Here is a 70,683-nt window from a genome sequence, read left to right as displayed (position 1 = left end):
TCTAGATCCAAACCCCTTCTGGAGCTGCTCGTACGCACAAATTTGCAACAGAAACACCTGATGTGCCTGCACAGGAAGGAGAGAGAGTTACTATAGCTCTAGCAGCTCCATCAAGCGTGTTCAGCATGGTTGGCCCCTTCAGATTTAGTCCGAAAGCCCCCAAGTACTACCCTTCAGAACCTCTTTGCTTGACTAACCATCAAGATGGCCGGGAATCTGGTCTTCTCAGAGCTCCTTCTACAAATAACAAGCCTTCTTTGCTTAACCCAAACCTTGTCCTTCCACTTCTTGTTTTACTGGCCTCTGGAGATGCTGCTTCTGGTTTTATTAACCCCAGCTTGCCTCAGCTTTTGCCAGCTGCTGCTGCAGCTTCTCTTGCTGTGGGTGCCACCTTAAACACCATGGTCTTGCCACAGTTGGGCCAGGTAAGCCTAAAATTGTTGCACGTGCTCTTAAGTGTGCATTATGTTTCTTTTCTTCTTGTTTGGAAGGGTCATACTCCTATTAGTAACATTTAGAAGCTCCCCATGAATGTGATTTAATCTTTTATTGCCCAGATCTTCATCACTTATTTTGGTAATCTACATGCCATGTATCTGAAATGGGAGTGGAATCGGAAGATGTCGAACAGGAAAAGCTTTAAATATCTTCCTTTCTATTTACCAAAAACTAAAAAGAATTTAAATTTTAAGTCTACTCATTCTGTTCTCAACTCAAACATACCTCTCATAAAGTATCTGCTTTCAGCTGCCTCAGAGGACGGCAGATACAATTGCTATCAAGCAGCAACTTCTTGCACAGTATGATATGCTACAGTCTCGCATCAACGGTCTTAGAGATGCTGCTAAAAATGAGGTAATTTGAATAAAATAACTCTGCCACTGCCGCTACTCTCTAGAGTGTATCAGTGATCAACTAATGAGCACAATCAGACAAGACAAGAAGATTCCTTTGAAATTCTTATGTGGCATTATAAATGATCTAAGCTGGTGTCTGAAGTTTCAAGTTCCTCTGGGTTGACTCATTTTAGTTCCACTAGCAAATAGCATTCTTGTGTCACCTATTAATCAAGTATATCCAAACAAAATGTCAATGTTTGTTGGCTTCATGATGTGTGGACTATATTAAAATCAAAGAGTAAAGCATGGATGGATTAGTCCTTTATAGTACCAAGAACCTGGTATGGGCCTCAGTATCTATAAAATCAATCAGGCAGATGTCAGTGGACTTGTTCCTTCTAATCAGCATCCTTCTTTGCAGATACAGATACAACAGCTTGAGTTTCAGACATTGTATCTTATAATTTTCTCTCCTGCTAGGTATGGATGCTGGCTCGAATCTGCCAGTTGGAGAACAAAATTTTTGCTGTTGGTGAACCTTCTTACCGGTGATAAACACTGTGGAAGTTAAAGTTTTTCTTATTCATTGGTCTTATGAATTTTACTATATTAAGAGTAAGCTGAATGGAAACCTTTTTTTTCCAGTGCTAGAAGAACTAGAATCAAAAGGGTGCGTGAAGGCCTTGAAATTTCTCTCAGAGGACGGATGGAGCTCATCGATAGCTATGCCAGAGTATTTCCACTTAGATGACATAACCGATTGTTTATACATCTCGCTTATTTAAAAAATTAATTTTCCTTTTCTCGTTGCAGATTTCTTCAATGATAGAAATTGAAGTGGAAATGGACACCAATGTTCTAGCAGCCGAAGCTTCTAGTAATACGGTGAATGTTTGCTCTACCATATCTTCTTTCCCTTTTTCCCAAGAGTAAATGTAAATTTCTCATGATGAGAGTTATTATTCCACGTTTTCGGTTTTTGCAGGAAAATATTGCGAAACAAATAGAGCAAATTATGGAGTTGGAAAATCTTGAAGAGGTTTGTCTCACATTCCATATTAGCCATTGCTAAGAATTAGACACTTTGGTGAGGAGGGGGTAGTATTCTTGGCATGCGCAGACTTTCTGAGGCACAATTTTTCAGTACTATCTTTAGGATTCAGAATTTTTGTCCTACAATTTTGTGTACCACTTGTGTGTAGCACAAAGACAGTTGGGCTTTCAGAAATTAAACGTTCTGGAAACAAGGAAATCTCATCGTGCTTCATAGGTTATCATCAATATGCCCCATAACCTTTTAATTGAAATTTAAAAACACATTATGATAAAACTAATAAGAAAATGTGACACAAGTCATATAACAATTGTAGGACTCGATTTGATTGGCATCCAGTATATGACCATTAGAGGTTTGTCCTCACCAAAAATGACACTAACTTCTTGTTCTTGTATCCTTTTCGTGTCTATACATAGAGATGGAGACAGCAAGTTGAGGCAAATGACGAGGTTGAAAGGCTTTTAAATAGTGAATCACTATCCTCAGAACAGGTCTGAATCAAGTTGGAACTCTTCACATCACTACTATTACCTTCAGACATAGTGCGCATACGGCGTTTCTTCTGATGAATGAAGAGACGTGATCTGACATTGAGGTGCCTGAATATATATCAAATTTAGATGTACAGCAGGGCCAGTTTCTCACTGTATTTTCGTATGGTTGCATTAATTATGTAAATCAGAATCACATTTATTTGCGCTAGAGCTTTGAATTGTGCATCAGTATAGTTTGTAAGCTCCTCTATGTACAAACTCTGGCATTGATTTCTAAATGTTACTAGTTAGATGTTTTCCGCTGGAATGTATCAATGCAGGGGTCTAAAACATTCTTCAGAACGACTTGAGATCAACCTCATCCTTTAGAGCCCTTGAAAAATGTAAAATCTTGTACAAAACAATTTTTTTTTGAGGGGAAATCGGAAAGATATTAAATTAAATCAAGATCCGACGAATCAAGCCATACTTTGGGGGGAACGAATCAAGCCATACTTTGGGGCTACTATATTTTCCGCTCGTTTAACATGAGAAACAAAAAAATGCACACTCACTACGTAATCTACTAATATCATCATAAATACAGAATAATGGAGCAGCTCCATCATGCTTATGTTCCACAGCCTTCACTACCGAGATTTCATCGCCCTCCAAGACCAAGCTAGTGTACCCGAGCCTATGCGCCAACTCAACCACATAACGACCAGCCATGGCCTCCGCCGTAGTGGCCTCCCATCTCGCAGCTACACGCTTCACTCCAAACCCCACAATACTGCCACCAACAGGTTATACAGGAATGAAATAATCTTTGCAGGAGAAATGATAAATCCAGAGAGAATTATGAACATTACAATGGAGCATAGAATGAGGCACAATACATATGGTGACTAAGAAAACCAAGTCAAAGGTAAGACTTCCGACCAAGTTTTGCTGAACATATCAAGATGTAAATTTGAGTGGTCGACTGGAAACAAAGATCAAACTTCCCCAATAATAATAAGTAGCTTGCGTCAGCCTTTCACAGAACAAAATTTGACCAGGTTCAGATAAGTCCAAAAATGTCCCAAAAATAGCCAAAATTGAAGGTTATAATACACGCTTTCGGACTATCTTGGGGACCGAGCACCGAACGCCACTGATGCCTCTTAGGGCCATGGGAGGTCATTGGAAAAGAGTCATGTGGTTTGTAACGAAGATATGGATGACTTTACGTTCATTTCGAGTCAATTTCAGCTTTCACGAGAAATAAACAAATAGGGTGTTTAGAGACTTCTCGAGGAACCCCAAATGGTGCCAAGCACCCATGCAATGTTATTTCGGCATTCCTAGGAACGTTTCGGGAGAAAATATAACCAAGCCGGAGAAGTAAAAAAAATCTCCTAAAAACAACCAAAATTGAAGGTTATAATACACGTTTTCGGACTTTCTCGGGGCCCAAGCTCCGAACGCCACGGAATGCCTCCTAGCGCCATGGAAGGTCATTGGAAAGGAGTCATGTGGTTTGCAACGAATATATGGATGACTTAACGTTCATTTCGAGTCAATTTCAGGTTTCACGAGAAATGAACAAATTGGGTGTTTATAGGCTTTTCAAGGCAGCACAAATGGTGCCAAGTACCCGCGCAATGTTCTAAGTCAATTCGGCCTTCCTACGAACGTTTCAGGAAAAAATATGACCAGGCCCAGAGAAGTCAAAAAATCTCCCAAAAACAGCCAAAATTGAAGATTATAATACACGTTTTCGGACTATCTCGGGGCCCGAGCTCCAAACGCCACGGGATGCCTCCTAGGAACATGGAAGGTCATTGGAAAGAAGTCATGTGGTTTGCAACGAATATATGGATGACTTAACGTTCATTTCGAGTCAATTTCAGGTTTCATGAGAAATAAACAAATGGGGTATTTATAGGCTTTTCGAAGCAGCACAAATGGTGTCAAGTACCTGCGCAATGTTCTAAGTCACTTCGGCCTTCCTACGAACGTTTCTGGATAAAATATGACCAGGCCCAGAGAAGTCAAAAAATCTCCCAAAAAACAGCCAAAATTGAAGTTTATAATACACGCTTTCGGACTATCTCGGGGCCCGAGCTTTGAACGCCACGAGATGTCTCATAGGGACATGGGAGGTCATTGGAAAGGAATTATGTGGCTTGGAACGAATAAGTGGATGTCTTTACGTTCATTTTGAGGCATATTTGGGTGTCACAAGAAATGAACAAACAGGGTGTTCAGAGACTTTTCGAGGCAATTCAAATTGTACCAAGCACCCGAGAATTACAAGTCACGTCAGCACCCTTAAGAATATCTCGGGAGAAAATTTTACCAGGTCCGGAGAAGTCCAAAAATTTCCCAAAAACAGCCAAAATTGAAGGTTATACACGCTTTCGGACTATCTCGGGGTCCGAGCTCCGAACACCACGGGATGCCTCCTACGGTCATGGGAGGTCACAGGAAAAAAGTCACGTGGTGTGCAACGAATACATGGATGACTTTACATTCATTTCGATCAATTTCAAGTTTCACGAGAAATGAACAAATGGGGTGTTTAGAGGCTTTTCGAGGCAACACAAATGGTGCCAAGCACCTGCGCAATGATCCAAGTCACTTCGGCCTTCCTACGAATGTTCCAGGAGAAAATATGACCAGGCCCAGAGAAGCCAAAAAATTTCCTAAAAACTACCAAAATTGAAGGTCATAATACACGCTTTCGGACTATCTTGGGGCTCGAGTTCCGAACGCCACGGGTTGTCTCCTAAGGCCATGGGAGGTCATTAAAAAGGAGTCATGTGGTTTACAACGAATATATGGATGACTTAATGTTCAATTCGAGGCAATTTCAGGTTTCACGAGAAATGAACAAACGGGGTGTTTAGAGTCTTTTCGATGCAACACAATTGGTGCTAATCACTCGCACAAAGTTACAAGTCACTTCTTCCTTCCTAGGAACGTTTCGGGAGAAAATATTACCAGGCCTGGATAAGTCACAAAAATCTCCCAAAAACAGCCAAAATTGAAGGTTATAATACACGTTTTCGACTTTCTCGGGGCCTGAGCTTCGAACACCACGGGATGCCTCGTAGGGCCAAGGGAGGTCATTGGAAAGTAGTAATGTGGCTTGGAACTAATATATAAATACTTTTAGGTTTATTTCGAGGCAATTTTAGGTTTCACGAGAAATGAACAAATGGGGTGTTTAGAGGTTTTTCAAGCCAATACAAATGGTTCCAAGCACCCGCACAATATTATAAGTGACATTGGCCTTCCTAAGAACGATTCGGGAGAAAATATGACCAGTCCTAGAAAAGTCCAAAAATATCCCACAAACAACCAAAATTGAAGGTTATAATACACGATTTTCAACTATCTCGGGGTCCGAGCTCCGAACGCCACGGGATGCCTCATAGGGATATGGGAGGTCATTGGAAAGGATTTATGTGGCTTGGAACGAATATGTAGATGCCTTTACGTTCATTTCGTGGAAAATTTGTGTCACGAGAAATGAACAAATGGTGTGTTCAGAGACTTATCGAGTCAATTCAAATGGTACCAAGCACTCGGGCATCGTTACAAGTCAAGTCAGCACTCTTAGGAATATTTCGGGAGAAAATTTTACCAGGCCCGGAGAAGTCCAAAAATGTCACAAAAACAGCCAAAATTGAAGGTTATAATACACGCTTTCGAACTATCTCGGGGTCCGAGCTCCGAACGCCAGGGGATGGATCCTAGGGCCAACGGAGGTCATTGGAAATGATTCATGTGGTTTTCAACGTATATATAGATGACTTTACGTTCATTTCGAGTCAATTTCAGGTTTAACGAGAAATGAACAAATGGGGTGTTTAGAGGCTTTTCAAGGTAACATAAATGCTACCAAGCAACCGCGCAACGTACCAAGTCATTTCAGCCTTCCTAGGAATATTTAGGGACAAAATATGACCAGGTCCGGAGAAGTTAAAAAATCTCCTAAAAACAGCCAAAATTGAAGGTTATAATACACGTTTTCAGACTTTCTCGGGGCCCGAGCTCCGAACGCCGCGGGATGCCTCCTAGGGCCATGAAAGGTCATTGGAAAGGCGTCATGTGGCTTGGAACGAATATCTGAACGCCTTTACGTTTATTTCGAGACAATTTCATGTTTCACGAGAAATGAACAAATGGGGTGTTTAGAGGCTTTTCGAGGCAACACAAATGCTACCAAGCAACCACGCAACATACCAAGTCACTTCGGTTTCCTAGGAATGTTTCGGGATAAAATATGACCAGGACCGGAGAAGTCTAAAAATCTCCCAATAACAGCCAAAATTGTAGGTTGTAATACACGCTTTCGGATTATCTCGGGCCCGAGTTCCGAACGCCACGGGATGCTTTCTCGGGCCATGGGAGGTCATTGGAAAGGAGTAATGTGGTTTACAATGAATATATGGATGACTTAACGTTCATTATTTTGAGTCAATTTCGGGTTTCATGAGAAATGAACAATTGGAGTGTTTAGAGGCTTTTCGAGGCAACACAAACGATGACAAGCACCCGCGCAACGTCACATGTCATGTCGACTTTCCTAGGAATTTTTCGGGAGAAAATATGACCAGGCCCGTAGAAGTCCAAAAATGTCCAAAAAAACAACCAACATTGAAGGGTGTAAGTAGTAAAAAATAAAGGTGACTCAATCCGATTAAAACTTAATCGAACTAATACTACCTCCATTCTTTTTCTATTACAACAATGTGTTTGGACACAATTTTTAATGATCTGGAACAAATGAGTACTTTAGCATAAAAGTAACTCTTTGATTAACTAGAGTAGGAGAGAAATCATCCTTAGAAAATAAAAGCAATTTTATAAGGCAAAGTGAGTAATTAAGAATGGTTTTAATAAGATAAAGTAAGTGCAGTATTGTCAAGTAAAGTCGCTTTTTAGACCAAAATTCGAATTGTTGTAATAGATGTGAAACTATCCAAAATAGTAATTATTGTAAAATAAAAAGAACGGAGGAAATATATTGTAACCTCGTCTCATGTAAGAATCTATAATATGTAAAATTTTGTGTATTATAGGAGCTTTAGTGTTTTACTATTTAATACTACCATACATCATCTATTCTAAAATAAGTAAGATGTTGATGGAGATTGTGGAATTAAAGAAAGCAAAGAGATATAAACAAAAAAATTGTGACCTATGTGTAGAAAAAGTCAGGCTTATAAGAAACTATTGAATTCTAATTTAAAATTAGGCTTTTTTTTTTTAAAGATGAAGAGGACTCATTTGAGGGGTGGTACTTTAGCATAAAAGTAACTCTTTGATTAACTAGAGTAGGAGAGAAATCATCCTTAGAAAATAAAAGCAATTTTATAAGGCAAAGTGAGTAATTAAGAATGGTTTTAATAAGATAAAGTAAGTGCAGTATTGTCAAGTAAAGTCGCTTTTTAGACCAAAATTCGAATTGTTGTAATAGATGTGAAACTATCCAAAATAGTAATTATTGTAAAATAAAAAGAACGGAGGAAATATATTGTAACCTCGTCTCATGTAAGAATCTATAATATGTAAAATTTTGTGTATTATAGGAGCTTTAGTGTTTTACTATTTAATACTACCATACATCATCTATTCTAAAATAAGTAAGATGTTGATGGAGATTGTGGAATTAAAGAAAGCAAAGAGATATAAACAAAAAAATTGTGACCTATGTGTAGAAAAAGTCAGGCTTATAAGAAACTATTGAATTCTAATTTAAAATTAGGCTTTTTTTTTTTAAAGATGAAGAGGACTCATTTGAGGGGTGGTATGGGAAATTACTCAAATGAGTCCTATGAGATTTGATCCCTATACTTCAGGGATAACAGATGAAAATCGATATCACTACTCCACCACCTCAACCTCAATTAGGCATCTATTCAAGTTCAATATTAAGAAGAGAACATACCATTTTTTTAATATAGTGAATAGTTTAAGTTATGTCGATTAACAAAAGTAAAATTAGTTTGCAACAAGATTTGAACCAATGACCTCTTGCTATTATAACATGACACAATTACCATCTCAACCAACTTTTAATCATGCTTTAAGTGTCCACATTATTATATTTGTATCTTTTAAATGTTGAGTTTTCCTTAATATATTTTAGTTGGAATGGAAAAAATTCATATCAAGTTCGAAAATACAATACCAATCCGGAGCAACGCCCAAACCCAAATACTAGTTTCTCTAGAAAAACCGTGTCCCTATCATTTATTTGCTTCTTGAATTTTGTTTTTAGTATTGTTTATTCAACCCAAGTATTACAATTAATGCTCTTTCACCAATTATTCTCCATTATCTCTCCTAAAATCATCTTTTCCCATATAACATTTATTTAAATAAACAAAAAATCTTTACTATCGCTCTTAGATTCTACTTACCTTAATTCTCGTGAAAAAACACAATCAAAAACTATATTTTAGAACGAATGGAATATAAAACAATTTGAGTATCCGACCGTTTATGTTTCCACCAAAATAAACATCAAAAGTTGAGCAAACTAGAAAATTTTCCAAGGAATAAAAGGACATTTTTTTTATTTTGGCATATTTTGCTTAACTTTGGAAATTGTTATTGTAAATTTCACCTAATTCGACCAAATTATATCAGACTACCAAGAAACGTCGCTCCATCTACCTACATTATCAATGCTTCTTCACATGTATGAGCAACACAAAACAATTATCAAATAACAAGCTTAGAATCTTTAGGACATGCCCTACTCAAGCACATAAAACTAAAATTTACTAATTTAGCAGAAAGATGGAACATCTATAGTTGGGAATATAGAAACTGTAAACGGTATTCTCCGACTGAGGATTAGTTTTTAAGACAATAATTCAGACTTTTTCCCTCACAGAATCAGGTAGAGCATATCAACTACTAGGGTTGGTTACTTTCTTCTGCTGCGCCTTTTCTATGAGAGGCTTCAACTGTTTCTTCTCAGCAAGAATCTTGAGGAAATTGAACAAAAACGGAATATAATTATGCTTCCTTCGGACGTTTTCTGTTCTCCACTTCTTGAACTTTTCCTCCTCCATTACAATCTTCTCTGTAGCAGCTTCAATACCAGCATTTACTTCAGCGAGTGACCTGTTAAGTTCTTCGAGTTTGTTTTGCTCAGGTCCCCCTGACTGAGCAGAAGAGAGTTGCTGTAAAATTCGCTCCCTTCTTCTCTGGCACTCCTTCAGCTCCACAGTATACATATCTTTCCTGTTCTTTATAACAGCCAAAAGATTAAACCTTATCTCATTCTTCGAGTACTTCTCAATGCGTTCTTGGATTAAGGGCTGGACCAGTCGTAGCCAGTCCGAGTCACCTTGTCCACCTGAGCAAGGGCCAAGGCTGATGGGCCCTTCCTTCAGCCCATCTAGCTCGTACAGTACTCCTTCAAAGGGTAAATAACTAATGAAATGGTACACATCATCGTCCTTGGTTGCAGCTTTCTGCTCTTCGGGAACAAAGGGCTCTGGTCTAGCAAAACTATTATGTGCTGTACGAATGGCTTCACTGTTGTTGATAGCCAGACCTTTCAGTTCAGGTGGGAAGTTCTTGGTGAATTCCTTCAGATTTGAAAGCTCTGGGCCAACATCAACATCCGGGGAATTTAGAAGAATTGATAATATTGCTTGGGTTGCACAAGCATTATTAATAACCTGAAAAACAAATAGCACAAACTCAATCCCATGTCTTCGACCAGTAGATTATATTTTAGATTTTAGATGCTTACCTGGCTTGCAAAGAACAAGTTGGGATTTGGCTCCTTGATGACAAGACGGTCATCTTTCTCCCCAGGACGCCATTTAAACAGGAAGATCAACCCATATACAGGCCTGTAATTGGTATATCATGAGATTCAAAAGATTTATATAAACATCCTGTATGAAGTATAGTCTGATTAAACAGACATCTAAGGATGTGTACTAAATAATACTTCTACTTGGAAAGAACTACTCACCGCAGACAGTCCAGAGTCTCCAGATCCAGGGAATATAGTTCTTCAACCTGGCTCAACGTATATATCAGGGCATAAATTGAAGTACATGGCAACAAAATGGTAAAAGTTCTCACTTCTCAGTGCGTCAACCATATGCCATCAATTTATACAAATCTAGTTTGAAGTGCCACAACTTACAAGACACATGAATGACTGTCAACAAGCATCGGTTTCAACTGTTTCAGAGTATCATTTGCAATTTTGGATAGCATGACAAGTTAAAAGCTCCATGTTGGTATCAACTTGAGCTCTAAGCAACACCTTCGCCACATTTTAGGCCTCAAACATTGTATAACTGTTGTCATATATCTCAGATAATGATTTAAGCAAAAATTGTCCTCTACAGTCAACATGCTATTCCATACCACCAGATTTGTTTCAAGAAGCTAACTTGGTTTCTGATAATAAAACCCGGAAAAAACATCCATTAATATTGAATTGACTGTAAATAAGAAAGTCCTCTTCCATAATTTGATTAATTATAGAAGTTATTTACTTGTTTTATTCTCTCTATAGTTACAGCAGCATCTACTCTCCTAAAAAAAAAAAACAGAGCCTTCTTGCTTGTCAAGGGTAACAAGTATCTCGCTCTACTGGTCCCAATCCCTAGAAACTACGACATGGTTGTTGGTGTGGTTGTATGACAATTGACAAATTGATATTCCATTCGCAGGAAATCATAGAAAAAAGTAAATTAAAAATCACACACCATGCTTGGGCTGACACTTAGCTGAAATTCTTAAAAAGAAATTTCGCATCATGATTAGAGGGATGCATTGACGGTTAGTCAAGAATAATCACCCCACCAACTGAGGCAATATTATAAAACAGAACCCAGATATCTGCACCACCAACTGGGGGCTGAGGCAATTTTAAACAACATACCGACATCCATGACTCTATGTAGGAACAATGCATAAAAGTACCAAGGACTACTAATTTTTCGATTGGAGTTATGGAGGGACTGTACCTGAACACCCTTTACTTGCATTTGCTGTATAAGTTCTGTAAAAACACCTGGAATTCAACAAAAATTCTCAGTTGCAGCTTTAAAATGCAAAAAAAGAATTCGATCAAGCACAGTTTACTTTTTCACAAAAGCAAGCAGCAGCAAGGAATCAAGAGAGATATTTTATGGTTATACTGGGGGGGTGCAAAGTTCAAAGTGAAAACATAATCCCTAAGTGACTACAGCAAATTCTACAACAAGGCCCAAAAGCACAAAGAATCAAAATTGTAATTTCTAAATCTCTATGTTTTTTCCAGAAGTATCTCAACAATTAATGATTGAGGTGTTCAGAGTAGCAGTTAGAACCTCAGTCAAGATGATGAGAACTTTGAATAAAAGCAAGTTGAATTTCATCATGGAACCCTCAATCATTGAAATTACTAGAATTTTTTTACACACGATGCGTGCTTGAATTTTTTTCGAAATAGAAACTCGATTTTCTTCGGCATAAGAGTCAAAATTTGAACATTAACCATACGAAGTATAATTGTTTTTAGTTGCAAAATTTGATTGGTTTAGTTTTTTTCACTTAAGTATTTCACCATTATTTTTGTTTTTTTTTTTGTACTTTTTCAAAGTTAAATTCTATGAACAAAATAGAAATTTTTTTAAATTTATTTATGATTTCTAATATTATAATTTTTTAGTTGGTTTTTGAATTAAGTATAGTACTTCATAAAATTGTAAAGAAAGTGGACACTTTGATTTCAAGTCGATTTTTTCATAGGTTGTAGTTTGTAAGTGAATTCTTAAGTTTTTGTAAAGTTTTCTCATTTTAGTGATTTGCATAACGTAAATTATGCAATTTTATAATTTAAGTTGACTTGTGAGTGATTGTTATAATTATATTTTTGGTATTTTTGTTGGAATCCCCCTTTGATTTGTAAGTGAATTTGTAATTTATAATGGGAAGTGGGTAACATAATATCTTCATTCGGGGACACCATAGCTCCCCCCTTCCCTTATATAATAGAGATATGTTGTACTTTAATTCTTGAATAGTATTTTACATAAATCTTTTTAGGTTTGCATAACGTAAATTATGCAATTTTATGATTTTAGTTGACTTGTGAGTGATTGTTATAATTATATTTTTGGTATTTTTGTTTGAAGCCCCCTTTGATTTGTAAATGAATTTGTAATTTAAAATGGGAATAGGGTAACATAGTCTCTTCACTTAGGGACACCAGAGCTCCCCCTTCCCTTATCTAATAGAGATATGTTTTACTTTAATTCTTGAATGATATTTTACATAAACCTTTTTACCTTGATAATTAATCACTGTTATATAATAGAACAAGATAGGTCCAAATATATGTAAAAGTTTCATTATAAATAGGAAACACTATAAGAAAATAATTTTTTTCCTTGTCTAACTTCTAAATTATGATTTCACTACAAATACACCTTTATATTTTATCTTGAGAATTGTGATTTGTAAGTAAATTTTTGTAAATGTTTTGGTATGTATTGACGTTCTAGGTTATTAGTTTTAGTTTGTATGTTAAATTTAAGTTTTAATAAAGTTTTCTAATTATTGAAGTGATTTGCGTGATTTTTATAACGTGAGTGATTTGTAAAGTTTCTTCTTTTAAGTGATTTGTGAGTGAGTGTTGTAAATTAATTTTCAGTAGTTTTCTTTGAGTGCCAATTTTGATCTTGACATTCCTTTTGTAATTTAGAAATGAAAGGGGGGCAAAATAAACATTTCAAAAGAGGACACCATAGCTCCCCCCTTCCCTTATATAATAGAGATATACAATTTTAAAACTCACTCATGACTTCCCTTCCTCCTCAATGACTTCATGTCCTTCCATAGCCAATCTCACTCAACAGATTCCACAAGTTACCTAATTAATTTACATGAGAAGTAGGTAATTCTATATGAAACAAACAAACTTGAGAAACCTGTGTAGATCCTTAATTACCTAAAATGATCTAAACTGAACAAAAGAGTTGCTTGGAATGAGCTCTTTCGTGATAGTATTGCTCAAAATTTTGTTATTGCCTAGAACATGCTCATTTGCTTTTGTTGAGCTCGCTTGTTTATTATGATTTCAGATCAAAATAAGAAAGAAACTAAGAAAGCAACTCATTTGATTCTATAGAGCTTACCCAAAGTAATATTCTTATTGATGCAGTAACTTAATTAAGATGTTTCAAGAGGTTCAATTTTAAAACCAAAGGAAAGAGAAAAAGGTAACCCAATAGCCCCCGAACCCTTGACTAGTCCTTGCACCATGATCCACACAAATGAAAGCTGCCCTACATGGCTGCACCAGCAGGCACTCATATTTGGTACTGACCTCCATTCTATCGCCAACAGATTTAACACAGCTCCACCACTGCTATCAAACCTCACTCTGTCAAGTAATATAACACAGCTCCAACACACTCATCAAGTAATATAACCCAAGTTTCTCCCTCGTCGTCACTAGTGGAAGCACTAGAAGGACATGTTCAAAAATGTCAACCAGTTGAGTTTCCATCTTCCACGGTTAAATGTTGCTAGATTTTTTATTAGCCACCACTTTTAAGATGCCACATAATGAAGGCCGTGTCAAGGATGTGAAAGGTAGAATATTTTAGGAAGCACCCTTGGTGTTAATGCTTCAAAAAGTCTCATCGGCTCGATAGCCACGGCTAATGCTGTCCTACGGAGGGTTTATAGAAGAGAAACACACAGCACAGAAAATATCACAGCCAAACAACGGACAAGTATTCTATCACCATCAAAGTATAAGCTTGTCCTGAGAAGAAGGTATACTAGAGTTTGTGTGAAGTGAAACCATTAGCATCAAGAAGAACAAGGAGAAAATCCAGTCCATGAATTCAAATTGCTTGGAACCCGAAAAAAAATTGAGGTAGAACCAATAGCACAAAATGCTAGGTGATCTCTATGTTTTGACCAGACTTAGAGCATTTACAATTTATTTTCTTTGAGATACACAAATGGTTATTAGGCATGATAAGAATACTCCAATACACATAAAGCTTACAGATGGCCTGACAAAGTGACCAAGGTCCTGTATCCATAATGTGACTGTGTTGTGCTGGACTCATCTTCTATGTTACCTAGACACAGTTATAGATGTCGAAAAACAGCTTCGTATTTGAGCATCTAGTTCACCAAGAATTATAATTTAGGACAACGGAGCTACTATTCCAAATTTAGACACAGGAAGTACAGTGACACTGCATAAAGCTTATATCAAAATAGATAAATAAATCATTTGGATTATGTTAGGAAAAAAAGGGACAAGACCACTTTGGTACAATGTCAATTTTAACCTAGAATCAGGGTCCCCTAAGTTGAGCTGCCCAGGAGGGGGATTGCCTCTGCCTGAATAGTAAGCAGTGCTTTGTATAAGTAGATCAAACAATCTTGGGATTCTCTTCTCTGTCACCTGGACCTATCTCCCATCTTCAATCGAATTCAGAGCAACATGAATGGTCAGATTGCAACATCAAGCTTCGGGTATGGTTTTCAAGTCCATAACCTTTCTAATTGGGTCACGATGGTACAAGTGCGACACTAATTGCCGAGTTATCGTAAACTGTCTGAAGTTACTTACAGCCAATTATCACATGTCTCCAATGATTGATAGACTCCATTTGACTACCTCATGCTACTAATCATTCCATAAGTTCTCAGCAAGTTTTCTCTCTTCTTCCAAATTACGTGCAAAGTAGCATTTTGACTACTTAGTAATCACTGCATATTGCGTATCAATAAAACCATTCAAGACCAGCCAATGTCATTAAACGAATTCATCAATAAGCAATGAATAAACCGAAGTTTTGATTAAAACCGCCATAACTGATACGGCCAATATCTTAGTCGCAACACTTGGCCAATAAGACCTACACTAGTAAATTAGCATAAGGATAACAGAATGGCTTTTATTTTAACTTTCAGAATTATTTTTCATACATTAATTTTCCTCCCCAAAAAAAACCATGAGAACCTAATGGTTGCTAAATACTGTTCAAAAAGATAACATTTATCTGTTTGATGGTTAGACATTTCAGCTAAGCTTGGATTATAGAAATAACAAGCCCTTCCATAACTAAGTTAAGCTTTAATTCCTTATGTCAAATGCACAACCAACAAACTACAAACAAACACAACTTTGCAACAACAAAACAGATATCTCCATAACAGTACCTGGATCAGACTCGATCGTGCACCACGACATAATCAAAGATGATAACCTGAGAAAGCAAACACAAAACAATGTGATTTCAATTATTTAAAAATAAAACAACAAAATACACATCAATTCCATCTCCAAATAAATTTCTCACTATCTCCTTCAAGCCAACCGAAAAAATCGTCATTTAACCTAAATTACACTCAACTCTTATATACAATTTTCTCTAAGAAACTGTTAATATAGTTGACATTATTTTGGTTAGAGAATTATCTCTAAAAAAGATAACTCTACAGTATAATTTAAACAAATTATATGCATATTCGAACAATTCTACACGAATAAAATTTGTTCCTATTTTTCAAAAAAAAAAATTGCAATCCAAATCTACAATCACACTATCACAATTTCATCTTAACGCAATTACAAAAAGGACAAAAAAAAATTTGACAGGGATATATACATGAAAAACCAGAAAAAAGTAAGTACTTCAAAAAAGAAAACGAAAAAATCTAAAGAGTACATAATTTCCTGATGTAACTGATATAAAATTACAATTCCAGATTTATCAAATTAACGCAGAAAAAGAGAACGAAAAAATTCGCAAGCAATATGAAATTAAGAGATTAAAAGTTCATACAATGAAACAAAGAAGAGAGAGAAAGAGAAATACCTGAAGAAGAAATCTTAAACAAGGGAGATTTTTTAGCTGTTTTTGCGTTGAGCTACTATGGAAGACCTAAAACCCAGTGCAAAGAGAGAGAAGACGAAGAAGTGGTTTCTTGAAGGAGAAAATAAAAATATAGGAGAGAGAAAAAAAAAAAAGGAACGAAGAAGAAAAGATGGAGATAATAATCTCACATTCTCACTTTAGTAGATTGGCCCATTGGTCTCAAGAAAATAAAATACAGAGTGAAGTTGTCTGTTGGAGAGGCCCATGAGATTTAGTTTTTATCATTCTGGACGAGAAAAACATACTTCTTCCGTTTCGTTTTAAATGTAATAATGAAATATTTTATATTTCCCAAAAAATACTTCTTTGTTGTTTTAAAACGAAATAGAGGAAGTAGGTTTTTTCCTAGGGTGATGGAAGGAGGACTTGGGTGTGAATTATTAAAAGGCATTTTCATGTAGGTTGTTTATGCAATTTAATCTACATAAAATTTAAGAAAATTGAAAATGTATTGTATAAGATTTTTGATCTCATGACTTCAAGTTTATATACTAGAGTTTTAACCATTAAATTATGGGATATTTGGTGTTATCATTTTAAGGTATAATGTTAATAAATGAAAAATATAATTACAACTCGGGACTAAAAAGTAGCTAATAGTATTATAAAAATAAAAAAGAACATAATAGTATAGTGAAAAGATCGTTCACTAGGAGCGTAGTGTGCATTATGCTACACGGCATATGTTAGTTAGTTGATAACAAAATTAAAATTTTGCTAAAATTTGTTAAAGAGTTTTGGTGCCCAATTTTAGTTATAATTCTATTAACTCTTGTATTTTTGTAGCTCTTATGTAGATTTGTAGCTTAAGCTCTCCTATACTCTATAAATAGGAAACAAATGACTCATATAAGATTCATTCAAAGAAATATACAATCTCACTCTTTTCTCTTTCTTTCTTGTCTCTATTATGTTATTCTTTACAGTTGAAGTCAATAAGACTCTTGTATCAATGGTATCAAAGCTCTTCTTTCCTTAAACTACCATTTTTCGTCATTAAAACACAATTTAGAAGCTTTCTTATTGTCATAAATAATTGTGCACAGAAACTGTCTAAGCAAATGCATTCAACAATAAGTTCTTCTTCACTAGAAGAACAATTCAGACTAATGGAGCAAAGATTGGAGGAACAATCTCAAAAACAAGAAGCTCAATCAAGATTGTTTGAAAAATCAATGGCTAAAATGTTACAAGCAATTACATAACTTAAAAAAGATAGAAGAACTCTTGAAACTCCCAGGTCTGAATCTGGAGAAAGGATTGGCTCAACCAGACTTTTAGAGTATGTACCTAAAGTCCTAAACTGGAATTTCCTAAACTCGGTGGCAATGAGTGATATGCTACTTAGTAGTTCCGAATCGTAGTAATGGTAATGGTTTCTAGTGTAAATTTGCGAAGGCATTTTCATGTTAACATTCATGGTATATATATTTTTTTTTTGAAGCGATCCATAGTATATTGGTAATGCTGCTTTATCCCTGAACACCTATTTTCTTGGTAAAATTTCATTAGCATCCATTACCACTTGAGAAGGTGGTATTGAGTGCTAATGAAAACTTATGAGGGCAACCCCATGTTTATTTGACATCAACTTTCATTAACATGGATATTAACTTGGAAATATATTCACAAATACACTAAAAAACATTACTATTACTACCATTTAGTACCACTAACCAAGAGTTCCAAACTTTCAATACCATACATTGGCCCTCTTTGGTAAAGAGAGGTTTGGGGTAAAATTAGGAGTTTGAGGTCCTATTAGAGGATCTGACTAGTTAATCCTTTAATTTGGATGTTTGGTAAAGAGAGGTTTGAAATAGCTTTTTGGGATCAGAAAGCACTTTTTGAAAAAGTTGGGGGAGGAGCTTTTTGATATTAGAGGTTTGAGAATGAAAGAAATAATTATACATTTACGTCCTAAAGTTCTCTAAAATTACTACCCTTAAATAGGTATCCCTAAACCTATTGAAACCCATTGAATGCCCATTTGTGAGTGTCCCACATTCGAGAAAGAGGAGAACTTCTTACACTTTATAAGGTAGAGGAGTCACTCCTACTATCACCAATTGGTTTTAATATGGACCCTCCTTTGGGCTTGTAAAGTGGACCAAATCTCTCCTCCTCCTTGTTCGGGTCACCCAGGCCCATTTCGTATTGTTTCTAAATTCAACAAAACCTAACATATATTAAGCCAATGTCCTTATTGGTTATTTTACACAATCAATTAACAATCAACTATCAGGTATCTATCAAACACCATCTACCAAACACCTTTATACAAACATCTAATACAATCAACTAATCAAATCAACTATCAGCTAATAGTTAACAACTATTCGCTAATTAATAAATAGGGCCATTATATCATAATAACATCATTATATATAGGTGTACCCCTACTCACATACTATATATCTATTACACCATCTTGATTGGTGTTGACTGTGTAAGGATACCACGTACATACACGTTTAACCCAAAAATCTTAAACATTGACTACTAATAAAAGATTTGTTTAAGTGTTGGTTTTTATAACTAAGAACAACGCATGTAACAATAATATCATCCTGAATTCCTGAGCGATGTGTATATATTTATGAACAAAACGATGGCATATCATGATATGTATTATTTTACTATCATCTTAAAATAGATTACGGAAAGTTAAGTAGCAGGTACATTGTCAAAAAGAAATTCAGAAGAGTGCATTACATGCATGTATATCAAGAGTATAATGAAGACCCCCAAATAAGTTCCTTAAGCAAAATTATGCAGTATAATAACTAGCCAAAACAAGATAATCGTCGGATCCTCTAGAGTTTTAGCGAAACTCTACAAGGTAGAGTTGTATCTGAGCCATACATTTTAAAATCAAAGGCTTATATTGGTGGTATGAAAAGATTTAGGGATGGATTTTGATGAGATAAAATAGGGGAGATTTTGGAAAGAGAATATATGAGTCATTGATTTTTTATTCAATGGTTGATATTACTCAAACTCTACCTTGTAGAGTTATTTTACAACTCTAGAGGATCCAAACACGATAACAATACAATGATGCTATCAAAATATATTAAGAGATATGGAAGTTAACTAACTTAGTTTGTTTCTTTAGTTGTCAAATCTAACGTTCAAGAAAGTATTCGATCAAGATATGATATTTTTCTGAATAATTTAGCACATTTTAAACACGGATTTAAGTGGATTTGAGATCGGCCATATTAATTATGTTTCGTAACCTCGTCAACCAAGTAAAATACTGGATCCTAGTTAGGATCATTCAACTTAATTAACCACACACAGACTTTATCTCACTTTTCCTCTCGAAGCTCTTGCTAATGATGCTACGTACGTACCACTTATTGATCTCTTAAATTGTAGTATAGTATGAACTATAAACACAACTTTTACCTGCCTGTTTTTAGATAATCACTAGTTATTATGCCGGGGTTATGCCCCGGGTAAGAAAAAAATTCATTTGTTAATATAATATTTTATGATAATAACACTAAATACAACTTAGCCTAGCGGTTAAAACTTTAGTATATATATGTACTTGAGGTATCGGGATCGAACCATATACTATGCAATTTCTTAATTTTTTATTATACATGGATTACATGAACTAAAACGCCATATCAAATTAAACTTTAAGGTATCTACAGATATATCCAAAGGAAAGAAGATATACAAATGGGTACAAATTACAATTTGACAAACTCACGGCATTGATCATGTCATTAAAATTGGAGCAAGTTAAGCATTGACAACACTTAATTTGTATTTTTTCACAGGAAATGACAAGTGCCAACACTCTCTTTAAGTATCACGCTGTTTATTCTACGGTTGGTGAGCTATCCTTCCCTTCTTTGGGAGGGTGTTATTAAAATACTTCATATGTGTGGCACCGAACAATGTTTAAAAGTAAAGGAGTGTCACGAATGTATTATGTATGCATAAATCAAGTAATCAACCCCATAAATGGTGGGGAACCTAAGGTCCATTTGGGATTTCGTACTCTACTTAAGGGTGAGTTATGACGTACCTTTTGCTATCAGCCTATCATCACATGAAAAAGACTTAAAGGATGGAGTCACTAAATGATAATAATTTTTTGTAGGAAATCTTTATTAGTACTCGACAGTTTGACCTGCCTTGCAAAAGTTCATCTTCATGAAGTGCGCTTGGTAGCATCCATTTTTTTTTAAAAAAAAAAAGTCGTTTTCAACGTCAAAATCGTTCGTTTAAGATTGTCTTGATAGTTGATACTCGTGTTCAAAAATACCGTGTTTTCATTTTGACCGGCTTGTTGAAATTTTCCCCATATAGAACATCGAGTGGTGTTCATCTTTTCAAAAAAAGGTCGTTTTGAAAATTAAAATCGTCCATTTAATTATTGTCTCGAATCTTGTTCCCAGGATTAAATGTTAGCGAACTAACCTAGGTTACACAACCAACAAATATTTAAGGCTAATCATCAATTAAGCATACGGAATTGACATATTCAGTTATTAGGGGCTAACAAAGAGAAGAAAAATAAAAAAAGGAACTAACAAAGAGAAAAGTTGAAAGTGAGGATTACCAAAGAGAAATTCCCATTAAATAAGGAGAAGAAATTGGTATAACGTATAAACTATAAACCCACATTTGAAAGTAAATTATCCAAATACTCTCTATTCAATTTTGGGTAGATACTGGACAATGGTTCTTATAACAGCTGGTCTTGTAAGAGATCGTCTATTTCTAATTTAAAATCAGGCAGCGGCTCAAACTCAATATTAAGAAGAGATCATATCATCTTTATTAATAGAGTAACCAGTTTAATCTATTTAGTGACCAATTTAATCTATTTAGTTCTTACATTCTTTAATTCATTTAGTGACTAGTATAATATATTCATAGTTTAATCCATATTCGTTAAAACTGTCAGGTTAGTTTATAAAATTGTTCTTTGTAGTCCGAGATTGAAAGGGAAATAAATGAAGGAAAAGGGAAGAGACGACTAAGTTGGCGTGAATTATCTAGGGATAGTGCTAGGTCAAAGTGAGATTAATAAGCTTGTTAGTAGAATGTAGGCCAGGTTTATCTATTTTTATGTTAAAATTGGGCTTTGTTTGGTTCACATGGGAAGTAATTACCGATGAGAACATATATTTCATGGGTCATTTCTTAGTAATTAGGCAAAATTATTTGGTTGACATCATAAGAAATTGCATTCATAGGAAATTACTCACCAAGAGGGGTTTGGTGAGTGATTTCTCATGTTCCATGAAAAATTGTTTTTTCCTTAGAATTTGTATTTTTTATGCTTCTCTTATTTCCCTCCAACCAAACACAACATTTATATTGTATTTCCTTAGATCAATTTGTATTTTCAAGAAAAATAACCTTAACCAAATAACACATTGGAGTATTGGACCATCTATTCTGATAATTCGTGTTATTATAATAGCCTAACCGGCTAACTCCCTTTAATATGCTATTCAAGTGGTTGGACCCAAATGTCAAATCCTGGATTTTTCTACAATGCTTTGGAGAAATAAAACAATTACGAGGACGATACAATCATACAAGGGGTCAAATTCTAGAATTGTCTCCCCTTTTCTACTTTTTGCCCACTTAAAATGGAATTTAGGATGATCCTTATTATTTAATGAATAATCTTTACGTATACACAACTTCATTTGTCATATACTCTTTATATTTAATTTGTTTGCTACATGCACGCTATGATAAATACATAATTTAATAGTTTGAAACATATGTTAGACTCTAAAAGTAAGATTGTTCTGTAAAAAAAAAAAAAAAACTACTAAGACTGTAAGTTTATTTGTACAAATATATTAAAAAGCGTTCCAACAAAAATCGGTGTTCCACTGTTCCATGACACTCTTCTTGAACTTATGATCATGTGTAAAAATGTTAACAATGTATAACTACTAAGAATTGAACACATGACCTTTGAAATAAAACATAAGAGTTTAACCTCCAATCCACTCCAACTTCAACATTTAATATTTCAAAGTAAAACATAATAAAGCCTCATAATTACGTAATAAAGACATAGACAAACTTTTTGATATGTAACACTTTTATTAAGATAATAACATTCTCTTACCTCATTTCTATCGAAACTGTTATTTTTATCCCTAGTTCCGTACAAGTTCTTTTTTAAAAATAACTTATCATGCCTTAACGTGCATTTTTCGATTACACATACTTTTATTTGCAATAACAAATTGTGTACCCGATTATCAGTAAAGTATCTGCAAATTTGAGAATGTCGTATTTGAAAATGTCGTGAAGCTCCAATCTAAGAGAACTGGTTTTTTTTTTTTTTTTGGTTTGAAGTTTGTGTTTGTAATTGAATTTGTGTTACGAAAAAATTTATTTGAGTTTGAATTTAAATGTCTCTATAACAAGAATCTCGTGTATATTTTTTTGTTATTGTATGTGGTATTATTGTGTGGCAAATTCTTGATTATGAATCTTTTTATTTGATTGAATCTTATGATTGAGCATTATATGAGTTGATTGGATTTAATATATAGATTTGATTGATTTCTTTTTGACAAGTTTATGCTTGAAATGGATTTTGAATAATTGCTAGAGGTTGTATTTAATTTGAAATGCAATATTTATGTTGTGGATGGACAATTAAGTGAATTACTAACGGAACACTGTTGTTTTTTTTTAGCTTATATAGTAGAGATATGCTATTTACATTGTTGGACCCAAAGGCTAAATTCTAGAATTTCCTACAATGCTTTGGTAAAGTAAACCTTTAGGAGTACAATACAAGGGGTGAAATTCTAGAATTGTCTCCCCCTCTCTACCTTTTTGCCCGGTTAAAACGAAATCTAGGATGATCCTTATATTTGATAAACCATCTTTATTTACGTATAAACAACTTCATTTGTCAATTGTCAATTGTCAATTATCAATTTGTCATATATACTCTTTCAATTTTTTTGCTACATGCACGCTATGATAAATAAATAAATAATTAGCTTATTGAGACATATATGACTTCTGAAAGTGATTGTGATCAATTATAAAATACAAACTCTTGTGGATATGTGTAAAGATTAACAAGTGTCAAAATGGTTGAACAGTTCACCAATATGAGACTATGAGTGTATGACGATAAAAAGAATTGTTATTAATGCTACCAGTTCTACTATGTACACTTGTATTTTTAGCAACCCCCAAACATATAAAAGATACTCCAATGTTAAATATGTAACTGCAAGTATGCAAAGGTAGAGTTGGATGATAGTCTACTGGTGTTGACATCACTTCCGTTTTTAGAAATTTTAGGATCGAGTTTCATCCCTTACAACGAAAGATTCCCAATCTCTCCACCTTCTTTGCAAGAAATCATCTTACTTTTAAAAAAATATATACAAAGGCAGAATTGAATGACTTTTTCAAACACTATATATATTATTTTATAATAATAAGACATTAAGGCTCTATTTACTTGGACGAAAAACATTTTCAATTAAGAAAATAATTCTTTTAAATAGAAAATATAATTATAGCTTAGTTTTCGATTATTTAGTTTCTTGCATGAAAAGTTAAGGAGAAAAAGAAGAATATAATGGAATGTGAGTCTGTTAGAGGATAGATGGAATTGAGAAAGGTAAACAATAGCGGAAAATTGTGTTTTTACTTCCTTTGATTTTTTGGGAAAATTGTATTCTCAACTTGTCTTTCACTAATTTTTCTTCATAAAGTTATGAGAACGTATTGTGTCGGACTCGTCCGACCATAATCTTTGGTCGGACGACTTTCAGGTGGTTCCAATTTTTTTTCAGTTAGTCTTATTTTTTTTTCCGGTAGTCTCATTTTTTTTCCAGGTAGTCTTCATTTTTTTTCAGTTAGTCCATTATTTCTTTCAGTTGGCCCATTACTTCTTTCAGTTGGTCCATTTTTGTTTCAGTTGGTCCATTATTTGTTTAAGTTGGTATAATAAAGTCCAACTGAAACAAAACAAAGTCTAACTGAAAGAAAACAAAGTCCAACTGAAAGAAAACAAAGTCCAACTGAAAGAAAACAAAGTCCAACTGAAAACAAAACAAAGTCTAACTGAAAGAAAACAAAGTCCAACTGAAAAGAAAACAAAGTCCAACTGAAAAGAAAACAAAACACTAACCTCTGCTTTCTCTCACTTTCTCCTTCTTCTTCATTCCTATAAGCTCTCTAACATCAAATTCTCTTTGGAAAACCCTAGTTTTGTATTTTCTTCCCCGGATTCTCGCGATTATCGCCTTTGGTGCATATTTTGCGACTGCGACATTGTTGAATTCGACAGTACTTTTGTCAGGTAATCTGGAAATCACACCCTTTTTTTCGGCATTTTTTGATGAGCTTTTGTAATTTTGATGAGCTTTTGTAATTTTGAACTGGAGTGAGAATTTGGAAATCACATCCTTTTTTTTCGGCATTCCTATAAGCTCTTCTATCTTTTAACTTCTATCCTCAATAAGGTATCCCTTCTCTCTCTTAAAGTGCTGCTGCTGTGCTTCATAAGCTTGAATTAGATATAATTTGAGTTTTCTGCATTTTTCTATTTCGCACCTTCATCTCTCACAACTTTCTTGGATATAGGTATGGTTGCATAATACAGGTTACGAACGGGAGTGGTCGTCCGACCAAATGTATTGTGTCAGACGGTCTGACACAATACTTTCACTAAAGTTATTTATAGTCTCCACCATATATTTTTATGTTTTACCTCTCTTTAATTTTTGTATATATTAGTGAAGCCTTGTTCTATTGGGATAAATTAAAGTGAACTGAATCGAATTAAACTAAATTGAACAGAACTTAGTTGAAGTAGAGTAAAACAATGAGAGAAAAGTAAAATTGTGAGAAGAAAGTACTTGAATTGAACTATACTGAAACGAAGTAAATTAAATTGAATAGTAGTGAAATTGTGCTTAAAAGAATAGGGCCTAATTGTAGACGATGGAGTACAACATTACTAACACAGCTAGCAGCAGGGGTGAAGCTACAAGGGGTTCTGCAAGGGTCCGGTCCCCGCTGGCAACATTTTCTGTCCATATATTTTCATAGTGGCTTGTAAGTTTTTGAGATATATTTTATTAAATTGGCTACTATTATATCATACAAATACTTTGATTTGAGGAGTAAGGTGGAAATGACAAAGATAGTTTTCTTTTTATAAATTTGTTAAAAATATTCTTGACCGCGTTGACTTTCGATTTATGACTTCACTCCTGAAACGTTCCTACTTCCTAGGAAGGCCGAAGTGACTTGTAACATTGTGCGAGTGTTTGGCACCATTTGTGTTGTCTCGAAAAGCATTTAAACACTCCATTTGTTCATTTTTCGTGAAACCTGAAATTGACTCGAAATGAATGTTAAGTCATCCATATATTCGTTGCAAACCACATGACTCATTTCCAATGACCTTCCATGGCCCTAGGAGGCATCCCATGGCGTTCGAAACTCGGGCCCTGAGATAGTACGAAAGCGTGTATTATAACCTTCAAATTTGGCTGTTTTTGGGACATTTTTGGACTACTCCAGGCCTGGTCAAATTTTCTCCCAAAATATTCCTAAGAGTGTTGACGTGACTTGTAACGTTGTGCGGGCGCTTGGCACCATTATTTTGTGTTGTCTCAAAAAGTCTATGAACACCTCATTTGTTCATTTCTCATGATACCCAAATTTGCCTCGAAATGAACGTAAAGGCATCCACATATTCGTTCCAAGCCACATAACTCCTTTCCAATGACCTCCCATGTCCCTGTGAGGCATCTCGTGGCGTTCAGAGCTCAGGCCCCGAGATAGTCCGAAAGCGTGTATTATGACCTTCAATTTTGGCTATTTTTGGGATATTTTTTTAACTTCTCCGAGCTTGGTCAAATTTCCTCCATAAACACTTCGAAGAGTGCTGACGTCCCTTATAACGTTGCGTGGGTTCTTGGCACCATTTGTGTTGCCTCGAAAAGACTCTAAACACCACATTTGTTCATTTCTCGTGAAACATAAAATTGTCTCGAAATAAACGTAAAGGCATTCATATATTCATTCCAAACCACATGACTCCTTTCCAATTACCTCCCATGGCCCTAGGAGGCATCTCGTGGTGTTCGAAGCTTGGGACTCGAGCTAGTCCGAAAACGTGTATTATAACCTTCCATTTTGGCTATTTTTGGGACATTTTTGGAGTTCTCCGAGCCTGGTCAAATATTCTAGCGAAACATTCCTAAGAGTGTCGATGTGACTTGTACCATTGCATGGGTACTTGGTACCATTTGAATGCCTCGTTAAGTCTGTGAACACCCCGTTTGTTCATTTCTCGTGACACCTAAATTTGCCTCGAAATGAACGTAAATGCATCCATATATTCGTTGCAAACCACATGACTCCTTTACAATGACCTCCCATGGTCCTAGGAAGCATCTCGTGGCATTCGGAGCTCGACGCCCGAGATAGTCCGAAAGTGTGTATTATAACTTTCAATTTTGGCTGTTTTTGGGACATTTTTGGATTTCTCTTGGCCTTGTCATATTTTATCCCGAAACGTTCCTAAGAAGGCCGAAGTGACTTGTAACATTGCGCGGGTGTTTGGCACTATTTGTGTTGCCTTGAAAAGCCTCTAAATACCCCTTTTGTTCATTTCCCGTGAAACCTGAAATTGACTCGAAATGAACGTAAAGTCATCCATATATTCGTTGCAAACCACACGACTCCTTTCCAATGACCTCCCATAGCCCTAGCAGGCATCCCGTGACGTTCGGTGCTCGGGCCCCAGATAGTCCGAAAGCGTGTATTATAACCTTCAATTTTGGTTGGACATTTTTGGACTTATCAAGTTTAGTAGTAAAAAGATTAGGTTTATTGACTTTCCAGTTCCTACAATATTTATGCGTTTATCTAATCTTATGCAAGTCTTAATTCCCAAAACCATTCACCTTCTCATTTTTTTGGGAAACATATTCACCTTATATTGATTACTTGTAATTCAAGCCTCTAATTATCACTTCAACATAAATTTCAATCCATATTTCCAATTAACCTCAAATGAAATACCGAAAAATATGATTTAAACAGAAAAATTCTTTTATTAGCTATTTATTTGCAATCCATTTCCACTTACATTTATCTTTTAATCATAAAAAAATGGTCCTCAACTCCTCAAATAATCTACTTATTTGAGCTACTCTTTTATCATAATCTAATTATATGAAGTGAAAAATCATAAATGGATGAACTATTAAATTATTCAAATATGAATTCATACAAAACCTCTATATAATTCGAGACGGGCCTGGTGACCTCCTTGAAACCAAATTGCACAAACCTTAATTTACTAGAGCCAAAAGTTTCTTGATATGGACTTCCGATGTTTCCTTCATTTAACCGAAAGCTTTTATGGCGGCCCTTTGTGGAATTGTCACTTAAATTGCAAAGACAAGAAATATGAAACGGAAAAGTCAATAAAGGAGAAGTGAATACGTGTAAGAAGGAGAATCAATTCGGCACTTTAACACCAACAGAGAAGCAAAGTGCGTTTTTAGTCAAGATCCGAGGATGGCCCAATTTCAGACAATCATCCTTCCTCGTGGCTGACCTGTTCTTCCTTCTTCCTTTTCGATTTTTATTATTTTGTGGGAAAAACACACTTTATTTATTTACTTATTATAGTATTATAGTATTAGTAGTGCACATATTCTCATTGCAACTATCTAAATCAAAATTAAATTATAAAACAACCTAAAGTGTCATCCAATTTTCTCGCATATATTCCTCAACATTTTTAAGAACTGATCTGCAAAAGATTGATTAACATCTATGTAGAATGAAATCACAAGATATTAGTATCATTGTTATATTATGTTACATTAGTATTTTTGCACGTGATGCGTGTTTGGATTTTTTTTTTCGAAACAAAAACTCGGTTTTTTTCGACATAAGTAAGAGTCAAAATTTGAAACTTATAAAAGTATAATTGTTTTTAGTTGTAAAATTGATTTTCTTTTACCCTTTTCAAAGTTAAATTATGTTAATAAAATAGAGATTTTATTGAATTCATTTATGATTTCTAATATTATAGTTTTTTGTTGATTTTTGAATTAATTACACTAATTCATAGATCGTGAAGAAAGTGGAAATTGTTTCAAGCAAATTTTTGTGAATACTTTTGTGAATATTTTTGTAAGTATTTATTGACGTTGTAGTATATTGGTTACAGTTTGTAAGTGATTTTTTTAGTTTTTGTAAAGTTTCCTCATTTGATTGATTTGTATTATGTAAATTATGCAATTCTATGATTTTAGTTGACTTGTGAGTGAAGTTATAATTTATTTTCAGTATTTTGTTTGAAGCCCCATTTGGTTTGTAAGTGAATTTGTAATTTAAAAAGGAAAAGGGGCTAAAATAGTTTCTTCATTCGAGGACATCATAGCTCCCCCTTCCCTTATATAATAGAGATTTATATATATTTTGAATTTAGTGTTAGTGTTAGTGTTACCTCATTTGTACATGGTGTATTGTGAGAAATGTGTAAAATCTCACAAATCAGTGAATCTCAAAGATGTAACTATTAATGGTGTATGAGTTAATGTAGAATTATCGGTGGAGTGTACACAATCAAATGTGTGTAATATGTGAACGTATTACTGATAATTTGGGTGGCTGGTTTAAAAAGAGAGTCATCTCTATAAGACAATAGTAGTGAAAGAAGAGTTATGAAAAAACGCAACGTGTTGTACAATCTGATTACTTGAGTTGTATTGCTAAAGTGTATAATATATTATTTTTCTCTATGATAACTAATTAGTGGTTTAGTTTGCTGTATCAAATATGAAATATTGTGTACATCGTAGCCATTTCTTAATCTTATATTTAATTAAAACGCATAGTCTGATACTTTGTCATGTGTATCCTTAATTTAGTGTTAGTGTTAATGCTATTTACTTGTATAGAACCCATTGGGAGAAATTGTAAAATATTGCAGATCAAAGGATCTCAAAATATTGGTGCATGAATTATTAGTAAACAACTGTGGATGGTATATAGACAACAAATTGTGCGTAAACGCACGACGACATGAGTGCTGGTAATTTAGGTGGTTTAAGAAAAGAGTCACTTGTATAAGATGATGGTTGTAAAGTACTTCTTCTATTTCTCTTTAATTTATATATTTTATTTTTTGTCTGCCTCTTCTTAATTTACACACTGTTATTTTTAAAAAAAATTGGTAACATGTCACATTTACTTCACTTTTTCCACCCATGTTATCAAATCACATAATCATCTATTTTTTCAATGTGCACACTTAGCTCAGTGCCTGGAAATGGTGAAGAATTGGTTGAGCTTATCTGCTGTTCATAAGACCTTTTAAAGGCAAATTCACTACATACAGAAGAGTAAAAGAACAGGCCGGGTGCAAAAGAAGTTTATTGCAGCTGTATTCAGTGATCTGGTGTACCAGATATGGTGGGTGAGAAATGAAGCAGTTTGTAATCAAGTAGTGTGGAGACCTGAGGTAGTGTCTAAGAATTTGAAAAAGCTTGTACACCTAAGAATTAGGCTTGTATTTCCAAAGAAAACCAGCCCTAAAGATCAATTGTGGATAGACATGAAGATGGAAAATGTATAGAGATCAGTGTTGATTCTGCACTTCAGTGTATGAGGGGGCCAACCTAGTTGGGCTGCTTATTACTAAAGATAGTTTAGGTTGTAATTTGTTTGGTATCTTTTATATCATACTATCTTACTTAGAAGAAAAGGGTTATTTTTGAACTAAGTGGGATTCCATAAGTTAGAATGATATGAGTTTTCTTTATATCTATTTTGCCTTTGTGTCTTACTAAAAACTTATTTCACTCGATTTTACAAAAGAAAGATTGTCAAAAATAATTTATGTTATTCTTAGCATTAGAGACCTTAGTTAAGATGAAAACAACCTTTTTTTGGCTACCACATTTTCATAAGTTACTGGAGTAATTGTTTATGGCAAAAAATGGTTGTTAATACTACATTTTCAAGTATAGCCAAAACATCAAGGTTATTTATTGAGATAATCAAACTTTTTTAAAAAGCCAAAATTGAAGGCAAGTTACTACATACATTGTGGTGACCTTGAACTTTTTGAGTTTCCAATTGGTGATCCTTAGTTTTTTTTTTATTCCCATTGGTAATCCTTAATTATTGTCCTAGTTCCAAATGTGACATTATAAAGCAAAAAATTGTTAATTTCATTAATTTTCCATTAGATCTAATGTTTCGGCACACAAATTAAACCATGGTGTTTCCAATCGTTTTGTGTCAATTTTGACGTCAAATTTGACTCTTAAGGGCAATAATGACACTCAATTCCTTAGGGGATTAATTTGTAGGCATGAAAACAAATTGAGACTTTAGATTTAACCATTAAAGGCTAATGAGCTCCAAAATTGTAATCGAGCTATATTTGCAGTGTGCAAACCTATATAATTTTCAAGCACACAAATCGAGAAATTTATTCTAATGAAAAATTAACAAAACTAGTGTTTTTTTTTTCTTTATAAGGTCATCACATTTGGTATAAAACAATATTTGAGGGTTAACGATGGAAATAAAAAACTTTTAGCCACCAACGAGAAACTCGTAAAGTTTGAGGTCACCATTGGTATTTTTTCTATTTTTATTAATTAATTTAATCTTCAATATATGATATAAATCGTTTAAACCTAACCACCAACTCCAATACACAACACATTAATTCTCGATCATATAGTCATATATATAGAAAGTGAATATGTAATGTCATCTAATTTATTTGTTTTTTTTTTTTGTGAGAATGGTATCCCAAAGTTAGAATCATATCCCATTTACATTAATACACTAGTCGCTTTATAAAAGAAACATAAGTTAAAAAACCATAAAAGCTCATTATTTAATGCACAAATATTAATAAATTATGAATTCGTCGATTGTGCATGATTATAAAATGATTTGTTTCTTAAAAAGAACATTTACAAGAACAAAAACCCTTATCATGCATAGTAGTATAACTTTTTTTCTTTTCATTTTGCTTCTAGAACTATTATTCACCTTTGATTCTTTTTACTTTGCCACTTTGATTTTCATACTATTCCCACCAAGTACAAAATCAATTCACATAAAAACGTGACACGTAAAGTTGGTCAAAATAATACTAAAACACTTCTACTAGCTAGATCACTGTCGAGGTAAGAAAAGTAAAAAATATTAGTTTTTGAAGCCAATATAATTCTAATTATTCATTATTTTACTAATTTATCTATATTATATAAGGAAAGAGGAGGGGAACACAAAAAATGGTAATTTCTTTTATACCCTTAAGTAATAAAATATAAATTCATCATCTTTTATCATTATATCCCCAATTAACAAAATATTTATAATATCATCATTGATTTATTGGTTTTCAAAAAAAAGAAGAAAAATATACAATGAACTTTATAAATAATTTTTCGTATATATTATTACGTAATTAACCTTTTATTTGTTTTCATATACATCGCATGCATATAGGACTAATCCTCTAAAAATAAACATCTAACCACTAATAACTCCTCGTACAAAATTACTTTAGCCGAACATACCCTATAGATCAAAAACTCCCCTAATCAACCTAGTCTCCCACTCTATTCAATTAGTAGATCCTGGACCGAGGTGTAGGATGAGCATCCTACGCCAGCTCCAAAACGCAAGGCAAGAAGAATGAAACGCACCATTCAACATGCAAAAAAGTACTCCATCCGTCCTAATTTATTTGCTACATTTTGCCATTTAGGTGTGTCTCAATTTATTTGCTACATTTGCAAATATTTCCATATATAGTACATAGGTCCCACACTTTATTTACAAATTTGTCATCACTCCCTCCTTGGTTTTTGTAAATATTTCCATATATAGTACATAGGTCCCACAATTTACTTATTTGCCTTTTTGTTAATTCTTGTTATGACAATGGTCCCCACTCCCTCCTTGGTCTTTGTGATAAAGCACATGTAGCAAATAAATTGGGACGGAGGGAGTAATTGATTTCACAGCTAATGTACATTCCCATTACATCCAGTGTACATGTCGAAAATTCAAAAAGTAATTGATTTGACAATTACTGTTCACCATTTAATAACTAATTTGATGTCAACCGCCATCATTTTCCCCCATATATTGTTCACCACTTCTCTCTTTTTTCCACTCAACCTCCTTGTACATTTTTGGCTTCGTGGTTGTTTGGCTTCGTGGTTGTTCATTAACAAAATCAAAATGTACAATGACAACCCCCTAGCTGAAAGTAACCCAATTCATGAAGCTGATGTTAAGTGAGTAATTTGCAATCTTTGTACACTGGTGTGTTGATGTTTGTTCACTAATGAAATTCAATATGTACAATTACAGTCCCATACCGAAATTCAATAAATCACAATGTACACTAATGGTCATTACTCATTACTATTGTACACCAAACCATATGCATTTGTACATTAAAAAAATTATTTCAGCAAATAAATGAGAGAAAAAGAGAGTGAAGGAGTGAGTGATGAGAGAAAAAACTGATCCACTTTCAAAAATACTGTAAAAAACCAGCCAAATAGGTAAGATATAAAATGCTCATCGTATATCTCGGTGTAGGATCTAATTTGCGCACTCTATTCACAACTCTTTTGAGGAAGGTCTCCTAATATTTTAATTCCGGAATAGAAACACTATACTTTTGGGTAAAAACCATAATGAAAACATAATTATATATTCTATAGAAAAAAAGTTACCAAAGCATTCTCCAATATTCTCTCTCCTTTTTCCTCTTTTACCAGTAAAATTGGGATCCATCAACAGAAAGAAGTCCAAACAAATCAACTGCAACCTTGCGGGAACATTCTGTTATATATACCCTTTTCTCCTTCTTCCCCCCACCATCTTTCTCTCTCCTCAATTTTCCAACAATTCAATCTTTTTCCATATTTCATCTCTTCACTTAATTCTCTCTCTTTCAGTTTTCTCGGATCTTTCTAGAAATTCTCCCTACTTTCTTCCATTCTCAGAACAACAATGGCGAAACATATACTGGTTACCGGCGGAGCAGGTTACATTGGAAGTCATACCACTCTTCAACTTTTACTCGACGGTTACAAAGTTTTCGTCATCGATAATCTCGACAACTCGTCCGAACTCGCTATTCACCGAGTCAAAGAACTCGCTGCTGAGTTTTCCTCCAATCTCTCGTTTCTTCAGGTCCTTAATTTTACTTTTTTTTTAATTTTTTTAAAATATTATTATTATTGTTATGATGATTATTATAATTTCACGCGCAAATTAATCTCGGAATTTCATTAAATTCGATTTCGATTTTTCGTCTCTCGATGAGTCGGTGGATCGTGTGTATTCTGGAATTCTGGAGTTTTTTGAAATTTTTATTTCGTTGTTTGTTTTTCCTTTTTTATTTTTGTTAAATTGTTTGGTTTGGAGGTTGAACCGTTGAAGCATGTGATGTGGTTGTGAATATAATCATTGTTTCCACGTTCTTTAGAATTATGCTTTTGCGGTGGTAAGAAATTGCGTTGTTGTGTGGAATTATAATTTGTTTGTTCCATTGTATTTTGGGGGTTGTGAAGTTTTATTATTATTGAAGAAAAGCTTACATTTGTAGCCATTTGTGATTAAATTAATTAATCTTGTTATAATTTACTTAAAGTAACGCTGACTTGTTTAATTTAATTTTCTATGCTTTAGAAGATTCTTAGGTTGGCATTTAGCTTTATTTGGTTGTCATTCTTAATTTCCATAATGCAGAGCAACCCAAATGTGAATATTTGATTGTTTGTAACTTTTTTTAAAAAATATAATTGTTAAATTAGAAAAAAAATTCAGGTGGTGGCACTCTAGGTTGCACATAGACGGATACGGATACGAGTGCGGATTCGGGTACGGGTAGAAAACGGCAAGATTTTGAAATTTTAGGAAAGGGTACGCGTACTCATACGGGATAAGTATCATATCGGGTACGGGTACGAGTACAGGTACAAATACGTGACCTAGAAGAAGTATCCATGTTACATAGGTGCCACCTAACTTGCTCAGGATTTTCTTGATCGGTCTTAATGAGAGCTTTAATATTTTTGTAATTTTTGTAATTTTTGTACTAATACGTATTATATACTTCCTTCATTCTTTTTCTATTGCAACGATGAGATTTTTACAATATTCACTTACCATCCTTTAACTATCGATTGTGATTTTTATGTAAGGAAAAATATAGGCTGGTAGGGTCTTGTTAATTTCGTCTTGATATATGCTTTCATAATATCAGATTTGTATAATTTTTACTAAAAAGTAATTAGAGATATTAATATTTGAAGTTGTACATTGACAAGTGTGGAAACTCAATTGTTGCAATAGAAAAAGAACGGAGGAAGTATATTATTAAAAAATGTGTTGTATATTGACAGATGTGCAATTAAACTAGGAACATTAATTAGGAACAAAGGGAGCATTTTGAAATGGTTAATAATGAAATTCAATTAGGTGTATAGTGTAATGGAATTACTTTTTACAATTCTAATGGTTTATTTGTGTAATAGTTAGAGTTTGTGTCTTTATTCTGGACCTGTGATGGCACTTGATTCAGTGCTATTAAATATGATTTAGAGTGTAACTATATGTGAAATGGTCTTTCCCATATAGTATTATCTAAAGCTTACAACTATTTATATTTTTCTTGGAAACCAATGTTGTGGAATGCAACTTTTTTGAAATTTCCACCTTTGATTTTATATTAGGTAGTTGGCACAAGCAAACAAAAGAATATTTGAGGGTTGTATGATGATTTGGAGTGCTATGTATTGTGAACCCGAGGAGTAATGAGTTTTTATTGATCTAGGGGAAAATTAAGTATAGGAAAAATGTTCTTTGGTCTTGATATACGTAGCTCGAAGGGGTAACAATAAGCATTAAACACATTTCCTAAATTGATATTATTGTGGGACTTAATGAACATATTATGCGTTGATCGATGTTGTTAATCTTAAGTTATTATAATACTTAATATTTCCACTCCACTTTATTAAATTATTTAGGTCTACACTTTGTTCAGGAGTTGCGTATGTGTACGTGTACCTTATGTCCAGGTTTTAGGCACAACCTCTTTTGAAGTGAGATTACCTTTTTTTCGGACCAAATAAAGTGTAGTGTTCATATGTAATGTTATATTGTGTATTGTGTAGCATATCGGATGGGTGTTCAATGTAAAAATAAGAGTGTGAGTTAGGTCTGGAATAGGGATGCTAGACTCCTAAAGGTTGCTTTAATTTTTCGTCACCACTCCATGTTATATATTAGTGCAACGTGTACCTACTTGTATCTGGAATCACTGGTAGTTGAAGTAAAGGTGAACGTCGTAGCATGAAGTATGTTGACCGCAATTTCACTTAGTTTTGGTCTTTGTGATGAACTTAGTTGAGCGTCGAGGCATTTGATTTATCTTGTCTTCCAAATGCCCCCAATCTTATTACAAAACAACATTGCTTATTTCACCATTTCTTCCTGCTGCAGGTGGATCTCCGTGACAAATCTGCACTCGAAAAGCTTTTTTCTTCAACAAAGTAAGGCAATTACTTAAATTTTACAATATTTATTTCTACATATATGATTCCTCTATGGTTTCATTATCACCGTGCTACATTGAGGTAGTCAAACTGAGGTCTGATATTATGTTTTGGTAATTTTTCCCCCAGTTAGCATTTTTTATGGGGTACCAAGCAAAAGTTTGGTCTTGATGTCTCACTTCCTGCTATTTATTTTTTGTTTCTATTCAAAAGGACTTCACAAGCTGAAATTGTCAGCAGGAATTTTCTACATGGTAACTCAATTCTATTTTCTGTGCCCTGTTGGTTCCAGATTTGATGCTGTCATTCACTTTGCTGGCTTGAAAGCAGTCGGTGAAAGTGTGCAGAAACCATTGCTTTATTACAATAACAACATCATTGGTACAGTCAATCTGCTGGAAGTGATGTCTGCTTATGGATGCAAGACGGTATATTTCCCCCCCTCTTTTGTGCTGAATATTTACCTTTGATATTTTTTATATAGTTTTCATGTTTTGAGTTCTTGTTTGGATGAATCTGAACCTAGGACATGCGAAACATGCCTTTTATCTCCAATTGAGTTTCAAATACAGGCTTGTGTCTAGCTGGCAAAATGAAATTAGAGAATCTTGTTTACTTGTCTAGAATCTAGATTTTCCAATACAAGCTTTAAGTTCCTTAATCAACTCAGTGTTACTTCATATGGCAGTATCTTGTTGCAAAAATAGATGTTTGTCAAGCTGTTTCTCAATTTTATGTAAGACATGTTTAAATTTCATAGTGAAGATACTTTCTGATTTTGCTGTTTTCATTATATTTCAGCTTGTCTTTTCATCGTCAGCAACTGTGTATGGTTGGCCTAAAGAGGTTCCATGCACGGAGGATTTCCCCTTGTCTGCAGCAAATCCATATGGACGAACCAAGGTGTGTTAGAGTATACAATTAATCTCATGTTTGTTTGCTTGTCTGAATCTTTTGTGATACTTGCATTTAAAATTTATGAACAATTCTGTTAACTTCCCTCTGGTGCGCTTCTGTGTTTCAGCTCTTTATTGAAGAGATCTGCCGTGATGTCCAGCACTCTGATGCTGAATGGAAAATTATTCTTCTCAGATACTTCAATCCAGTTGGTGCTCACCCCAGTGGTCATATTGGTGAGGATCCAAGCGGTACTCCGAACAACCTTATGCCTTATGTGCAGCAAGTAGCTGTTGGAAGAAGACCTCATTTGACGGTGTATGGAACTGATTATAAAACCAAAGATGGTACTGGGGTATGTTTCCAGAAATCATAATAAGCAGTTGTTCTGAATCTTGTTCAAATTTCATCCATGTTCTATGGCTTTTGCCATCCCATCATGCTACATTGCCTTAGGATATGCCTTTGTGAGATACCATGTAGTAGAAGGAAATGGAGGTTAAATATACTCGAATAATCTATAGTTTTCTATCTAATTTTATTTGTTCCCGTGATTAGTGCTGAATTTACATTCTTGTATGTCTTATCTATGTTCCCTGATAAAAGATGTCTTACAGGTTCGAGATTACATTCATGTGGTTGATTTAGCTGATGGGCACATAGCGGCACTGAGGAAGCTGTTTGATGCTAATATAGGTTAGTATACTTTAAAGTTTCCAAAGTGAACTTCATTCAATTTTCATCTGTTTTGTGTTCAGGGCTTCAGGCCTAGACAATTCTGATAAGAGTGAACTTTAACATTTTTACATAAGAGTATAATGATTTCATAAGTGCTGAAAAACATGGAAACTTACTTGCAGGCTGTGAAGTATACAATTTGGGAACCGGTAAGGGTACAACCGTCTTGGAGATGGTAGCTGCATTTGAGAAAGCATCAGGAAAGGTAAGAGTTTTCAAGCTTATGCTCATTGTAGGTTTACCTGTGTTCTGTTCCCTTTAGAGGCCATTTTTAATTTTTGGGAAGCAAAATTAGGGTCATGGTCTCGTTAGCGGAGTCTTCTCTTCTGTTTTTTCGTATTGACCTTCTGTACTGTTAATTGTTTGCGGCCAGCCAGCCAGTCTAATATTCTTGTACACATTAATGCATCTGGATTTAAGCTGTTGAAGTGCAACTACTTTTTTTCACTTATGTTAAAACACAGCGATTTGCAGACGTGTTCAGTTAAACTATGATTGAAAATAGACTGGCATGGTCTAGTATTAGAAGGCTTTTCTTTCCTACTTTCTGTTCATTTTACTTCCATTTTTGGAGGATTGTTTTATATACTAAGTTTATGTGCATCTGAAGCATATAATCATGAGGTTCCTTTCTCCTCTTTATCACTTTAGACAGTTGTGAACTCACTATTACGTCTTTTCAGAATATTCCTGTTGTAACGGCTGGACGACGTCCTGGTGATGCTGAGGTTGTCTATGGCTCAACGGTAAAAGCAGAGAGGGAACTAAATTGGAAGTAAGTCCTACCTCTTACCCAGTCCATGAAATTCATCAACTGAAAGTTCTTTTAATTACTCGTTTCTTCTAATACAAATACTACATTCTTAGCTGATATGATCTGTAAGAAAAACCTGGATGGTGGCAGTTTGGTAGGCTATGGTAGTAAACTGGTTCTAGTAATGAATTTTAACATAGTTTTGCAAGAAAAATCTCATGTCAGTTCCTTGGCAATGAAATTTTTGTCGTTATCAATCAATAATACCTTTCCAAGTGGGTAGTGAATGGTGATGTAATATTAAGAAGAGAATGGATGTTTCACGCTGAAGTAGCATTACTATGGATATCGACATAAGGCTTTTCTTACAAGCTTACACAAATGCATTACCATTGCCACAATTTATGGTTGTTTACCAAATGGGCCATGAAAGTGGTGGTTATGTTGGTGGTGGACCTTTTGTTTACTTAGTAATAGATTACCTCCCACAAATCTGATAATGCCTTTTGTTTATGCAGGGCAAAATATGGTATTGATGAGATGTGCCGTGATCAATGGAACTGGGCTAGCAAGAATCCTTATGGTTATGGCTCACCGGACAATAACGACTGTTGATTTACAAGCACAGAAAATATTTCACACACTTATGTACAATCTAATCTCATCGGTACAGCTTTCGCCTGTTGCTACACCATCATACCTCTTTCATCCAGCCTAACTCTAGGAATATAGCATGAAAAAAAAGTGGGTAATATTACAAAAGAAGCCTATTTGTGAAGCATATAGTATTATGTTAGTTGCTAAGTATGTTATGTAACTATCTAATTTATAGGTAATATTTAAAAGGGAAGCAAGTATATTTTATGAAGCAGATCAATTATTTTTGCATGTGCTCTCTTTTTGGGCTGAATTTTGCAAGCTGTTATGTGTTGGGAACTTCATGAGTTTCTTCAGCTGGAAAGTTCATCATCCAAGTCACCCTGAAGCTGTAACTCATGAAAATTGGGTTTTTTCAGCAACCACATTTTGATGCTGCTTGTTACTGAATGAAGAGATGGTTTGAGCAACTCATGGAAGATGTTTTTCTTTTTTTCTCTTTTATTTTACGGCGTTTACGTAGGATCGATATTATTAGATACCAAAATTAGTAATTTCTTGCTCTGTTTAGGTAACTTTGCTTATATTCATTTGATTTGTTGATTAATCTTTTATTAGTTTAGTGAACCATGATTCTTTATTGGTAGTACAATAATTCAATTATCGGCTTTGATTTTTATCTGAATAAGAAATGTTGTTCATAATAAAGTTGTCATTTCCCTTGTTCAATCTTCTAATTTATTTTGTGATACAAGGTTATGATTTGATTCTTGTTTCTGACACAAGGATGTGCTTATTGCGTGCTTCCTACTATGTTGTAGTATTTGATTGAAAAATGTGATTTATGTATGTATCACTATTATCAACTCCAACACGCCAAGAACGTGCCACAATAAAAATGGTTTCTGAAAAACCTCAACTCCTTGAGCTTGTTGTGCTGTAGTATTTGTCTTGCTCATACCTTGAGGAAAATCGAGCTGATGATATTTACTAAGATAATATTGTCGCTATGAGTAGACAAAAAAAACTTTGATGTATCATGTTCATGCGACATCCAAATATATAGTAAAATTATAATTCTTAAAGATTAACTATTTCAATTCTCTAATTATAATTTTTTTATTGTTTATAAGCATATGTGTTGACTTTTTTCCTTATAATTAAAGAAAATAAATAAAGAATCTTTCTCTTGTAAATTCAAATTAAGCTCCAATACACTTGTACTCTTGTAGTTAATGTTTACTTTGGACTCTAAAAATCAAACGTATATATGGTACACGATTATTGATGATATATTAGCATAATACAAAATATAACAAAGCAATTTCTTTAACCATTTGAGATATCTACTGTTATAAGTATGATTAATAAGGAAACCAGATATATATACCATTGTAAAGCACGAAAACTACGCTTGTCTATTAGTTTAATTTTTCCCTTCTATGATCAACGGATTAACACGAAATAACCAATGAGATACAATGGAGAGAATAATTCACAAAGATGATCGTCTAAGTGAATCAACAAGAACTTTGTGTTTGATGTTTGTGAAGAACCCTTGAGAGAGAGAGTACAAATTTTCTCCCAAAAGAAGCAAGTTTATTTTGCGAAAAATGAAAATTGATTTTTCCAATTCACACCATTTGGATATAAGTTACTCCTAATACTTATATTAACTTAGAGAGGTTAATGATGATGTGTCTATATCCTAAGTGAGTGAAAGGATACTTATTCATTCACTTAAGATCGGATAAAAACTAACCATCGCAAAGTAACAGACTGAAACCGTCAAAATCAAAACTCGCAGCGAAAGAAGCAATAGTGAATCGCACGGTGTGATATAGATCGCACCTCGCGACCAGGAAGGTCGCACCCTGCAACCTGGGCCGCTTCTTCTTGGCTCGTGTTTCCTTTCTTTTGTCCAACCTCTCTAAAACCATTCCAAACAAACTAAAACCCATTAAATGTTCCAACATCCACCCTTGTTCTTCTTTAATGGGAGGAGTCGTTCGCAAAAAAAATGCAATGTAAGGTCATACTCTATAGCTGGAGTCAAGTCCAACCTAACTTGCGAACCCGCCTAGAAAAAGCCTAATTTTGGGCAAAAGTTTCAGTTTCGGTTTAGGCCAACCCAATTCGACCCGAAATTTAGGCAAGCAAAGGAGCTTTGGGCATGATTATTAACTAGGCTCATAATGAACTTTTAATCTTAGATTTACCCAATTTTCAACTTATGACACGGAAAATTCACCCAAAAGTTAATATCATGCTAATACCTTGACATATAACGGGTAACTTGTATAGAGTAAATCTTAACAGAACCCATAATTAGGGGTGACAATGTGATTAGGTTGGGTCTGGTTCAGGTCGCCCTAACTTGTATTTTGAGTCAATTACCCAAACTCCACTTGATTTTAATTTCAGATAAAAAATCATAACATGAAGCGACTAGGTTTTAAGTTTTCCCGAAATCAACCCTATATGATCTGATTTAAATTTTATAATTACAATAATTATAGATTATAAAATTAAAGTATTGTAAATCCTAACTTCAAATGATAATTAAATCAAACATTGAACTTCAAAGCCATAAATTAACCACTGCTCCTAATTAATAAATGGCCTTGGCCCAATACAAGTTTATATAGGCGACAAAAGTTATAAAAATTGGTTTAATTTTAAGTAGACTCAATCCAAACCTAGCTCAATTTCTAAATTAAGTTGTTTGGGTTATTTATTTTCGGGTTTAAAAAATCAGTATACCTCATCTGTTAAAATTTCAAATCGACTTATCCTTTTATTATTTCGGATCAAAAATCTCAATTCAATTAAATTCAAATATAGTTATATATTTATATAATTAGGTCAGTTTTTGCCAACCAATCATAATCACTAGCAAAAGATAAAAATCTAAAATCCTACTCAAAATTCCACCATGGCCAAAAAGGTGGGCTACAAAATCACCCTGAAAATGAATCACCAAACAATGACTCTAAATACGACGCAGTTTAGCAGTTTTCTACGTTAAGTAACGTTTAACACACATAAAATAAAATCACTTTCGAACCTCGGATCTATTCTTGGCATCTTCTCTCTCCTCTTCCAAATCCAGAAAACCTCCCACCTCTTTTTCCCCAGAAAACGACATTCAAATTCAAACTCATATTTATCAGAGGAGAGAGAATTAAAATTCAGTATGATATAATGGTGTTCGCAAATGTTATTAACTTTTAAAAGGTACATTTTTCTCATAAATAGTTATTACTTCTTTCTTTTCCCCCCTTTTTTTGTAGTTTAATCGTGCAAATTTGCAGTAATACATTATAATTTAAACACTATATATGTTTTGTTGCTTAACATGAATCAGAATTTTGGAGTTGAATTGCAAGTTTATGTTGAACAAACGTCTTATTACTTATTTTACTTGAATAAATAATAATGATATGTTATTATGGTTTTTTTTTTAAAAAAAGTAAAGTTCAAAACTTTGGGGAAGAAATTGTGTTTTTAAGGCTCTTTGATTTGGGTGGTTTTAGTTTCATATTTTGGGGGAATGAAAAGTGATGAAATGCCCCAGTTCGCAGATGTTAATTGACATGTTGATTATTTTTGGACATTTTATTTTTACCCTAAGAAGGCCCTTTCTCTGGGAGCATGGTTGAGTAGTTGCATGTCTAGGAACATGCTAATGTCAAATAATTGGAAGTTTAAGAATTTATTGTGTAATTGATGTGTATATATTTTTTGGACCTACACTGGTTAATACTTTTAAATATTACTGTTGGTCTTGTGAGAGACGTCTACTTGGCGCGACCCAAGCTCTCAATACCCAAGCTCAATATTGAGAAGAGAATGTACCTCTTTCTTAATATAGCGACTACTTTAATCTATTTAGTGACCATTTTAATCTATTTAGTTACCAGCTTAATCGATTTAGTAATAACATTCTTTAATATATTGAGTGACTGATTTAATTCATTTAGTGACTAGTTTAATCTATTCCGTAAGACTTTCAGACTATTTTTAAAAATTGTTTGTTGTAACTTGTAATTCGAGATTCAAAGGGAAATCAAGGAAGGAGAAGATAATGGAATGACTAGGATGGTGCAAGATACCTAGAAATAGTGTTAGGTTAGAGAGAAATGGAATGGACTTGTTAGAAGAATGTAGTCTTGGGTTGTCTAATTTTATATTAAAATTAGATCGTCTATTATAATAATTTGTGTAAATATTATCACTCGAAGTTCAGACCTCTATTGTCAATTTTTCCTATATTTTTTCTTAATATACCTTGCCAGAATCATCTTCGTTCTCTTGTTCTTGGATTATTTTGCAGATTTGTATGTGACAGAGGTGTTGAAATGTAGAATGGGATAAGAATATGAAAAACACGAAATGGCTAACTGTTCGCTAGTTACCTTGTGTACTTAGATTTTTTGTTCATGAGTGTAGTAAGGTCATTAAACCCTTTGCTCTATAGAGAACCGTTAGTTAAATAACCCAACTCTAAGAATATAATTAAAATGAAAGGTACCATCTTATATTGGGTTGAATAAGAGTATAACAGAATTAAAACCTTAGCAGTTTTGGAGTATAGAGCCTAGCACCTTACAAACTTTTTACCTTTGGCGGAACGAGATTTAAGTCTTCAGTACTGTGTCGATGTAAACACGCATATGAATAAGTAAACCCTTGTGTTACTATAGTGCGTACACGAATTAATGAACCATGTGCAAATGTTTTGTGGCATTGTTTCAGTTCATAGTTTTTATTGTGCATATGATCTGATTCATTTTTCATAGTGTAGCTAAAGCCTTTAACTCAAATATACGAAGATAAATCAAATAACTTCTTCATGTTTGTTTGTATATGTTGTTTATGAAGTCATATCATATGCATAGAGGTAGTTCGACTAAAAGTTTGATTGGCATGAATGAATGATTAGAACAACTATCCATGCCAATTAATGTTAGCAACAAGTTAGAGTTATGTGATGTTTAGAGTTCAAGTATGTTCAGGAAACTAGAGTATGGATTAGTTTGATATTGTGTCCAGATGGAGAAATACTAATCTCATATTATTAACTCAATATAGTACTTCTTGATAACTAAACTACATTATGGGTTGTATAGGAAACCATAAACCTAAGTATACTAGAAGTAGGACACTAAACGGTAGTTCCCTAAACTAAGACATACTCTAGTTTCCTAAACATACTTGAACTCTAAACATCACATAACTCTAACTTATCTTTAAACAATTAAAGTTGTCAAAGTTGCTTTGGTTCATGGTTCAGGGTCTCTTGGAGATTGGGTTACACTTGTTCCATTATCTTGTGATTTGTATCCTAAATTTGGTCTACATTTCCCTTCTTGCTCTACAAACACTCTTCAACCATCAACTATATCCAAGGTCAGAAATAAAAATCCCAGGTTGATATCTTGATGTTCTTAATTGTGTGCATGATGCAGCTTCCTGAATTAGTGAATTTAAGTTTGCTTGCATAAAGTTCCTTTTCTGGATGGTAGTGGATATATCTGAGGAAATCATAACTCCTTATCTCGTAATCTCATCTTCACTCTCCAGTGTAATCAATCAGAGGTTTTCAGAAGGAAGTAGGTCATAAGCTTGTAATGGCTGCTGTATGTGATAGGGAAAATTTCGACTCCACAGGACCACTGCACCTTACAGTTGTTGATTGGTAAGACCTTCATCTTTTTTGACAACCGAGTAAAATGGTCATTATTGAATTGGACATAATTGATTTTGCTGTATACTTCATTAGGTAGATCTGGAATGCAGAGTTTATACTTATTGTGCAGTTATTGAGTAATATATGCTATTGCTACGTGATTGTTATACGAAGTATATGATTTCTATCTCTACGCTACAAAGAGACTAAGTTCAATTCATGTGTCTTCTCTTCTCTTGTTGCCGCGGAAAGTTGACGCTCTTTGATGGAGCTAAAAGATACACTATTTTTGGCCTTGAATAATTATAGATTTGGTCAAAATGGCCTATTTGCTCTAGGCTGATTATATAAAAGGTGAAGAGCCATGCATATGGATTGATGGTGCTTATAGATTAAGTACTTTCAACCCTTTTGCGCATTCTTACCCTGTCTCGGAAGGCAGCCTCTTTTGAAGCGTTGTGTAATGCTGTGTTTGATGTATGTTTATGCATTATTCGGAGATGAGTATGTTTCCCCTGCTTTTCTGCATCATTCCTGTATAGTCTGTAGTGCAACTGGGGTAGTTCTCCTCTTGGTGGGCTCTCAGGCTCTGCAGATTTTTTTTACCTTCGCATTTTCTGACCTTATGTCTGCAGTTTCGAAGTGTATGATTTCCTATATGCATCTTTTTCTGGTTTCCCCTTTATTGGTGCCGTGTAACTCCTCTCGGCCTTTTGTTTTTTTAGTATCTCTATGTCACTCGATAGCATTGAAATCAGTATTATGCTTACAATATTACAATGCGTTTGCGGTCCGTCTGGTGGCCAGTATTGGACAGTAGTGGTAAATGATGGTAATGGTGATTTTGTAAAGATTGTTCCGCCCCCATGGTAATGAAAAACCAGCCAAACATGTTTTATTTTATAACTCCCGTTACCACTCAATACAGCGTTTAAAGTGGTAAAGAAAATTATGACCGAAGAAGAGGTATTTATAGTTGGACAGTCATTACTATTTATGGTTGGACAATCATTACCATGAACATTGGCATGAGACATTTTTCACGGAATCACCTATAAATTTGTGACGGTCACCACCTTTTATTAAGCCCTATCAAACAGGCCATGAATGTCCTCTGCAAAAAAGTCAAGGCAATCTATTGCTGTAAACTCCAAACTTGATAGCACGTATGACATGCCTTTTCCACTTGAAAGATGTGCACTTGGCAAGAAAGATCCTTCCCTGGAAGTGAAATGGATGTTTTGTAGCTCCACGATATATTCTCTCATTGGAAGTTGAATGTGGTAGTGGCAGTGTTTCTATGTGTTTTGAGTTTGGGTTAACTTTATACCAGTGTTAGGTTATTGTCTAAGTCGTCTAGTTAAATTATTACATATTTTGGTTCTTTCTTGGTTCTACGAAGAATGTGAGGCTAAATATCATTCATGATCTTATTCAGGGATAATGAACATCACCGGAGGTCTGTTGCTGCATCCCTTGTTGGTGGGGTCTACATCCTTGAGCGAGACCGCCAAGAAAACCGTGACGCCAGTGTAGCTCTTGCTCCCCCTTGGTGGGAGTTTTTCAATTTTCGCCTCCTTAGACAACTTGTTGATGATGTTGATCACTCGATCTTCGGAGCCATCTATGAATATGAAGTAAAAACATCCCCGTCGAATCACTCACAGAAGGAAATCCCCCATTACGTGATTGCCTTTAGAGGCACCTTAACGAGCCGTGACAGTTTAACACGGGACATCGAGCTGGATTTCCACATCATTCGGCAGGGGATCCACAAAACAACTCGTTCAAGAATCGCCGTCCAAGCGGTAAGAGACGTAGTTGCTTCTTCTCAAAATCGCAACGTTTGGTTGGCAGGTCATTCTCTAGGGGCAGCCATGGCTCTTCTTGCTGGAAAGGAGTTGGCTGTGACGGGAACCTTCATCGAGACTTTCCTTTTCAACTCACCGTTCCTTTCAGCTCCCATAGAACAAATCAAGAACGAGGGAGTGAAACATGGGATTCGAATTGCTGCTAGTGTGTTAACAGCCGGACTTGCCTTTGCCAGGAGTGTAAAACAGCCTCAGCACAGAAACCGTTCAGTTGAGACTTTTTCTTCTCTAGCGACATGGGTCCCAAACCTTTACGTGCATCCTGCAGATCATATATGTTCGGAGTATATCGGGTATTTTCAGCACCGGGAAAAGATGGAGAAACTCGGGGTGGGGCAAGTCGAAAAACTGGCAACTCAGCATTCCCTTGGAGGTCTCGTAATGACAGCATTCGGGCATGAGGCAGAGGCGGTTCATCTCCTTCCCTCGGCCTGCTTAACAATCAACATGGCGGATGCTCCAGATTTGAAGAAAGCCCATGCGCTGCAGCAGTGGTGGCAACCTGAGTCACAGGTAAATTTCAAGACCCAGGCATACCTGTACAGTTAGTATTACTGGTTTCGAGTCTGGCGCCATTATTTGTGGTTAATCCTCAGTATTGTATCTTGAAGCTGCATATTTTGATATTGACTTGGGAGTAGTATTGGACAGACTGTGGTGTACCTTTAATCAGTTAATGTAATCGCAGAGTGAGGAGCAGTTGGTTTTTAATCTTAAAATATTCATGTTAAGATTTGTAAGTCTTATGGCCGGCTGTAAACTTCTTTTTATTCGTCATCTGGAGTATGCGAGGATACTTGTGTAAATTAGAAACTAGCTATTTGGGTAGGGTTGGCAAAAATTGACCCAATCCGATAATTCGACTTGAAACTGACCTGAAAATTCCGGGGTTTGGGTTGAGATTTTCGACCTGAAATAAAAAATGGGTCTACCCAATCCGACTTGAAGATGTAATGGGTTATGTTCGGGTTTACTTTTTGAACTTGAAATTAACCCATACTTTCGTAACTTATACAACCTATCTTTTGTTATTCTTATTTGTATTGGGCCAAGCCTATTTCTTGGATCACCTAAATTTCATTTCAGGTCATTAACCTATAATTTCATAACTTAGCGTGTAGAGTTGAATTTCATTTCATGTCGTTTTGGGTTGGTTTCGGGTCAACCCAAAATCGGTAAGGTTGGGTTTGAGTTATGATTTTCGACCTGAAATTAAAATCAGGTCGGGTTTGGGTTAGAGATAAGTGACCTGAAATATAAATTAGGTCAACTTGAAATTGACCCAACCCGACCTGATTTTCGGCCTTATTCTTAGTTGATATCTAAATTCCCTTCTTTCCAATATAATTAGCATCTACCTTATAGGAATGATTCTCCACACAAAAACAGACGAGTATTTTATGATTGAGTTCTTGGGAAATTAAATGGGGGTTTTGTAAGTTAAACTTTTTTCCTTTCGAATTCTTGTCCTTGCCCGCAAATTTATAAGTGGTCTTGAGACCACATAGAGCTGTGGTCCATGCATGTCATGGAGACATGGAGCAAAAATGCACAAAGCACAATGGTAGAGCTTTAAAATTCCAATATGAGATTGTGGGTTGAGTTTTAGTCTGATATATAGATTCCAGTATTAGAGAAATTCCTTGGATGAGGTTACTTTCTTATACAATTAGAAAATTTTATCTTTTTTTTTTTTTTATTGAAATGAGCCACAGAGGACGTACAAAGTACAGAGAAGGGGAGGGGGGATTCAAACATGTGACCTATCGTTCACAGTACCTCAATCTTAACCACTAGACCAAAGTTCACTCATGGTACACCCAGGGGTATTTTTGTAATAAATTATAACTTCAGGTGCTCATTTGACACCAAATTTGCTCATATGGACATTTTGCTCATTTGCTCATTTGCTCATTTTGCTCATTTTGTAATAAAAGTGTTTGCTCATTTTCTTTTTTTTTTTTGAGGGGAATGTTTGCTCATTTTCTTAAATAAGTAGAAATGTTTGCTCATTTGCTCATTTGTTCATTTTGCTCATTCGCTCATTTTTCTCATTTGGAGAAAATAGTCTTGGGTGTACCATAAGCATGGTACACCCAGGTGTACTATAAATATTCTCACTAGACCAAGACATCATTGGTATAGATATTTCATTAGATTTATTAATATCATATTTATAATATTCAAGTAGCAAACAAACCTTACAAATGAAAACTTTAAAAGTAGTGAAAGGATAAAAAAAAAAAAAGAGCTAGCACTGGATTTAAGCATCACTATTCACTAGTCAGAAATGAGTAGCTAGCATTGGATTGATAATATAGTTCCATCTGAAATGATGACAATAACCCTACAATCAATGGCGCTTTCAACATGGCGTGAAAATACCCACAAAACATTAAGTCTGCCTACTATTTTCACACTTAACTCCAACTCTATAGTAGGCGTTGAACTCCCAAAACCAAACTTCGCTGGAATATTTCCTACTTGCGTGATCGGAAGTGAATTCACATTTATTGTCACCTGCATGAAATTCTCTGTTCCGCCATTCACACGTCTTCCAGGGATTGACATGTATCCGGCCTGTACACCGGCGTGGGAGAGATGAGCAGAGGTGCTGGAGTACGAGAAGGCGGTGCGTGTTGGGTTTGTGACAACAGCGTCAAAGGCACAGGAGAGGGTAGCAGTGGTTTTGCTGGAGGATAGGGTGTAGATTGGGATTCGGATGGCGGTTATGGAGAACGAAGGTTCATTGGATTTGTAGGTGAGAGTTAAGTAGATGGCTAAGATGAGGACCAATATTGCAATGAAGGATTTTGATTGTCCTTCATGCTCATGATGTGGTGGGTGAACTTGGTTGTACATGGTTATTTTGGGTGCTAAATTATTGGAGTGAAATAGGTATTGTAGTAATGGTAAGTTAGAGGAGGAATAAAGAAGTTTAGGGACATATATCATCAAGGATTAAAGTCAAGTAATCAAGTCTTATTTTATTCAAGTTAAATTAGAAGTGTAAATAGTTCAAATTATGAGTTTTGATGGAGCTAGGACCACATGAGTTTTGCTCTTGTGGAGTTGTGGTACCCTTTTTGTCTTTCAAAAGTGATTTGTGTTCGACCCTTGTGAGCAACAAGGGGAAGGGTGGAGAGAGCGAAGATGAGTTTAATCGGGTTGGAGGGTTTACTTAACAGTAGGGTCCTGGCTTAGGCCCACTATATACTTCCTCCATTTTTAAATAAGTGCAACATTTGCATAGTGTTTACTATTCACAATTTAAACTTTAATTAGCTTTGGTGATTTACATTTTAGGAAAAAAAAGTCATGTGGGATCTTGTTAGATTCGTCTGAATGTGAATTTTGTTGATATCAACTTTTTATAATTTTTACTTATTGATAATTGAAGATATTAATGGTTAAAATGATGCATTGGCAAACGTGAAAACAAGAAATGTTGCACTTATTTAAAAACGGAGGAAGTAACTTATAATTTCTTTTTTTGATGAACTAATCTAAATCAATAGTAGTTCTAATAAATAACAAAGAGCAGAAAAAAAAACTAGAAATATAAAATAAAACAATAGGGTCCCAACTATTTTAGTTGTTACTTATCTTCTAACAAGTTTTTTATATTCCACCAATAATAATCTAACATCAAGCGAAAAGTATACAAATATACTTACTCCGTTCACTTTTAATTTACTTGAGGGGAGGCACATGAACCAAGGAGCGGAGATGGATGATAAAATTTAGCAGGGTTCATGTGAAGAAGAGAAATATAGAGAAAACTCAAAGTCAAACGGAGTAATGTTACAAGTAATTTGATATTGTCTTAAAAGAAAGTGTTACAAGTAAAAGTGAATAATGAAAGTATATTGTAACTTTTTAGCCTCTTCTCGGACGGATTCCTCTTTTTGCTTCTCAGCCTACGAGGTATTAGCAGCCGTTTCCGGCTATTGTTCCCCTCCCAAGGCAAGTTCTTACGCGTTACTCACCCGTCCGCCACTGGAAACACCACTTCCCGTCCGACTTACAGTATTAAGCATGCCACCAACGTTCATCCTGAGCTAGGATCAAACTCTCCATGAGATTCATAGTTGCATTACTTATAGCTTCCTTGTTCGTTAATTCGGAATTGTCTTTCATTCCCAGGCATAACTTGTACCCATGCGCTTCATATTCGCCTGGAGTTTACTTCCAGAAATCTAGCCATCCCTACCCCTCACGTCAATCCCATGAGTCTCTTATCCATTCTCATTCAATCACGGTGGAGGAGTAAGTCAAAATAGAAAAACTGACATTGGATTTAGGAATAATCAGGATCGAACTTGTACATTCCATCATGTCAAGGTGACACTCTACCACTGAGTTATATCCCTTCCCTACCCCCATCGAGAAATAGAACTGACTAATCCAAAGACAAAGGGTCGAGAAACTCAACACCACTATTCTACTTTTCAATTCCGAAAAATATGAGAGCTACTTTTATCAAAGGTTCTTGTAATTATATTCAAACTTCCTAAAACAAAAATTGTAGTGATTATTTTAAAATAGAAAAAAATAGTACTATCTAAGATCGGATGCAATTGTAAGATGACTTAGCTAGCAATAGCATGATATCCCTCAATAACTTGGAAGCCAAGGAATACAAAACCAAAAAAAAAAAAGTACCAATGCTTAATGCCTAATGGGAGAAAAATTAGAGAAAAGCAAGAAGAGGAAAGCAAAACAAGAAAAGTATAGAAAGCAATAGGGGCCCTTAGCCGGGTAGGTAGTGGAAACAAGAAAGCAAGTTGGAGTAGTTTGTGTTGAAAAAGCCGCGCATTTCTCATATCATGCCCTACCTATTATTGCGATAACAGTGTTGCTTTCCAGCCTTTGCCTCGACTCTCATCATAACACACTAACACTAACCTATTTTACTATCACTATCCATTTTCTTCTTTTGTGGGTGAATATCCTATGAAAAGGCAAAAGAAACATGAGAGAACAAGTATATTTTGTACTAGTAATACCCTCTTTGTGTTAATACTTTCATGCAAATAATCAGTAGTTATTTGCATATATTAGGGATAGACTATTCAATTAATGATAGTAAACAAACATCGGCATGTTGTTAAAAAGCGATTTGTTTTACAAAAATGGAATAAACATTTTTGATCGTTTGTTTAGGGAACGAAATTCTAATTTCAACGTAAATGGCTAGAATTTACTTAAAGGAGGAAACTAGGTTAATTGAAATGAGAACTAAAGGAAAAGAAATTAAGAAAATCAGCCTTTTGCTTGGTTACTACTAGTGTACCACATTCGAAATAAACATAGCCGACAGACAAGTTTTTTCACGAACTATCTTCCACCCTCAATCTTTTAGGTAATAATTTGATCCAAAATGAGAAGAGAAAAACAATGTTCCTATATATGACTAATTTGCTACATTTAGACATCACCCATAATTAAACAAGAAAACTTTATACAATTAAAGAAAACTAACTAATCCGCCATTAAAATTCCTCCCAAACACAAATCCCAAAAAGTACCTAAGACAAAAACCTTCCGGACATTGCTACACATACCCATCAGGTAGACAACCCACTACTAATAGAGGATTAAAAAAATATTAATTATGTTGAGTTGGATTCCATTACCACACTCCTCAACAAGTCTTTATCAATGGTGGGTAGTTTATCCGATGGGTAGATAAAGTTTTTTCCATTCCTTCCTAGCTAGCTACAATGAAAACCAAGCACAGATCCATCAGAAATGGTGACATCAACATAACAATCAGAAGTAGTTTCAACATGATGACTAAAAACCCACAAAGCTCTAACTCTTCCCACCATTTCCATCCTCATTTCCAACTCCATCGTCGGCTTCACCCTCTCGATACCGTCCGTCACCGGAATATTCTCCCCCGCCACCGCCGGAATATTCCCTCCGGCCACCGGCGCCGCCGTGGCAGACACCGGAAAAGACTGAACGGAGAACGTCGCCGCCATAAACTCCGACTTACCGGCGGCGATTTTTCCGGCCGGTATGAACATGAACCCGACCTGATTGCCGGCGTAGAGGAGCTGAAGGGAGCTGTCGAAGTGTGTGAAGATGGCGCGATTCGGGTTTTTAACGGCGGCGTAGAAAGAGAAGGTGAAGCTAACGATGGAGATGGAAGGGTCTTTTGGTTTGAAGATGGAGAAGTAAACTATGAAGAGTATGATCAATAGGAAGATTAGGAATATGGTTGCTACAATGCATGATGCTAGTGTTGTTCGTTTGTTTTTTGGTGGTTTTATTGGTATTTGACTTTGTCGAGGCGGTTGTGGTGGTGGTTGATGGAGGTTACGAGGTGGTAGATACGGTGGTTGATGGTGGTTTGGTGGTGGTTGATGGTGGTTTGTTGGAGGTGGTTGATTGAGTTTTCGAGGCGGGAGGTGTGGTGGTTGATGACGGTTTGGTGGTGGTTGGTGGAGGTTTGGTGGTCGTTGATGAGGTGGTTGATGGTGGTTTGGAGGGTGAGAACGTTTGTTATTGTTGTTGTTGTTGTTGTTGTTCATTGTTTGATAGTATTATCAATATGGTTTGAAATGTTGGAGCGTGAAAGAGTAATAACTAAGTTAGTAGTAGTAGTATAGAGGAGAGAATGAACGAAAATAATGGATGAGAAAGTCAAAAGGAGAGGTGAGTGTGGGGGAGTCAAGTAAAGTGTGAAAGTGTGACTTTTCTTTTTGTTTTTTCTTGATCTTTGTGCCTAAGTATGCCTATTATTAAGGACATAGTATTTGTCATGGACTCATCAACCATAGGAGGTGTTTTTCTTTTTTTCTTTTGGGTGACAATTTTTTTTTTTTTAAAATGCTTCCTTACCTTTGTTTACTTGGATCATTTGATATTTGAACACAATTTATCGACTAATTTTGACAAACTTTCTATTATTAGCACTATATAAGAGAAATCATAGTGATCAAATAGGACATTGTTAGATTTGTCTCGGTGCGAGGATTTCAAATATCAACGTCTTATAATTTTTACTTATATATGATTAGAGATATTAGCGCTTAAATAAGCGTCTTGGCATACGTGAAAGGTGCTGCAACTAAAAAAAACAGATGAAGTATATAAAGTTACAAATTTACAATGAAAAGTTAAGATGCCTTTTTTAAGGTAAAAATCTAAATAATTTTCAAGTAATGAAGTAAAACATAACAAATTAAAGCTCTACTTGAGTGAACATCTATGTTTTGTGCTATGCTTATAAGTTATAATAGTATGACCAAGTTTATTACTTATGACATAAAAAAAATTATATATATGGATAACTTAATTAGCTTCCTGTAATATGAGTGAAGTTAAATAAACTAAACGTAGAAATGCATTGTTCAACATAATCAATTAAAAATTAGGTTTTTTTAATAGTTTAAATAAGCGAGTTGATCTGGAACGACGAGTAAAGGAAAATGTCCATTAGTTTTGGTAATGTAAATAATGTACTTCACATTCACACTTTGCTTCTTCATATGGAAAATGCAAAATTTCAAAATATTATTGAAAGACGAAGCTAAAAGGTAAAAAAGGGTCCTTGAAATTTGAGGAGAGAAATACAAGACACTGAGACAGTCTTGACTAATGAGTCTTGAGCAATGAGCATTGGACATCATATTATTCTTGGACTCTTCCAAGTTTTATGCTTCCATCACTCATCCCAAGTGGGGGAGGGACTCAATGCTGATTTACTGTCTTTACTCATATTTTAATGGGGTATAAATATAATCGTGTGCACTTTACTTAATCACTGAGATACATTTGTACTATACTACGAGCAATGCTACATCTACCCGGCACGTAGTTAACCTACTAGAAATAGAGTATTAAAAAACTATTAAAAATAATGAGTTGGATTCCACTATTAATTTATTTCTATTAGTAATGGGTTGTTGACCCACTGGGTAGATAAAGTTTTTTCCCTATACTACCAGTATTACAGAATTAATGTATGGAGTACTGTGCTACACTCAGTTCTGATAAAGAAATAAATGGAAAAAGGAGGAAATAAACTTTATTAGTTTACCTCTTTTTTTTGGGCCATATTTGTCGAGACACTAATTTGAACCTTAATATCTCTAATTTTGATAATAAGCAAAAATTACAAAAAGCTGATATTTGAATAATACACATTGAGACGAATCCAACAAGATCTCACATGATTATATTTTTCCTTACATACAAATTACAAGAGATAGTCCAAATAATGTATGTGAATAGTGTCAAAAAACAAAACGGGTAACTTATAAAGACCGGAGGGAGTACTTTAATTCATTAATTATCTTCCATTCGTTTTTCATTGATTTACTCACTTATTATATTTCCTTTTTCAAAGTTTAAGAACGACCATATTATATTTATATTTCTTTATTGGCAAAAGCTAACGAACGCCCCGGAGGCGCTAGATAAGAAATATATTGTTCTACTTAATTACTCATATTGTATAAAATAATATAATAATGTATAATTCCAATGCAATGCATTTAGATGCTTTGCATTGGAATTAAATTGAAAAACATTAAGTGCTTTGCGTTGAAATTATATATTATTCTATTATTTTGTATAAATAAGAGTAATTAAGTAGAACAATTATATTTCTTATCTAGTGTCCCGGAGCGTCCATTAGCGGGATCCTTGTATTATATTTGTTTTCATTGATTTACTCATTAAAATGAAAAGCATAAGGAGGGAGCGTTTGAGTGAAGAGAGAATGTGTAGGTATACCGTATATCTTAAGGTATAGAGTATAAAAGAGAGAAAGAATGTGGGCCAAGGTCCTAGGTGATAAAGTATGTAAAGTTTTGTCAAAATAGAAAATAAAATTGAAATGGATATAACTTTAGAAAACGGATGAAATCGAACAGTAAGTAGATCAATAAAGAGTGGAGGGAGTGGGATTTGCTTTTCATTCCAAAACATCTTCTTGCACTTTATCTTGAAACTCTCAAGTTGCAAATAATTTTAAATTTAATCTGTATATTGTGTACTTATATGCTCATGTAGTAATCAAATAACTAGTATTTTGGTTTGGACAATGTCATGAATCAGTTACAATTATTAAATATCTTATTATACATAAATTTCATAGTTGATTTTATTAGATTTTTGTAATATTTTGTCGAGTGCAAAAATTGAACAATGGACATTTTACATAATAGGTTGTTTTTGAAAAACTTTTAAAGAATTGGAGATAATATAGTTCTTGAATGTATTGTACCCTCAACCCTGAACTCAATATTTGGTGCACTTTGACCATCTATGGAGTCATGACAGGGAAATCTACATTGCATAAGTCCTTTATATGTCCCTACGATTTCCAAATATTCAATTAGGTTTACGATTCTTCATAAAAAGAATTGTCTTTTAATAAAACCTTTACAATGGAAGTCAAATGAAATACACGCTCACACCGCGTCGGCGAAATAAAACACGCCTACACGAGTCTATATAGCATTCGACTGAGAAATGATAACGAGTGATATTCAAGACGATTGGAGTGACCATATCCTACGCCAGCCCCCCTTGGTTTCGCCATTTGTATCTTAGTATCTATCCTTAGCGTTGGATTGTTGGCATTATTATTGGTTCATGATATGATTTAATGCAACTTATACGGTTATACTCCATTCCTTGTTGCCAAAAGAAACTATATTTGCTTCCTTTGTTTAATGTGAAAGTATTGGGTCAGACCGTCTGACCCAATATTCTCGTCAGACGGGCTGAGCCCAGTTCTCTCCTCTCATCCTGCTACTTACTTTTTTGATTTTCATTAGAGATTAGGGATGGGGCCATTTTACAAATGATTTCTCATGGATTTATTAGTGCTGCACTTTGTTTCTTAGCGGGAACCAAATTATATATCTTCTCTTTCCTCAATCCGCCATTGATGTGAGCTTGAGAAACTAACAACAATATTGACGTCAACATCGCCGCATTCAGAATCTTCATCGACATATTCGACAGCTCGCTAGTTCGTCATTGGCGACGACGGTATGGAGATCCATGTTAATCTTCGAAACTGGAATTTGTTTGATCTTCCAAAATCTGAAATTGGAAAATTGGATTTTTGGAAAAATTGATGTTAAATCTTCGAGAACTGTAATTGGAGATCGAAAGTGAAGGTGTGACGACTATGTGAGGGAGAGAGATTTTGGGGTTTCAAGCGGAAATTGATGTAATGTTGATGAATGAAGTTGTTGGTACACCGTATTATGTTGCGCCGGAGATATTAGAAGATAATGGGTATGATGAGAAAGTTGATGTTTGGAGTGTTTCTCAGTCTCACCCATCATCTTTCTCTCTCTGAGGAATGAAGAAGGAGGAGAAAGTGAGAGAAATCAAAGGTTAGTGTTTTATTTTCTTTTCAGTTTGACTTTGTTTTCTTTCAGTTGGACTTTGTTTTCTTTCAGTTGGACTTTGTGTTCTTTCAGTTGGACTTTCTTTTCTTTCAGTTAGACTTTCTTTTCTTTCAGTTAGACTTTCTTTTCTTTCAGTTGGACCAACTGAAAGAAATAATGGGCCAACTGAAAGAAATAATGGACTAACTGAAACAAAATGAAGACTACCTGAAAAAAATGTAGACTACCTGAAAAAGAAGAAAGACCAACTGAAACCCAAGTAAGTCTAACTGAAGCACAAAAATCCACTGAAAAACAAAGAAGACTAACTGAAAACAAAATGAAGACTACCTGAAAAAAAATTGGAACCACCTGAAAAAAAATGAAGACAACCTGAAAAAAAATTGGAACCACCTGAAAGTCGTCCGACCAAGATTATGGTCGGACGAGTCCGACACAATACGTTCTCTTGTTTAATACTCCTTTTTTTTTTTTATCATTTTCACTTTCATGTGCGCGTCTTCCAATGCACGTTTTGAAACTTAAATATCTTCCATTATATATTAGTAAAAATTATAACGATTGAATATTAATAAAGTGCTAATTGAGACGAATCAAACAAGACCCCACCTGACTATATTTTTTCTTATAAATTGAGAACATTTGAGAAGATTTTTTCTAAGAATGAATAATGTCAAGATTCCAAGTGAGAAAGATAAAAAAAACAGAGGGAGTATAATTTATTAAAGCGAATAAAGAGAAGGATATTAAAGCCTTAAAGGCCAAGACATATTTTAATATAGAGCTTAAATCTGTTTATTACATGGTAAACAAAGACAACAATACAGTGCTCTCTCAAGTTGCTGATTACAAATCACACTAAAGAGGTCACTTGTAGTATACATTAAGTTAAATGGCTTCAAGGAAACTGATGATGTAGTCATCATTGAAGCACCTTATTTATTCATAGTTCTCACATAACCAGAGACTTCAACAGCATACTTAAGCGCATGAGCAATCCTAAATTTCATAAAAAAAACAAATGGAAGCATTAGCAATATGGTAAGGTTATTCTAAGACGAATTAGTTATTAGGTGCCTAGCTAGGATATATAGTGTAGCCTTAACTAAAATTACATTGGCATCTTTTGAAAATCTCTCTTACAGATATTGGGTGTAGGAAACAAAATCGTACATTAAAAAAAAAGAATTAGGTTTTACCAGCTCTTTGACGCAGATTCCAGTGGACTCGAGGTAGTTGTCGTGCCTTCCGAAAAATCCGACAATAGGGCCCTTAGTTGGGAGTGGAGAAGAGAAACAATGTACATTCTCAACACCACAGTCTTTTCCATATGGTCCATATCCCGATGGGCATAAGTTGGTGTGTATCTTGAGTGTACCAATAAGGCATTCATTATCCTTGTACTTGTAGTTTCCGTATGTCCCAGAAATTTGTGTGATGAATTCACCACACTTGAGGACAATCTATAAATACACGGAAAGTATGTAAAAAAAGGAAACTACTATTAGTAATGTTGGAAACACAAAGAAGATGCGATTTTGTTTTGCAATTATAAGTTCGATGATCATGTACTATTATGAAGATATACCGATGCAATCTTTTTCCGTCTCTTTTTTGTTTTACATTTTCAAAACTTCCGCTTACTAAAATACTCCCTCCGTCCTCTATTAGTTTACTCGTATTTCTTTTAAGGGCGTCCCTTATTAGTTTACCCCTTTTTTTTTTTGCTATTTTTGGAATAGGACCACAAACTTTTCATCACACATACATTCAACTTTAATACAAGATAATAGTTTCTCTTTCTTTCTATGACCCACAACATTATTTCTCCTAAAACTCTGCGCAAAAGAAAGGGATAAACTAATATAGAGGACGAAGGGAGTATTACGTAATTTTGAGACATGAAAAAGTGTCTTGAATATTATGATTGTGTACTAACCCTGGACTCGTCTCCAGAATTGCCACCAAACATCTTGGTGTATGTATCCTGACATGGCTTAGATATCACGAACCCGAGGGCGTCGACGATGTATCCATGCCTTATTATTACTTCTTTGATGTGTTCACCTTCTTTGAGTACCATGCAGTAGTTTTGTGGCAATTGTGAACCATAAGGTCCGTACTTGGCAACAATTTGGTTCTACCACAACACAATACAACGTAGAGATACATATCAATAATATTGACAAATATTTACTTTATGACATAATTAGAAATGGGTGAATGGATTTCGAACGATGCACAGAGAACGAGAAAGAGTAAAACTAGCAAATTAAATTTGCAACTCTGCACGTACCTTGGCGATTGCTTGAGCCATTTTCTTAGCTTAGAAAGTAGTTGACGGGAAGTTGCTAGGTAGTAAGTGTGCTGTGATGTGCATGGTTCAGGAGGTTACATCTCTATTTATACATAAAGAGGTAAGGGACTTATGTTGCATGTATGATGATATTACGTTGTTCTATCACGAAGAACATATTCTGTTGGTCCATTATGCTAATGGCACTATTACTTATTCGTTCTAATCTGTACTATGCTTAAGAAGAGAAATACACGTATACACATCACTCAAATCGGGTGTTGGGTTGGGTAATCGACTAATCGTACACGTCGTCTCTGAGATGGCTGATAAGTCAGGTCGTGTGGGGCTAATGTATCCTATTTTATCAAGTAAGGCCGGCAAAAGTTGACCCAACCCGATAACTCGACCTGATGACCTGAAAATTTCGGCTATGGGTTGAGATTTTCGACCTGAAATAAAAAATGGATCGACCCAATCCGATCTAAAAATATAATGAGTTAGGTTCGGGTTGACTTTTTGAACCTGAAAATAACATGATTTAGAAGTCGGATTATTTTCAAGTCGGGTCAACTTGAAATTAACCCAGACTTTCATAACTTATACAACCTGTCTTTTGTTATTCTTATTTGTATTGGGCCAAGCCCATTTCCAGGATCGCCTAAATTTCATTTCATGTCATTAACCCATATTTTCATAACTTAGCGTGTATAGTTGAATTTTATTTCAGGTCATTTTGGGTTGGTTTCGGGTCAATCCGAAATCGGTAAGGCCGAGTTTGGGTTGTGATTTTCGACCTGAAATTAGAATCAGGTCGAATTTGGGTTAGGGGTAAGTAACCTGAAATATAAATCAGGTTAACCTGAAGTTAGCCCTAGTATCAAGTTGGATCATATTGATCTGGTGAGTGTTATCTTAGAGTTCAAGTCAAGTTCAATCCGGTTTAGGCCATTTGTCGGGTTTTTGTCCAATTATTTTGGCTGCTTAGGTCAAGTTTGGGTGGCGTGACTACTTAGTCTAGGTGATTGCAGGTCCAATCCGTCGTAGGTTAGGGTTAAGCTTTGATCAAGTACATCTTCTAATTCAGATTGAGCTTAAATTAGGTCATTATTGATTGCTATAACAAATGTGAGAAAGAACAAATAATCAAATGCAAAACAAAGAAAAACTCACAACAAAGTATCGGCTATATTCACGGGCAAAGAGAGAATATTTTATTGATATGAGGAAAACCGGATTACAGAGTAATTAAAACCTGATTCATAGTATAAATCAACTAGGTTTAAAACCTATTTATACCCCACTCAGGAAAACGCATTTCCTCGTCAAAATCGGCTACCGCCCGATCGAGCGGCCTACTGCCCAAACCCATAATGCACGTCGGCCCGATTAGGCGACCTCCCCCGTCGTAATTCGCTACTACGCTCGACGCCATCACGCACCCTGCAAAATTAGCATGTTGACATCTTCGTCTCAGGCCTGATCGGACGACACTGCCCGACCTGATCGGACGGTACTGCCCGACCTGATCGGGCGGCCTTGCGAACATGCCTTGTCGACTGCATTTCGTCGAACAAATTCAAGGCATAATTCCTACACGGATTCGTGCTAAGCTTGCATCTAGATTTTACCGGGTTTGGACATGGAGAAAGTAATATTTAAAGTGTAATCTGGATTTTTCTATTGTAATTGATGTCTAAGAAATACGCTTATACCAAAGCGTTCAAAACAAGCAGAATTCTGAATGAAAAAGTTGAAAATAACATCCACCATATTCGAATATTTGCAAGCATTTATAATAATGACCACAATAAAACGTCTAAGAACAAATTCAACATTACTGGCTGGTGCTGAGCAGAAGAAGTGGCCGAAGGTGTTGCCAGTTATTTGGCGAGATGACACTCACGAATGCGACGCTTTGAAGGTGGTGCCAGTTACTTTGGTTCATGTAATAAAATGCTAAATGAATCAAGGCATCAAATCAGGGTAAAGAACACACCTTTGTGCCAAAAGCCCAAAACACCAAGGAAGAATTTTAGGAAACTATTTTTTAAAGACGCTTTTATTTTTTAAAAAACTACTCCCTTCGTCCTAAAATATAGTTCCCATTTTTATATTTAGTTCCACATTTTTTCGTAATTTGTCTAGAAAAACCGTGTCCCATCATTTATTTGCTTCTTGAATTTTGTTTTTTCTTTTGTTTATTCAACCACAATGTTATAATTAATACTCTTTGACCAATTATTCTCCATTCTCTCTCCTAAAATCATCTTTTTCCATACAATATTTATTTAAATAAACAAAAAATCTTTACTAGCCCTGTTAAATTGTACTTGCATAAATTACTGTGAAAAAAGGGAAATAGGAACTATATTTTGGGACGGAGGGAGTACTTTATATCATGTTTATTTTTCAAAAGTACGTGGAAATACTTTAAAAAACACTACCAAATTTAAAATTTCCTAACCTTGGTTAATATTCCCTCCAAACCCCCACATCTAACATGCAAGGTACCTCATTGCCTGATTTATACGAGGAGCTTGACATCCTTCAAACTCATAAACAAAGGAAAAAACATTAGATTTAATTTTGCGGCAAAAAAATTCATTTTCAAGCACCTAAGAGGCAAATTTAGGGCAATTATGCTAGCAAATCACACGTAACCATTAGTCGATTGTACGCAATTTGTCCCAAGTACGTCCCATGTTCTTTATTAATCACTATAGGTATGGAAGACACACATACTAAGAAATAGAAATATGAGAGAGATAGAAATAGATAAAAAGAGAACCCGTGTGATGAGGAGAGGGATAGAGATAATATATCGTCAGAAATGAACATGTAGCAATTAATATGAAACTTCAAAATAAAGGAAATGTAGCGATTGATAAACAACCCAGAAAGTAAGAATCTTGTAACAATAAGATCAATGAAATCCCCATAATGTAAGAAAGAATCAAATAAATATAGCTTTAACCTTCATTACCCAATATCCATTTGACAGCAAAATTTGAGGTTTTTCATCAGTTATATTATACCCGGAAAATGGTAGTATTCAATAGATGATATCCCCATGATACAACTAATGCATCAAAGGGTACATTGCTCGTGTTGTATGAAATTATATGGTAGCACGTTACAAGGAGTCTGTAGAGCTCACTTGGTGAATATGGCACCCTTAGGATAGGGAAGTCTTATGTTGTGTTTTGGGTTGTAAATGTATCCCGCCTTTATGCTGGTGTTCCCTATTAGGTTACTCCTTAGGCCAATTATCTGAGCTAATCAAATGAAATGTTAGATAAGTTTGAACAAAAATTATTAAAAGAAACGGTCTGATTTTAACATAAAAGTAGACGTACTCACTAAATGGATTAAACTAGTCACCGAAAGAAATTAACCTAGTCACTGTTGGGCTAATTCTCTTTTTAATATTGGGCTTACCATTGCCTAATTTTAATTTAAAAGTAGACGGTCTCTTACAAGACAAATTCCGAAAAATAAACGAGTTCAACAAATATAAGGTTAGCTCAATAAAGAGATTAAAGTTCAAGGACTCAAAGTAACTAACGAATTGCTTGCATACTAATGGTGTACTATACAACTTTTCTATTTTCTACAAGACAAGCTTAGCCGCTTTTCAAAAAACCATTTGCTTATTTTTTTTAACTGTCATTTTTCATCTTAAGTCTCTCTTCTCATTTTGGAGTTGATTGAAAGCTATACATATTGCACTAATTAAATTGCATGATTTTTATACCAAAATATCCTAGTAATAGACTAATATCATATGATTTGCATATTACTATCTGTCAACTATATACTGTCTTCCTCCCATACATATTTTTGGTCGAGTATGTATATTGAGTTAGTAACAAGAAAATATGTATTTCAAGTATCATTACATATATATATATATATATAATAGATAACTGATACATTTACCCCATCTTATCGAGATTAAGGCTTTGCCATTGTTGTTGTGGTGGTGGTGTAGCCAATTCGTTTATTACTAAGCAGTTTTAATATATTTTCAGCTATAATAGAAATGGAGATAACGAATAATTGAATAATCCAACAACAATAATTTGCAATAGACCGTGTATATAGTACATAGAATTCAGACTCGAAGTCCAAGCTACTAGTATATGTGAATATGTCAATCAGGGGAGAAGCCAAAACACATAGGCTAGAGGGGCCGATATAAGCTACGGGGGCCAATATAATCGAAAGTTTGGAGGGCCGAGATTTTCACCACTTTTCTATAGAAATTTGACGAGGGGGGCCATGGCCCCTGTCAAAACCCCCTCCCTTCGCCCCTAATTGTCAATGAAATGCAAGTTAGGGAGTAGAAATAACGTGAACCACTACAAGTCTTGTGACAATATTATCTCCAAGAATTCTCAAGGATGAGGCATTTAACAATACCAAAAGCATGACTTCATTCAACTGAAGCAAAATAACAGCTAAATTCACCTCCCTGGAAAATTCTCCACATAAATGAAAGAAAAAAAGAGGGGGGGGGGGGTGAAGAAGATTTCAACTAACAGAAATCAGGCCTAATATATGTTTGTCTGACAGAGGTCTTATTTCATAATGGCATTCTTCTGTTCTCTTATACAAGTCAAAAAAAATTGGTTGCTTCAAAGAATAGAAGCAACAAAAGAGAGACAAAGAACCTCAAGACAATCAGTCCCTCGAAAACTGGACTGCTTCAATTTTCAGACTATACAAAATAAAATACAATTTATAGATAATAATACATAGAATTAGGCAAAATAGGTAACTATATCACTCATCTCATTTGTTGTTAATTGAGCTCAGCTAGCCGGATATCCATGATTTGAGAAACGGCTTCAAGAAAATCTTCTTCGCTCATTCCATGAAGTAAAGATTGCTGAGCTTCGCTAACAATTTCTTCAATCATCGATTTGTCATTCAGTGTTTCACGACACATGATGTTTCCGATGGTGAAAGGGGTCAAGCCTTTTTCTGCTCCCTTCTTCAACAACATTGTTGAGATGCGTAGTGTGCGAGCACACTCTATGGGTACATCCCAACCATGTAACTTCAACAACGCAAGGTCCTTTTCAGCATCAAGTGTTTTTATGTAGTTGATGGTGTCCGAGGAGAAGGGTTGACAGGCCTGTGGCCAATATAGCCAATCAAATGTGCAATCCTCAAACTGCCATACGAAGGAGAACATATGAGTGATGAGGTTCAAACCACATTAGTGTGGAGAAGTAGCAGAAAGGCTGTTTAATGGTGTGCGTGTTATTAATCAAAGCACAACTATATACATACACAGGATATCATTTTATATAATTCTCAAACAATCAAACTCTTGTATGATTCACATTGCTAGGCCAAGCGCATAATATAATATCTAATACTCCATATTCCATATTCGTTTAAAAAGGGCTTATCCCATAAGCAGAAAGTGTTCATCAAAACAGAAAGTAACATGATGTGCCATAAGAGATTGTGAGTAATACGTCAAATATATTTTCTCAGTCCATGAGGTGAATGAACATTATCCCATGATTTAAGCAGTATATATATTACAGGTAAGAAGTTCCTTTTAGTACCAAAAACACCATATAGAAGCAATGGCAATTATTGAGAAAGGTGAATGAACATTAGCAGAATAAAAGAATTCTTACACTGTCAGGCAAGCAATAGCCATGATCAATTGGGATAAGCTCAATTTGGCCATCTTTGGCATTTTTTTTGAAAAGAATATTTCCGGCATGCCTGTCAGCATTGGCCAACCTAATATCAAGAACGCTGATCTTGTGAACTCCTTCCACAGGGAAAGCCTGAGGACCAATATCCTCGCAATTACCATCATTTTCCCTAAACATTTGTAATGATCCAATCTTTACATCTTTCAATGTGCCTTCATACCCTTCTGGATGGTTAAATCCTTTGTGCAAACACCGGACCATAGCAGTTGGGGGCACCCCAGAAAAACCTGTTGCATCACAAGACGATGAGCGAGGCCCATTCTTCGGATGATCTAGAAGGTATGCTGCAACCTCTCTCAGTGCTCCTTCTCCAACTCTCGTTCCCTTTTTCAACCCTTCACCGGTTTGTGAGATGGGTAGACCTTGTGGATTATTGACAGCCATAGGCTCCTCATCAGTAGGCTTGAACACAGCTACAATCTTCTGGCCTGACGGATTTAGCATGAAATAGGCTCCTCCAGTGCCTTCGGTGGATCTGATTGGTATAGTACCCTTATCTAAGCCATCAAATGTTGAGTTAATCATATCCCGCAATGCTAATGATAACTTAATTTTGGGATTAACAATGACGGGTTCTAACCAAAATTCTCTATTGGGCACCTTCAAAGACCCAACAGAGAGCTCACCAGATTGTTTCTCGCATTCATCTCCTTTTGGGTTCTCCCTCAGTCTAATATCCGATGCCACAACTGATATTTCATAATCTTGTTCAATAGGTATAGTCCTAACTTTGGCTGATTTCTTAACCAACAAATGGATAACACCATCATTGTTCTTGGAAATATCATTAATTACCCTTTGATCATCAAGCCTCTCTCCTTGACAGAAAAGTTCTTGATCCTTAAGGTCAACAAAACCTTTTCCTTTCTTATAAATTCTTTGCTTAATGTACCCAACATTCCGGAACCTATCCACTTGAAGATCGAATTCCTTCCCACAAGTAGTGCTAACTGTGATGGCTAGGAGATCAGAAAGCTTAAGGACCAGATGCAGGACATCCCCATCACTGACACCATATTCCTTAACAAGGGAATCATTCCGGGCCAACTCCCTCCCTCCATACACAAGTATTTGTTTCTTACCTACAAACCCTTTTTTACATGTTTGGATCCTGAGTTTTACAGATGCAATCGAATCGGATTCTAAAACCCGAATAGGAATCACAGACCCGACAACACTGAGATATACTAAGATTGACTCGCTTGAGTGCAAATCCACCCGGTTATCGAAATAACCGGGGAAATGCACCATATCTTCGTGATTGGAACTCAAGGCAACACCAGCACCAGCAGACATTTTCCTTAAATTCCCCTTAACATACACCCAGAACCTCTTTTTTTTTTTTTTTCTTCTTTTTTCTCCTTTTTCTATCAATGTATATATTACAACATTAAGAGATACTAGCCTAGAACAACCAATTAAATTGGCAAATGCTGAAGTTGGATTGGCCAAGTTTCTTCAAGATTGACCAATAAAACAAAGAAAAAGAATACCCTAATCCTTCAAACAAATTTATGCAGTAATAATTGTATTCACAAATTTACATTTTAAGATAATGTGTATAACACAAAATAAAAGGATTTTCTGCACAAAAGGGTAAAGCTAAATTTAAAGTAACAAATATAAACTTAATTAACAATGGAGGTTTTCACTTACTAGACCCAGAAAGATTCAACCTTTTATCAGCTTTTTTCTTCCTTTGCTTCAATCAAATAAGACCCAAAAATCATAAAACTCAATTGATTAATTCCACAAGCTCAAATGATCAAAATGTCTCCAATGAAATTTTTAACAATCACAAGAAAAAAACCCCAAAACACAAATGCAATCAAGGAAAATGAAGCCAAAAGAAAATTAAACGTTTCAGAGCAAAGTAATTAATTCCTTGAACAAGGAGAAAATGAAAAAAAAGATATAATATGGATTCTTACCAGAAAAAGGGAAGAATCAAGGAGAAAATGAGGAAGAATGAGAGATTAAATGGGGGAAACAAGAGATGCCCAGATGGCAATTAGTCAGCAAACAAATGAGAAACAGGTAATTTTGCCTAGATTAGAATTTTTGTTCTATGTTAATTTGGTTCTTATTGTTTGTAATTTGGAGTGAAATGTTTTTTTTTGGGTTCGAATTTGAACGAAATTGTCGCCGAAATTGGAGATAGGAGTGAGGTAGACAAAAAGAGACTATGGGTAGCCGTTGGCTTTTATTTGGCACTTTTTTTTTTTGAAAGGTTATTTTTTTGGCATTTTGAGTTTTGACTGACAAACGTAAAATAATAAAAATGGTAATGAACTAACGACTAGAGATAATTTGTCTTGCCAGAGACAGAGATACAGATCGAGTGCGTTCATCATACATTCAATGTACCATCTGTATGAATGATACACTCAACACTATTTTTGCTCATTTACTTGAAACTCTATTTATTATGTGATTATACTGATTTGGTGGTTTCAAATAAATAATCATGGTATACTCGAGTGATAAGAATTCTCACACAGATATCGACGGATTTACTGACCGACGTGGGGTTGAGAATTTTATATTTGTGCAAAGTGCATATATTTACAGTAAGACCTGTATTTAATTATAATTACTAAATCTTAGGCATATGGAGACTAGAACAAAGTTTTGATTAGGATGCGGTGAAAACTAACAAAAACACAAATGATTAGGTATTATACTGCATGTTCCTTTATCACTAGTCTACTGTTGACTCGTGTGCTTAAAATTTTTTTGACTCCGTCTTTGGTGAGACGGTCTCACGTTAGTGTTAACGTGAGACGGTTAACGTGAGACCGCTAACATCATGCACGTACATCAAACCAGCAGTAGAATTAGTTAAGCGCTTGCACCTATTAGTTAAGCGTCTGCACCTATTAGTTAAGCGCTTGCACCTATTAGTTATGCTAGCCTTAAATTGCTTCTGGATGAATTAGTTAAGCGCTGAAGTATATATTAGTTAAACGCTGAGGTATATTAGTTAAGGTCTCACGTTAAGACTAACGTGATACCGTCTTTTATAAGACTTTGTGAATCTTTTTACGAAAAGCTCAATTTTATCTTTGTTGCATAAGTGAATTTGTAAAATGTGTCATCCTTATAAATTGGAGTTTTCTACGCTTTAGATTTCAGGTCGGTTGTCACTCTGAGCCACGGAATCTATTTTGTATGAAGCTCCATTTGTTAACTTTCATTTCTAAATTTGTTAGGTGATAGTTTAGCGATATCAAATCAAAGATTATTCTCATGAGCATCTTCAAATAGTATTTCTATCTCCTACCATTGTATATAAGGCATGTGTGATGAGGAAGGGCACATATAGGGATGATAATGAGTTTGGTCGATTTGCGGACAGTTTGAGATCAGCTTGGTCCAAGCTCGGTCAAAACTTGGCTGGTGGTGGCTCGGATTCGGACTCGGCTCGAGATTTTAATGAGCAGAGCTGATTTAGGCAAAGCTCAACTCGAAAGCCTGTGAAGGGGCTTGAATATACTTTCATATAGAAAAATAAGATATTTATACATATACATAAACATATTAACGTAGATATCACACAATAATAAGTCAATATCCATAGTCTAAAATAAAATCTATAAATCTCAAATATTTAAAAAGGAAAAACAAATAAAACATGTAAAAATTAGGGATGATAAAGAGTCAAGCGTGTTCATGAACAGTTCGAGATCGTCTCGTTTAACATTTGGCAAAGCTCGGCTCGTTAAACTTGAAGTTCGGCTCGAGGTCGAATAAACTTAAACGAACGCAAGTCAAGCAGACCACAATTCGAACTTCGCTCAACCGATAAGCAGCCCTCATGACACATGTCCTTCACATATATGTTAGAGCATGAGCTCGCACATCCCATGAGCTCACACATCCCATGAGCGCATGATCATGTACATTGAACACCCACGAGCGCATGATAACTCCATGCATAGGTAATGCACAATATTTAGCTCTAAGTATTGTTTTTTTGAAGGAGCTCTAAGTATTGTTGAGGGGTGTGGCGGGTGCATACAAGTATACAACTATACAAGTCAGTATACACATATTTCCTTCCCTATTGTAATCTTTAGTCCTATCACATTCATATCACTCAAAAGCAGAGATATCATGGTAAATTCATTCAAAGGTTAAATATAATTAGTTTTCCATATGTTTAAAGATTCAAGTATTAACACAATTGAACTCGTTGGTCGACTCAAGAAGCACATTATTGGCAAGCAACGAGTTATACGATACAAACACCGAAAATTAGAGGAAAAATTATGCTTAACATGTTAATTTTACGGAGCAAGTCGGCATTGTGACCAGAAATGCACATCTAGGCATTTCACAAGGATATTCAGCAATGTTAGAACTAGTACCACACTAATTAAATTTGATTCTTTATTTGAAAGGGATACAAGTGTTAATTTGCTCAAAAAACAAACATTAGAAAACTAACTAAAGAAGAAGATAGTGAAACCTTAGTTTGGGTGCACGATTTAGTTCTATACCTTTTCACTGAAAATGACATTTACAATTCTCTCTAGGAAAAGAGACTTTAAAGCCTGCAAGAAGGAAAGGGAAAATTATGCAAGTAGAAAAAATAAAACATTTTTTCTATGTTCAAAATCTTTGCAAGAAATTTTTTTTTGGCATACAAATATATATTACTAGTCTCATATGATTATGGTTATGAAAACGAAACTCTCTCTTTCGTATTTTCTCTCAACTTTCAAAATCAAAACTGAAAGAATATTATAAATCTCATAAACTCATTTCCAATTGATAGTGCTCATAGTGAGCATGACCACTGTTGTATTCTTTATTATAAATCTCATAAACTCATTCCTAGGAAATTCGACGTGACTTGTGACGTTGCGTGGGTGCGTGGCACCATTTGTGGTGCCTCGAAAAACCACTAAACACCCCATTTGTTCATAACTCGTGAAACCTAAAATTGCCTCGAAATGAACGTAAAGACAACCATATATTTGTTCCAAGCCACATGACTCCTTTCCAATGACCTCCCATGTCCCTAGAAGGCATCTCGTGGCATTTGAAACTCGGACCCCGAGATAGTTCGAAATCGTGTATTATAACCTTCAATTTTGGCTTTTTTTGGGACATTTTTTTATTTCTTCGGGCCTGGTCAAAATTTCTCCCGAAACATTCCTAAGAGTGCCTACGTGACTTGTAACGTTGCACGGGTGCTTGGTGCCATTTGAATTGCCTCGAAAAGTCTCTGAACACCCAATTTGTTCATTTCTCGTGAAACCCAAATTTGCCTTGAAATGAACGTAAAGGCATCCACATATTCGTTCCAAGCCACATGACTCCTTTCCAAGGACCTCCCATGTTCGTAGGAGAAATCTGGTGACGTTCGGAGCTCGGGCTCCGGGAAAGTCTGAAAGCGTGTATTATAACCTTCAATTTTGGCTTTTTTTTTTAGACATTTTAGGACTTCTCTGGGATTGGTCATATTTTCTCCCCAAACCTACTTAGGAAAGCCGGCGTGACTTGTAACGTTGCGCGGGTACGTGGCAAATGCATATAAAATTCGGAAAAAAATAGTAACCCGAGGAAACTCACGAACATAAATACTAGTTCTAGATTAAAAGTTGAATCTTTAATCATTGTATTACAAAATTTTAAATATATATTTCATATTCCAAAGCAAAAAAAGTTCATCGGGGTCAGGCCCCTATGAGCCACAACTAATTACAACCCCCCTTGCATAGTTATATGTTGAATTAGATAGAGAACCCACGCAAAGGCTACACATACATTGGGTGTATGTAGGCC

The 70,683-nt window shown here is 35.1% G+C and overlaps 7 protein-coding genes across 10 annotated transcripts in view; 3 read left to right on the top strand and 4 right to left on the bottom strand.

Annotated features, from left to right (window-relative positions):
- The window catches only part of LOC104892145 (uncharacterized), a 5,350-nt gene extending 2,653 nt beyond the window's left edge, over positions 1 to 2,697 (top strand). The window contains exons 6-12 of the mRNA XM_010677982.4: positions 6 to 425; positions 748 to 855; positions 1,320 to 1,387; positions 1,485 to 1,572; positions 1,653 to 1,724; positions 1,825 to 1,878; positions 2,313 to 2,697. Of these exons, the coding sequence (XP_010676284.2) occupies positions 6 to 425; positions 748 to 855; positions 1,320 to 1,387; positions 1,485 to 1,572; positions 1,653 to 1,724; positions 1,825 to 1,878; positions 2,313 to 2,393 (891 nt within the window). The 3' untranslated portion in view covers positions 2,394 to 2,697. The remainder of the gene's footprint in view (positions 1 to 5; positions 426 to 747; positions 856 to 1,319; positions 1,388 to 1,484; positions 1,573 to 1,652; positions 1,725 to 1,824; positions 1,879 to 2,312) is intronic.
- A 6,373-nt stretch (positions 2,698 to 9,070) lies between these two features.
- Positions 9,071 to 16,411, bottom strand: LOC104892144 (ubiquitin carboxyl-terminal hydrolase 2). 2 transcript variants are annotated; one of them, XM_010677981.4, is made up of 6 exons: positions 16,241 to 16,411; positions 15,582 to 15,628; positions 11,375 to 11,421; positions 10,366 to 10,412; positions 10,138 to 10,240; positions 9,071 to 10,063 (listed from the first exon to the last, which is right to left on the bottom strand). In XM_010677981.4, exons 2-6 carry the CDS (start codon positions 15,610 to 15,612, stop codon positions 9,284 to 9,286), a joined length of 1,008 nt encoding a protein of 335 aa, XP_010676283.1. In that variant the 5' UTR covers positions 15,613 to 15,628; positions 16,241 to 16,411; the 3' UTR covers positions 9,071 to 9,283. The 2 variants fall into 2 exon arrangements, with proteins under 2 accessions (XP_010676283.1, XP_048501175.1); XM_048645218.2 differs by lacking the exons at positions 15,582 to 15,628; positions 16,241 to 16,411 and adding an exon at positions 13,189 to 13,212.
- A 16,682-nt stretch (positions 16,412 to 33,093) lies between these two features.
- LOC104892143 (UDP-glucose 4-epimerase GEPI48) lies at positions 33,094 to 39,509 on the top strand. Its single transcript, XM_010677980.4, has 9 exons — positions 33,094 to 33,547; positions 35,864 to 35,913; positions 36,209 to 36,344; positions 36,718 to 36,819; positions 36,941 to 37,168; positions 37,431 to 37,509; positions 37,674 to 37,756; positions 38,235 to 38,326; positions 38,824 to 39,509. The coding sequence occupies exons 1-9, from the start codon at positions 33,365 to 33,367 to the stop codon at positions 38,918 to 38,920; spliced, it is 1,050 nt and encodes a 349-aa protein (XP_010676282.1). The 5' UTR covers positions 33,094 to 33,364; the 3' UTR covers positions 38,921 to 39,509.
- A 2,427-nt stretch (positions 39,510 to 41,936) lies between these two features.
- Positions 41,937 to 47,242, top strand: LOC104892142 (GDSL esterase/lipase At4g10955). Of its 3 annotated transcripts, XM_010677979.4 has the most exons (4): positions 41,937 to 42,139; positions 44,199 to 44,314; positions 44,489 to 44,603; positions 46,033 to 47,242. In XM_010677979.4, the coding sequence occupies exons 3-4, from the start codon at positions 44,536 to 44,538 to the stop codon at positions 47,012 to 47,014; spliced, it is 1,050 nt and encodes a 349-aa protein (XP_010676281.1). In that variant the 5' UTR covers positions 41,937 to 42,139; positions 44,199 to 44,314; positions 44,489 to 44,535; the 3' UTR covers positions 47,015 to 47,242. The 3 variants fall into 3 exon arrangements, with proteins under 3 accessions (XP_010676281.1, XP_048501176.1, XP_010676280.1); XM_048645219.2 differs by lacking the exon at positions 44,199 to 44,314 and having other exon boundaries at positions 44,374 to 44,603; XM_010677978.4 differs by lacking the exon at positions 44,199 to 44,314 and having other exon boundaries at positions 41,938 to 42,139.
- Positions 47,243 to 51,849: 4,607 nt separating this feature from the next.
- Positions 51,850 to 53,140, bottom strand: LOC104892140 (hypothetical protein). The gene has a single exon (XM_010677976.4). It carries the CDS (start codon positions 53,005 to 53,007, stop codon positions 52,183 to 52,185), a length of 825 nt encoding a protein of 274 aa, XP_010676278.2. The 5' UTR covers positions 53,008 to 53,140; the 3' UTR covers positions 51,850 to 52,182.
- A 4,456-nt stretch (positions 53,141 to 57,596) lies between these two features.
- LOC104892139 (mannose/glucose-specific lectin) lies at positions 57,597 to 59,304 on the bottom strand. The gene is made up of 4 exons (XM_010677975.3): positions 59,147 to 59,304; positions 58,790 to 58,990; positions 58,050 to 58,313; positions 57,597 to 57,849 (listed from the first exon to the last, which is right to left on the bottom strand). Exons 1-4 carry the CDS (start codon positions 59,165 to 59,167, stop codon positions 57,832 to 57,834), a joined length of 504 nt encoding a protein of 167 aa, XP_010676277.2. The 5' UTR covers positions 59,168 to 59,304; the 3' UTR covers positions 57,597 to 57,831.
- Positions 59,305 to 63,696: 4,392 nt separating this feature from the next.
- On the bottom strand, positions 63,697 to 67,125 carry LOC104892138 (phosphatidylinositol 4-kinase gamma 4). The gene is made up of 2 exons (XM_010677974.3): positions 64,807 to 67,125; positions 63,697 to 64,328 (listed from the first exon to the last, which is right to left on the bottom strand). The coding sequence occupies exons 1-2, from the start codon at positions 66,184 to 66,186 to the stop codon at positions 63,954 to 63,956; spliced, it is 1,755 nt and encodes a 584-aa protein (XP_010676276.2). The 5' UTR covers positions 66,187 to 67,125; the 3' UTR covers positions 63,697 to 63,953.
- Between the last annotated feature and the right edge of the window lie 3,558 nt (positions 67,126 to 70,683).

The sequence above is a fragment of the Beta vulgaris genome, chromosome 5 (assembly GCF_026745355.1).
Source record: "Beta vulgaris subsp. vulgaris cultivar EL10 chromosome 5, EL10.2, whole genome shotgun sequence".
NCBI classification, from domain to species: Eukaryota; Viridiplantae; Streptophyta; class Magnoliopsida; order Caryophyllales; family Amaranthaceae; genus Beta; species Beta vulgaris.
The sequence above is the reverse complement of the archived record's forward strand: the minus strand, read 5'-3'. Positions and strand labels throughout refer to the sequence as shown.

What these genes read in the sequence shown, in the direction of transcription:
- LOC104892144 (XM_010677981.4), bottom strand. Translation starts at nt 15,612, where the DNA reads ATGTCGTGGTGCACGATCGAGTCTGATCCAG. An exon ending in CACGATCGAGTCTGATCCAG is followed by an intron (nt 11,422 to 15,581) that starts GTACTGTTATGG and finishes GTTGAATTCCAG; the next exon opens with GTGTTTTTACAGAACTTATA. An exon ending in GAGACTCTGGACTGTCTGCG is followed by an intron (nt 10,241 to 10,365) that starts GTGAGTAGTTCT and finishes TACCAATTACAG; the next exon opens with GCCTGTATATGGGTTGATCT.
- LOC104892143 (XM_010677980.4), top strand. Translation starts at nt 33,365, where the DNA reads ATGGCGAAACATATACTGGTTACCGGCGGAGCAGGTTACATTGGAAGT. An exon ending in AAACCAAAGATGGTACTGGG is followed by an intron (nt 37,169 to 37,430) that starts GTATGTTTCCAG and finishes GATGTCTTACAG; the next exon opens with GTTCGAGATTACATTCATGT. An exon ending in GCTGTTTGATGCTAATATAG is followed by an intron (nt 37,510 to 37,673) that starts GTTAGTATACTT and finishes ACTTACTTGCAG; the next exon opens with GCTGTGAAGTATACAATTTG.
- LOC104892142 (XM_048645219.2), top strand. Translation starts at nt 44,536, where the DNA reads ATGGCTGCTGTATGTGATAGGGAAAATTTCGACTCCACAGGACCACTG. An exon ending in CACCTTACAGTTGTTGATTG is followed by an intron (nt 44,604 to 46,032) that starts GTAAGACCTTCA and finishes GATCTTATTCAG; the next exon opens with GGATAATGAACATCACCGGA.
- LOC104892140 (XM_010677976.4), bottom strand. Translation starts at nt 53,007, where the DNA reads ATGAACAACAACAACAACAACAACAATAACAAACGTTCTCACCCTCCA.
- LOC104892139 (XM_010677975.3), bottom strand. Translation starts at nt 59,167, where the DNA reads ATGGCTCAAGCAATCGCCAAG. An exon ending in TGGCTCAAGCAATCGCCAAG is followed by an intron (nt 58,991 to 59,146) that starts GTACGTGCAGAG and finishes GTGTTGTGGTAG; the next exon opens with AACCAAATTGTTGCCAAGTA. An exon ending in ATTCTGGAGACGAGTCCAGG is followed by an intron (nt 58,314 to 58,789) that starts GTTAGTACACAA and finishes GTGTATTTATAG; the next exon opens with ATTGTCCTCAAGTGTGGTGA.
- LOC104892138 (XM_010677974.3), bottom strand. Translation starts at nt 66,186, where the DNA reads ATGTCTGCTGGTGCTGGTGTTGCCTTGAGTTCCAATCACGAAGATATG. An exon ending in GCTATTGCTTGCCTGACAGT is followed by an intron (nt 64,329 to 64,806) that starts GTAAGAATTCTT and finishes TTCGTATGGCAG; the next exon opens with TTTGAGGATTGCACATTTGA.